Source organism: Typha latifolia, chromosome 8, assembly GCF_019914945.1.
Source record: "Typha latifolia isolate L0001 chromosome 8, TyphaL0001v2, whole genome shotgun sequence".
Taxonomy (NCBI): Eukaryota; Viridiplantae; Streptophyta; class Magnoliopsida; order Poales; family Typhaceae; genus Typha; species Typha latifolia.
Window position 1 is genome coordinate 5213420 of NC_133093.1, and position 72089 is coordinate 5285508.

Consider the following 72089-nt stretch of genomic DNA (forward strand, 5'->3'; position numbering starts at 1 on the left):
ACTATCTGCACCTTCCACCTTCATACTGCCAAGCCTATGAATCGATCCTCCATCCTCGATCTACACTTCATCTCAAATCCCCATTCCAATAGTCAACTCTCCACCATTGGCAATTGTCACCTCCTAACTATGCCGGCTTTCACAAAAGATACCATAATCCACTTCTGAGACCATGTTACTGTCCAACCAGGGCTAAGCTAGAGCAAGGAGTGAGGGAATGTTGGGTTCAAGGTTGCAATTTATAATAAGGATCCTGCATTTTTATTTATTTAAAATTTTGGTTATTAGTAAGAATAAGTCAATTTTACTTGGCTAGACCTAAGGGTCTAACCTGTATTTTGCACTTGTCGCCGATTCAAATCATCTCGATATGAGGATTTCTGCTATGATCTAGCTTGAGTCCTAATTGAGTTTGAGCCAACCCAAGTCTGTAGTCAATTGTTGAGTTCGAGACAAGTCCTTTGCTTATTATGTTTGGCTCAGCTAAGTTATTTAGCATAATGAGATCTCGTACACTAGCACACAGATACACTTATCCTTTTTAATATCATCTGCTCATTTTTCGTGGAAACATTGAGAAATGAAGAGAGTAATCTTGCATTTGGGGATTAGAAAATTCCAACTTAACAGACCTTACCGCAACTAAATAACTTCTCTCACCAAATTGGATACACTACTGTTTGATCTGAAGGAACCTATGCCCCGTTGGTTCTGCTACAAACCACGTGAGCCCGAGCAGCAACTAAGAACGATTGGCTACACTAATATTATAAGCTTCTCTCACTCTATCCCATCAATCTATTTTAAATCAAATCGAAGGGTATTATGGTATTTTTTTATTATTTTATTAACTTTATATCACATCAAAAATAATTATTACACCATTATTCCAGAATACAGGTGAACATAGGAATAGCTATTCCTAGAATACAACCATCACTTTAGGAATAACAAATTAGGTTTAGCTATTCATATTCCTCTCTATCCTAGATATGAACAGGGCTGTAGAATAAGGATGGAATAAGCATAAATATTCTAATTTTTAATACTAGAAGAAGAGGGTTAATACATATATAAGTTATTATAATATTTAGTTCAATACTAGTATAAGGTGTAATAATTACATTTGATATGATATAAAATTGGTATTAAAATAAGGTAATTGTATTGGGAATTGGTAATATTTTTAACCCAATGATGAAAATACCCTTGACTATATGTTAAAATAGTAGTAAATAACATTTTTATGAAATAACATTATTTTGTATTAAAACTACAAACTTAAAATACTCTATATTGCACTATGAATAAATAAATATGCACTACGAAGTAATGCAAGATTATAAGTCCATATCGCAGAAATAACATTGCACTACTTGTATAAAATAACCATGTGCTAAATAAAGAGGCATTGCGGGGTTATAAGCCCGCATTAAAATAACAATACATTAGAGGATATAAAGAGGAACTATGAGGGAATACAGAGTTATAAGTCTGCACTTAATATAAAATAATTATACACTAAAATAAATAAATAGACATTGTAGATTAATACAAGATTGTAAGCCCACACTGACGGTATAATGTAAGATTATAAACCCGCACTGCGTTGTAATGCAAGGTTATAAGCTCGCAATGCAAGAAAAGTATGCAGGCTTAATATTTTTTATTTTTAGTTTTGCAGAATTTACTAATTAAAAAAAATCTCAACTATAGGCGAGATGTCTAAAATTCAAAAAAAAAAGAGACGAGAAAAAAAAATAAACTGTAGCTAAAATAACTAATATTTAATAGAAAAAATAATGAAGAGAGGGAGAATCTCAAACTATAGGTGAGGTGATTTGTAATTAAATATTGTCTAATCTATGGACAAAATAATAATTGTAGATTATTATTATATTATTTTTTAAAAATTATATGGAATAAGATGTAAGAAAATGATAAATTACTATACTAGAATAAGATAAGATATTATTTAATTACTATACCAGAATAAGAAGGCTTATTCTAGAATAAGTTTATTCTTATTCGCTGTAGTAAAATTCATCCAAAGCACTGGAACATAATTATTTAAAAAAAAAAAAAATTACACAACTGTATGAGAGGAAAAAAAAAAGAAACAGTAAAAACCAGTTCGCAAAAGTAGAACATCTTATCAAGGAATTCATATATTGAACCACGAACTTCAATATTACATCAAGTGACGTACTGTTTTACCATTGTAATGCTTTTGTATTTATATAATTGCCTATAAAGAGTCATTTACACAACAAATCTGGAATATCCAGTACAGATGATGACTACCAGTTGATATCTCAAAGGTTTCTCCGATAAATGACGGCCCCTGATTGACGCGACACAATTCCATTCCGGCAGTGAAATTAGTTAAACAAGCAAACCTCTCCTCTGACCTTAATCCAAATTCTACAGCTAATTGCAGCGTGCTGCAACAAGGTACGTAGGAAACGAGAGCACATGACAATATCTACTACAATATTTGTTGATATATATATATATATATATATATATAGAGAGAGAGAGAGAGAGAGAGAGAGAGAGAGAGAGTACGACAAAGATTCTGCAATTTCCAATGAGAATCATTCCACCTACAGTTCTTTTACATTGGTTGCAATTGTATGTTCTAAGAATCTCCCATCACTTCAATGGTCAACCCACATGTATGCAATCCACCTGCCGCTGAGAAAGCTGCTTTTCCTGGCATCTTGAAGTGCAACTCCCCTCAAGCAAGCTGTCTCTGGTTTTCGACAAGAAAACAATTCTCAGTGCTGTCAATTTTACTTTTAAAAGTATATACATCAGAGGAGGTAGTGGAGATAACACCAGAATGCGCCTTTTCTCTTGGTTAGGATTAATGAGAACTGATGGAGTTGGGTGGTAGCCATGACAAATTATCAAGGCTGCGTCTGTAAAAAGCTCTTGGATTGAAGTATAGCTGGTCTTCTTGACAGCATCATCATGATCCTACAATGAAGCTGCCTCACAGAATTGGGACAAACGGTTAGTCTCGATATACTTGACAGCATCATTACGATGCTACTTCTGGATCTTTTCGCTTCTTGCCCTGCTTGTTTGTTGTCTTCAGACTATCTGCTTGGTCTGAACTGGGAAGGGAGTCTTTGTTATAGATAATAAAATCATCCAGGGTGTATATCCGGAGAGCAAGGGATGATACTGTTGGAGTCTTAGCAGCAGCTGTGAGAGAAGACCAGTACCACCAACCATTCCTGAGATACTCTGCTTTGATCATACCCTCTAGCAAGATTGTTGCTTGAACCATCTAGAAGAAGCATCAACATAGTTGATTAGAAATACAATAACATACTAAAGTAAACCCACCAATTATTTTGAAGAAATTAAAAGGGGCATTCTATACAAAGTACTTGCTAGAATGCACCGTAAGTTACTGGAGAAAGGCCTGAACTTTCGGAAATTGAGCTATGGCATTTAATTTAAAGCCATGATTTGCAACATGTGAACTGATATAGTTTATAGGCGTGAACTTTTTTTCCAAATGTATTTACTAGTTCAGGCATAAGCTTGTTTTCTGAATGAATTTATGTTCCTGCGGCATATGATCTCTCTAAATTTATGTTTTTCTTTTGGAGTTGCAAGCTCATACCAACCTAAGCTTGTTTAATTTGTAATTGAGCTTAATTTCCTCATTCAAGTTGAGCTAAACATGAGTAATAACAAGCTGCTACATGACAAGATAAAATCAACAATAGATCTTCTAACTAGATTAGATTCAAATTTGATTTGAACTGAATATTTGCCTTAAGTAATATTAATAAATATATCTATTAACATATTTATAGATACCTATATATAAGTTACAATGAAGCATAAACACTAAACCCTCTAATTTGATTCTGCTCAAGCTCAATTTAAAATTAATTTCAAGCCTGAGGACACCTGTCATACAAGTTTGGCAACTAATTTCTGACTATGTTTCCCCAGCCATCATTATCTAGCTCCATAATTTTTTACTCAAAAAAATGCTACTCTTTCTATCCTACATATTAGATGTCACAGAAAATACAAACAGGTTCTCTCTGATAATGTCCACTCCAACTCCCCAAATCAAGATTGAGCAATAAGGCTAGAAATTTCCTTATTACCTTTTTGCCATTTATATCTCAAGCCTACATCATGCAACACTATTAATGAAGCTACAGTAGGTTTCAAGATTAGCAATTAATTGTCAATTTGCATGATATTTTGTGATGCATAGGCGCAGAATCCTTACACTAAAAAAGTAAGTGCTATTTGCAGGGATGAAAATTCTATGCACATGCAACTTTTTGGAAAGGCAACATTACCCCTATATTGAACTGTTGGAGTGAGGAGCCTAAATGATGCAGGAGAACATACCTACCATAAAAATGAATGTAGGATAGATAAAGGAGAACAATGGATTCAAGGAAGATCTAAGATTATAAGAAAAAATAGCAAGGTTCGAAAAATTGGGACCGGAATCAGAATCGGTCTTCCAAAAAAATGATACGTATTAATTGGATCGGACGTATCGGTCGCCTTGATCAGATCGGATTTTTTTAAATTTTGTAAATTTCCAAATATTATTTAAAAATATAAGAAAATTTTTAAATTTTTTTAAAAACAATAAAATATAAGAAAATAAAAAGAAAATTACAGTGCAGTGGAAACTGAAAAGAATAAGAGATTACAAAAGGAGCGGGTGGAAGAAAAAGTAAACGAAAAAAAACTATGGTGCAGCGAAAAGAAGAAAAGAGAAGAAAAAAGAAGAATAAGAAATAAAAAAATTGAGAGAAATAAATAAATAAATAAATAGTACATATCGGAGTTTGCTAGAACTCTGTGTTGCCGGAGTAAGATTTGCGTCGCCAAAGTTCGTTGGAGCTAGATCTCTCCATTAGAAAAACAATGTCTATATGCTAAGGAGAAAAAGAGAGAAAGAAAGAGTAAAAGTGAAAGAGAGAAAAAGAGAGAGAAGAAAGAGTTAAAGAGAGAAAGTTCAGATCGAACCTGGATTCGGATTGAGTTTGGCAAATCTTGCTAACCATGAAAAATAGTGAGTTCAATAGAGAAACAAATACAAAAGAAAAACAAGAAAAATGAAACATAAGAAAAGAAATTATCCCGATATGAAATCTAAGTAATGGTCAAGGTTCTAACTAAGTATTGAAATCGGGATCGAAATTGGCCATCTAAAAATGATACATATCGGCCGTATTTGCAATATCGGCCGTCCATATCGACCTGTATTTCAAAATAATCTTTAAAATACAGAAAATAAATAAAAATAGAAAAATAATAATAATATATAAATATAAATTATTCATATATGAAGTCTAAGAAATAAAAAATAAAAATAAAAATATTATTTTCTACTACCCATGCAGTCTCTCCTTTCTCATACAAATATTTTTTTCTAACTCTCTCCCAGTAACCCTCTCCTATTAACTCTTCCACTAACTCTCCCACTAACTCTCTCCTATCTTACTCATTATCTCTATTCCCACTCTAACCCTCCAAAAAATCTCTGATCCCAACCTCTCCCTTTTCCTTTCCTTCCATCTCTTTCTCTCCCCCACGCACTCATCTTCCCCTCCTAACCTCTTTCCTAAGTGATGCTTCTTCAATATAGTTCCGGCCTCCATCAACGTTCGTTGAACTTCTCTGTAGATCCGGCTCCATCGACCTCTAGCGAACTCTTCTGATGTAGATTTAGCTCTGTCGACCTCTCTCCAATAAGTTTATCACTCTCTTTTCTCTCTTTCTCCCTTTCTCCCTTTCTTTCTTGCTATCTTCCCTCTCTTTTTCTTGCTATCTTCCCTCTCTCCCCCCTTTCTCTTGGTTGATCTGGTTCATTTCAGCTGAAACGGCCGAAACTTGGCCGATCTGACCGATACCAGATTAGGATCGGCTGAAACGGGGAACTATGGCAAAAATAACTGTCAGATCTTCTCTATAGTACCCAGCGGTATGTTTGCTGTAGTGCCCAACGGCACGAATTGCTATAGAACTGAAACCTCAAAAAAAATCTTTTGGTTTCAGGTGTGAAGAATCAAAGAAAACACAGGAAAGAGAAGGATATGTAGAGAAGAGAATAACAAATGAAGAACATAAGAAAGAGAAGAAATAAGAAAACAAAGGATTAGATGAAAATAATAACTAGTATAATTGCACTCACATGGAATGGTTGACATCACACCCAAGGTTCGAAAAATTGGGACAGGGATTCGGCCTTCGGGTAAACAATACATATCGGCCGAATCGGCCGTATCAGTTGCCCAAATCGGATCGGATTTTTTTTAATTATAAAAACTTCTAAATATTTTTTAAAAATGCAGGAAAATTTTAAAAAATTTAGATAACATGACAAAAAAAATAATTATTCACATGAGCCTTAAAAATTAAACAAAAGTACTTACTCAAAAGTCAAAACTTCGATGAATACTGAGCTGGCTCTCGTAAATCTCTGTGGTCGTCTTCATCATAATCACCATAAGTTTGTAAATAATGATGTCTAGAGCCTAGTGCTCCAAAGAGTGATTGTATCATATCATTCATATCAAATGGATCTTATTGTCTCTGAGGTGAATAATAATCAATATGTGGATCTTCTGTCTGAGGATACTAAGGATACTAAGGATACTAAGGATACTAAAGAGGATAATAATCAACATACGGATCATGTGATGGTTCGAAACAATAAATACTTGATGAAGATCTCTCCGTTAGAATTTTTCGTCGGAACTAGATCTCTCCGTTAGAATTTAGATAGAGTAAGAGTTTGAAGAAAATGAGAAAGGAGTGAAAGAGAGAAAAAGAGAGTGAGAAAAAAATAAGGTAAAGTCAAAAAAGGTAAAGTTGCCTAGCTTGGCTTGGGGACATCGATAATTGATGTTCTTGGTTCGGATCTGGGTCAAATCCATTATGGATCCAACCCGGTTTAACTAAAACAGGCCGATCCTGATCCGGATCGGGATCGGCCCTGGTTCGGTATCAGGTTTGACCGATCCCAATCCGATGAACCTTGATCACACCAATCAACACTTCACACAAAGGAAGAGGAAGAAAGAATCTTTTCTATACTGACTCAAGTTCCTAGTTGGATTAGGTTAAAAGCGACACCTTACTCATATACCGACTAATAAAACCTAGCCAAATACTGACTTCTTGACCCAGAAGATCTTAAATTGAGCCTAAAACAGAACCAACTACAAAATTTTTAAAAATGCATAAAAATAAGTCAAATAAATGATGAAAATAGAATAAATTAACAAAAAATAAACTTAATCCTATATAGACTTAACTCACTAAAGGAATAAAGCATCATCTTTATGGTCATTTTAGCTAAAATGGCTTTGTGGTTGCTCGGTCAATAGTCATGATACCCAATGTTGTGAAAAGTGTTCATGGTATGCGAGTGCATATGCAAGAGTAGATGCAGTCTAGCAATAAAAATATTAAAAGGAACATATATAATTTACCTATGTTGTATATTGGATATCTTATAATAATAAAAAAAGATAATTCTTTTTCACCCTCTTGAACTATCACCAATTTCTACAATGACTTCTTCAACTTTTTTTGGTACATAATGACCTCCTAAACTATCAAAAATACTTTACCCTTTGTTGCCGTTAATAAAATTAATGAATTGACCAAATAACCCCTTCACTTATAATGGTGGGATAATTAAGTGGCTTAGTTAATATTAAATACTTTAATTTTCTAAAATTACTTCATTGCCCTCGTGCCCCTTCACTTCTCTTCCTCTCTTCTCTGTCCTTGATCATCAATACCATCTCCTCCTAATGGCAAATTGAAGCTAGTGCGCTAGCTCTGCCCAAAGCCGATCTTGATGGAGATCTTCTCATACCGCCAACCCTCTCTATTCTCGTTCTCACCATCCCCATCATCATCTATGGTGATGATTCCTCTAATGATTATGTCTATATAGACATGATGGTGAGCTTCCTTGGTATAGACTATTGTGATGCCTCATTAGCGCATGACATTGTGTCTCATGACTCATCCCAAATGGAAAATTTGGTATCAATTCAAGAAAACAGCTTGAGAGATCTACTCTTAGTAGGAGCAGATGCTACTGAGGCCAAGAACTTGTATCTAGCCTATGCAATGATCACAAAGCTAGATGATCTCCTATTTGCACAAGACAATATCGACAACTCGTTGAACCCATCCCCACCCCAAACCAATCACCGAATTCACCAGCTTCAGCAGGGAACATCTGCAACTCCTCACCATCCTCCCATCGATCCTTCTCAGAGGGAAAAGATTAGAAGATTTAGTGGTCGAAATCGAAGCTTTGAGAGGAAATCAAAACAAAATCGACCAGAAACTAATTGAAATCAAGATGGATCAATGGTCGAGGGTTACTATTCTTCGTTATAGAGCACGACCCCAAGGATGCTGACCCCAAGGATAAGCACAAAGACGACAACAACCTTGCATTGCCGAGGACTTGAAGTATGAGGGCGCTGGTGTGCTTTGTGACCAAGAAGTTGGTGAGGTTGATAAGGCAGGCAACGTGGCATTCCCAATGGGTAAGGTGAGACTGGGCTCTTCTTGGATCTTGGTGAGGGTGGTGGCAGAAGACGTCGGGCTCAAAGAGGAGGGTGACAAGGAGGAGGATTAGGGCAGCAATGGGCACCATGTACATGAGGAGGTTGATGGAGTTGAGCTTCTCGGGCTCAGAGGGAGAGGAGGAAGGGTGATTCTGTCCACCTAAATTTTCTTTTTTACTTGCACGGGACTTGCACATGCATACGAGGGGTAAAATTGTTATATATTTATCACGTGACATCTTATGAACTAAAATAGATAACAAAAACCTAACGGAATGGGTCAAGTGAGGTATTTCTGATAGATTAGGAGATCATTGTGTATCAAAAAAAATTCAAAGTCATTGTGAAAGAGTAATAGTTCTGAGGATGAAAAGGGAATTATCCATGATAAAAACTTATAAATAGGTAAAAGTTGCTATACAATATAAGGAGATTATATCCATAATATCCTATCCATAAAGGGATGCTACTCTTTAATCATATGATTACTCGATAAATATTTCCAAGTATGATAAGTTTCATTAATAAAATTAAATAATAAAAAGTTATATTGAAGCTCTATAGATACTCAAGAATTGCATATTGCATATGCGAGGCAGTTAACCCACCGCTCATTCCCCAAGAAAAAGCATGTAGGCGAAAGAAAAAAAAATCTCGTTTTGCTATTTCTATCAAGAAAAATAAAGATAGAAGCAAGATGGACTGGCTTTTACCAAAACTCTCATTAGAATGTTGGGTATTGCACTATTTTACTATTTACCAAGGTAGTATGAATTATTAATTATCTAGACTCGTAACAAGTTGTCAAAATTTTGAAAAGAACGAAAAAATTTGTTACAAAATCTGAACCCATTGAACAAGAAATACATATATCCAACAAGAGTAAGAATGAAAATTAGTTCAATGGAAGCTTGGAAAGGAATTGATATTGTATTGGTAAGAGAGCACATCCCTGAAACTTCAACTGAATCAAGAAAGGATAAGGATTTACACACATAGTGTAGTTTAATTGTAATTATTGGGACAAGGATTCGTGTGCCATGGGGCGACCAAGTGCCGATGAACTATCACCACTGTACAAGCCAGACCTTCACATAAGAGGCATAAGTTAACACCTTCCCAACTGAATACAGGCTCGCACAGGTTTGCATGCTAGGGGGAAGGGGAGGGAGGGAAATGCAAATCCAGCACCAGGAAAAACCAAGATACTCCATATTGGTGCTGATAAGGTGTATACATGCCAGATTGCCAACTTATCTTAGCACACCCAACATGAGAACTCTTGATGTTATGGTCAACCTTATTGTTTCCTTCAAATCTCAATTTAGAAGATGACTGTTAAGGGTCTGTGAGAAACCATGAAGTTACTCTCTTTTATGTACTTCCATCCAACATATATAAAATAGCAACAGAGATCTTGCTTGCAACAGAAAAATAGATTGAATTGATCAATGAAATAGGCTCAGTTTGTTGGTTTAAAAGTTGATGCTACAAGAGAGTACTAAACTCAAGGCAAATCCTCCCAATCCAAGGACAACAGCCAAACTAAGTTCATGAGTAGTCTCTAAGGAAAAAGTTATGGTGCTAATGTTTAGATATAGACAATGAATAAATATTCATAAGTAATGAAAATAAAGAGAGGATGTACTAAAATTTGTTGACTTTTTAACCTGAAGGACAAAATCTGAAAATAGATACTTAATAAAAGCATACTATTCCTATCATTTCTAGGTCATGTAGTATGTCAAAAAGAATAGATTGAATCTTAATGACCATTATTCAAACCTTTTCCCAGCATATAGAACATAGTGTCCCTATAAATCAATAGGTCAAGTATGAAGTGCTCTCTCAAGAATAGTGTGAAATTTGTATAAGTATCGAACCAACAGAAATAAAAAAAGCAGCATAAGTATATTGATAAATTAGCATACCTCAAATATTGACTCTGCAGCTTTGACAAAAGCACGCCATGCACACCTTTTCATTAGGAGAGATTTTGAAGGTCTTAGTGCTTCCTCAGGCAAAGCTGCATCCATATCAAGTAAAATTATCTTTAGCCGCTTTAAGATCTGAGAAGCTCTCCCTAAAAGAGGCCTCAGTGATGACTCAGGAATTGTGCAGCTCGGACTGACAGCTGAGGCTGTTATCTTATCAGCAACAGAAGATGCTTCTTCGCCACTACTAATATCTAGAGAGACTCCCCCACCAAAATTTACAAGGGAATTCTGAGCTGACTTAGCAAGCTGTCTGGAACAATTCATCTCCTTTGTTGAGGACATCAGAGGAGATTCATCAAAAGAGGCCAACCAAGAATTCAGAACCATATCAGTATTTTCAGTTTGATTCAAGATAACTAGAGGATCCAGAAAGAACACAGCTGAAGGGACAAAAGATGGAACCCCATTTGACCCAATGAGCCCTATTTCCTGCACCAACTCCTTGTTCGTACCTCTTACAATGAACCTTTTGCTAACCTCTTGAAGGTCATAAGGGCATGCTTTCCTTGATAATCTGACTAGTCTAGGGCTGATGTCTAACTTCCTGTTCTTATATGTGTCAGTAGCATCAATCTCATCAAAGTTATCCTTTTCCTTGATGCTCTCAGACTTTGTAGGTTTCCCTTTCATAGGATCATCACTTTCTTTACCTTCACTAGAAGCAGGATTGCCCTGTGTGCATCTTCCATCATTATGTCCTTCAAGTTCCTTGGGAGCAAAAAGAGTCTGGTGACATGACAAACAGTGGTGCCGAGAAGGCCAAACAGGTTCCAGGCATTCACATCTGTACATTCTCTCTTCATAACATACTTTCGCCTTCTTTCCTCGTCTTTTTGGCAGTTCATTTACTTCAAGCTCCAAGCAAGGACCAAACTTGTTCTCAAGAATTACTGCAGCCTTAGTAGTCAGAATATGTGGAGGTTCATACTTTTCACTGATGGAACACTTAAATGACAGTTGAGGAACATCAAAAGATTGATTCTCCTGATGAAACAGAAGTCGTTGCCATTGTAAGATGCTATCCTTTAGTTCTCTTTCCCTAGGATCACTATCCTTCAACCAACCAAGAAGATGCTGGATTTCATTGTCAGATTCATATAGAGAAAACATGGAGGAACTCCACTTATTCAAACCAAAAGTAGATTGACCGTAGGCATCAGATCCATTAGGGAATATATTTCTCCTCGGAATAGAACATGATGAGGCTAAATTCCCTGAACTGTTTGATATGTGGTATCCCATTACAATGTCTTTGTCTCTTTCCTGGGGAACACTTCCATCAGCAACCAACCAAGGACGCTTACCTGGTCTACCTATAACCCAGTACAATCGACCAGAAGAATCCCTTCCCAGATACTCTCTTCTCAAAGATGACACCATAAGCTGTGATTCTAGACTGGCAATTGAATTCTGCAACTGTGAAATCTCATTCTTTAAGGAGTCCATTTCAAAATTACCACTACCAGAATCAGATCCAATGAAACTGGGATGTGTATTACATTGGGGTAACATATCATTATTGGAATCAAATACTTCTCCATCTGAAATACTGATCCCAGAAACTATGCGCATCGAAGAAGCAGTCTTTTCCACATCTGTTCTTGTAGCAGAATCAGAAGACTGATAAGATCCACAAAGAATGTCAGTGCTATTCGCAGGTGCATTCCTATGCACACTTACCATGCTTGTCGTATCAGAACTACAACATTTACTGTTATTAATACCCAGCACTCTCATCTGTAAATCTCCATGCTCAGCAGCACCATGGGGCGTTTCTCTGTTTGTTTCATTATTAATTTCATGTGCAGTATCTACCTGCAACTGTTCATTTTGGCCAATTAATTTATTTTCTGAAGCGAATGTCATACTGGGCGATGGATTACAAGGTGCAGCAATACTGCAAGAAACATTCTTATCACCAGAAATTGTCAAGGGTGTCTCACCATTAGTAACTCGACTATTCATTCCTTCTGGTAACTGGTTCAGATTCATGCAACCATTACTTTGTTCAATATCTTCAATTGAGTCCTCCAATGTCATAGATGCCCTGTGGAGTGGATTCTCTAATATGACTCTACCATAGTTTACATTGTTGTTGAAATGCTCATGATCCACCAATCTACCATGGCTAGTACAAACAGTTATCACCTCTTCCTTTAAAAGATCACCTAATCCACTAAATTTTTTTGTAGGTTCTTTTGCAGCCTTCATTGTTAACAATTCTTCTTTGAATTTTAGGTTTCTCAATTCGACACCTAAACTACGCAACTTCTGCTGCAGGTCAACTGACTTGTCAGCACACTGTTCAAGGTTTTCTCTGATAAGAGCAGTGTTCAGCGCCTCATCACACAGAAATTTCAGCAAGAATACTCTCTGTACTCCACACACACCAGCAGAAGTAAGCAAAAATAGATGGAATATATTTGTTAGAAAAGACCAGAAGCCAATACACAAATTCCTTGAAGCATAACATACAGGAAGTTCACTAGTTACATGATGACAAAGAGACAAATGATCCCAGTATTTTGAGGTGCAATAATTTTAAATAAACAGATTACAACAAATTGAATATGGGGATTGGAGAAAAGACAAGTACATGAAACTCAATCTCAGATTCACATGCATGCGTATGCACAAGACAGAATCAAATGTGGGCCTAAATGTTTGTAGTGGCAGTTCCTCAATTGTGTCATCACTCATCAGAACTACCAAAGATTGACAATATCTTAACATTTGTTTTACTATGTTAATGATATACGAATACAACATCAATTTGTGACAAATAAAGATTGACAATTTAAAGTAACATTTGTTTTAGTATACTAATGATATACAACATCAATTTTGTGACAGGCAAAGATCTACAGTAAGTCCAATGAACCCTCTAAAATTACCTCAAAAGAAAGCTTGGTCATTCTGGATACAGATAAAAAGTAAGAGGGGAAATGGTGAAGTGAGCATTGAGTATGACAAATAAGGTCCTGTTTCTAGAATATCTAGACTAGAGAATGTGGTTGGTCATCCACATAATTATCTAGAAATTATTTTTGGGCATAAACACCTGAGATAAGGGCCTATTATGATGTTCTTAAAAGAGGTAGGAGGTCCAGGGGTGGGATCAAATGGGTCATCAGCCCTACCCATTGCACATCCCACCTTACTGACAACCACGTTGATCAATCAATTTTCGCTCATCACACGGTGGTGTAGAGGAGGGGAAGAGAGCATAAGCTTTTTAACTGGTTCTCTTCTTGGAAAAAGGTAAGCCATAGGCCTCTTTCTCAACAAGATCCATCTCTTCTTCATCTACAAGAACCACATCCCACAATTTGTATGTGTCCAACATACACACATGACTTCTCTGGCCACCACGCTAACTTGCGGGACCCACACAACCTCTTCTCACCATTCACCAATGGCTATGGGTGTCAATGAACCAATTCACTTAGCTCAAATATATATCTCAAATATTTATATAATATATAATTCAAGCTATATTGAGCTGAACATAAGTGAGGTAAGCTTTGCTTGTTTTCAACTTATTTATTAAATGAGCAACTTGACTTCGAACAAAATTTCAAGTCAAACACCGGCCATTCATGAAAGACATGCTAGATTGACAACCCCACCTCCAAAAACGTGGTGAGACCTAAATGCATTTCAACTGAAAGGGCACAACCTCGGACTTCACATTAGCAGGGACGAAAGTCAATGGGAGGTCATCAAGAAGGGAGATAGGGGCAGAAACCATCTACCAATGCTCTTGCCTAGGGAACTAGCCATGCATGTGTTTGGATAGGTAATGGGTGGGGCTGAGTGGGTTGGTCCGGAGGGGAAAATACAGGAGGAAGTAGGGTTGGACAAGGAGAAAGAATGATATTCCCGTAATAACTACAAACACATGAGTAGGGCTTTATTCTACCCAAAACATCAGGATTCTAGCGGCTAAATAGTATGAACAACTTTAATACCATAGTCGAATGGAAGCTTGGAGATATTTTCATACCATTTTACCACAATACACGAAGCTCCTGCTTACTATATTAAATAAGCATAAAAGACTTTGCAGTTTGTATAGAAAATTCATATAACACATAATGGCCCACAATATCTTAAAAAATGGGAGTGAAAATTCAAGACGCAACATGGCACTCTTTTCCACTAAATAAGAAATTTCATTTTTTGCGATTTGATACATTTTTATACTTCTACCAAATTTAAGGAATCTAGTCAAATGAGGCATTTAAAGATAAATCTATACAAATTTGGGTTGTTGAGTTAACTATTTAACTTAGAAAAGCCTTTCTTTTTTCTAGGAAGTTTCAAATATCAAATGAACAATTAGATAAATTTCCCTTTACCTAGGTTTGTAGACTTGTAGTGCACTAGATTTGAATGATCAATCAGTTTAGAAAGTGATTCCAAGCTCAAAACACCCATATAAGTTTGGAAAGTGATTCCAACCATTGAGTAATTCACTTAGATAAACCCTATTAACAGCAATAGATGGTTGTTATCATAGAAAACACCCATATAAGTCCCGATATGGGGTCAACATGATGATCCTTAAAAAATTCTTCGAAAGTCAATGGACCTTTTAAGCTCAAAGTTCTATGGTGTATGAAATACAATCAAATTGAGAAACATAAATATGCTTTCTATTGGTATTGCATTACTATCTAATTAAAGAACAAAGCAACAAACCTCTTCTACACTGAACTCCCAATATTCTCTTTCTTCCATTGTCAATGCTAGCTGACTCAATGCCTCTTGAAAAGCACGAGCTTCCTCTCCGAGATGCTTCCTCTGATGGCGTTTAACAACCAGATTACTTTGGTGTGCATCTTGTACTATACATTGACCAGAAATACATGACGGGCAGTACCAGTTTCCTTCTGGAATGCGAGTCAGTGGAGGGTCTAAGCAATATGTATGATACTCGGAGTCGCAAGTATCACAGAGCAAAACACTATCATCATCTTTATCAATGCCACAAACTTTGCAAACTCCTTCTTCCCATGGAGCTTTGGGCACTTCAGTTGTTGTAAGAAGAATATCATGCAGTTCCCGTTGTGCTTCAGCATCAGGATTCTCAGTAGCAGCATAACTAGCAAACTTTTGGATGACAGAGAGAACCTACAAGATCCAAACAAGAAAGCAAAATCAATCTATTAGGACAACTGAAAGCTAGCTTAAATTTTCCGCAGACATCATGAAGGATCTAATATTTTTCATCACCTATGAATAAGCTAGCTATATCCTATAACTAGCAAACCAGCCTTCTCAAAATGGTAGTAGTCCACAATCACATACAAAATTACAAACCACAACAACAACAGCCACGCCTTTTGTCCCAACTATTTTGGGTATTCCACATACCGTATTAATCTTTGAAAATACTATCCAAGTTCAATCTAATATTACGAAAAAAAAGAAAACAACAATCACAAGAATAAAGAAAAGAAACAAAGAAACAAACTAGAAGCAAGACGAAGAAAATAAGAGAAAGGATGAGAAAAGATCAGTAGGAGACTCCGGCTTGCTGAAAGGTATCAAAAAGGTTTGGCTTCACGTCAATTAATCCACACAAGAATATGGAACTGAGAGAAAAGCAACTTAAAAAAAAGTCATAAATCAGACCCACATACTAAAGCTTTTGCTGTATGGCCCTAGTCCAATATCCTAGGCTAAATCAAGAGTATCAGCCATGGTCCCCTAGACTACCTCGTTTTTAGAGATTAAGAACACAAAAGGAAGAAATTACTCATGTTAAGCATTGAATTTCACAAAGAGTAAAGTACTTACAGGTATAGAAGCCAATAGTAGTTTGAAGGTACTAACATAGTGGGCTCTAGAGAAAAAAGAAACTGTCTAGTAAATAAATTAATGTTATCAGAGGTGCTACTAGTAGTCAAGCAAAATTATCACTTTAATTAGTTAATCTACCATGGAATTGGTACTAATGTAGCAGTAAAGAAAATAGAATATAAATGTTTTAGAACAAGTAGGTCTAAGGCGGATGACAATGCAGAATGCAATTTTTGTAAACAAAGGCATCAAAATGGAAAAAGAGTAATTCATGATGAACAAGAAATATCTATAAGACTATAAGGAGTATCTTCAGTAGGTTGGTACAAAAAATTAAGACGAAGATGAGATTGATGAATGATGAGCATATAATGCATAGAGTCATAGAACAATGGTTACAATGGAATAAAGATTTTTTATGATGGATGCAAGACAAACAAAGCTATAGGGATTAGTGTGTGTGTGTGTGTGTGTGTATATAATTGCCCCTAAAGAAATGATGTGAAGGTGGACGATAGTCGTCAGTGAAAAAGATTGAAGAAGAGATGATAATATCATAATATCAGAAAGAAGACATTGGTAACATGCTCGTGGAGGATAAGTGCGAGAAACTTAGAATCAATTTATATGGTTTGGACATGTCCAATAGAAATATCATGGTGCACCAGTACACCAGTACATAGGAGTGATTTCTTCTAGTGTGATTTTTTTTTCTAACAAAAGTTTTCTAACAAAAGTTTCCTAAAGAAATATCATGCATTGGAATCCTTCTGTTAGACACTTACAAATATTGAAACTGTATAAGACAAATTGCTTGAGATTATTTTCACATAACTGAAGCTAAGTAAATGCTAATTCTTTAATAAAAGATTCTTTTAAGTATCTTAACAATAAAGACCAAGGATAGCAATTGCTCAAGTCAGACTTAGGTTGAAGAAAAAAATAATCTACTTATTGCTTTGTTTAATCCAAAAATACTGAATCTACTTTTGCTCAATTCAAATCTATTCAATATAGCAATTCAAAATGACTACCACTTCATTAGGAGCTAGAAATTCACACTTCATCATCATCATGTAAGCCTTTTCAGACTAGTATAGGGTCAGCTGAGCACAACTCAAAGATGAAAGTTTCCACAAGAATTGACAAACTTTAGAGAGACAATGTCACAATACAAAATAGAAAAATGAGGAAATGCAAAGTTCAAAGATCAGAAATGAACCTCCTCTTCATACAATGACTCAAAACTCTGAGACAACGTATCAACCATTTGCATCAAATCAGGCCGATCACCATATGCTACACATATATTACGAAAAACCTGCAAGCAATAAGTAGTGCTAAGTAATGCTGTTTCTTAACTTTGAAAGAATGCTTCATGGTAACTGTGTTAATGAAGTCTTTGATAATTTAGTAGCTGTTGTAAGCACAACCAATATCTGTGTATCCTGTCCTTCTTTAATATATATTGCTAGCGTTTTAACCTTTTAGAAGAAAACCCAATATTTTGTATTAGTTAACAAATACTTTCCACTCCCTTTTAGACCAACAAATGTGAGACCTGACTCATGCAAATATAATCAAATATTGTAAAAGACAATCAAACAAAGTAATTGCTTGATGGCGTTGGCAAAACCTGCTTAGCCTTTACGTAACCTGGACACCACCTAAATGGTACCCTCAACCTAATTTTGCTCAACCCTTCAGATCTCTCCTCTCATACTCTCTCCCATCCTATCTCCACTCCCCTCCCCCCCTAACCCCCCCTTCCCTCCTATCATTGTGCACAACATCATTTTCTCACCAGTTGCTGGCCAGCAAAAGTACTGTCCAGCATGCACAATGCTGCATGATAGCCAAAGCATTGCTTTCATTATTCATTATGTAACTCTACTGCTGCAAAAGGCACATACAATATTTAGCAGATCTTCATGTTTCCACCCTTATTAATTCTGTAAAAAAAATGTCTCCTTTTAGGACAAACACTTGGAGTAAAGCAAACTTTGAGATGAAGCTAAGATACTTTCCTTCATAAAACATATACAAGTCTTTGACATAGGAATGGCAACACAGTCTGTAATTAATGAAAATATGAAATATTGAACCATGTAATGTGATACTAATAATCTATAAACACATGGTTCACCAAGCTCTGATTACTTAAAGGAGCTTTAAGCTCTTCAAACCATAGAAGCAGCGAATGTCTAAAACACATGAAAGCATCAATTGACTTCACAATCAGAATCAATACCTCGAAGGAAAGAAAAGGAAATAGGTAAAAGAAACATACCTCCCGAACATCCTCAAGGAAAGCCTCATGAGATCCATCATAAGAATCAACAGCCAGTCTTAAATCTATTGTGCGGAAGTCAAGAGGTCGAGAAACCATGGCAGGAAATCCAAGAATGCCTTCATCCTCATTCTCATTAGAATACAATAAAGAAGTCCCAAGAAGATTGCAAAAGACCTTAGATTCATCAGCACAAACAGCACGACGTAATGCAATACGACATTTTTTCATCACTGCATCTGAAAAGGAAATAGGAGTTTTCCTTTTACGTTGCTTGTCAGGCTTTTGTGGAAGAGGTCCACCGGATGCCTCTGCCAGCACAGATAAAACAGCTTTCTGTACCCCCAACAAACAAAAGGATCAAATCAACCATTGCCAAATAGAATTAGATCGATACAGAATAGAAAGCAATGCCAACTTTGGTTTCACAACTTTCATGCTAAATTAATTAGATCTTTGTTGGTGGAAATTTGATAAAAGAAAATATAGCCTACTGACTATCAACTCAAGTTGTTTGGTATATGGACTAGTCTTTCTTGGCATATAGTGGAATTTTGCTCCTATCTCCTGCCAAAATGACAAATTGAATATTATCTGTTTGTAGATTTTCAAAAGATAGTCTCACTAAAGATTGTACATAGCCCTTTGAGGGGAGTTCACAGAAGATTAAGAGCCCTCCATGGAATTATTCAAGATGACAGGAACAGTTAATTACCTGAATACCCTATCTCAAAAAACTTTGAAAGCACTTTTTCATGCCGTCCTCTTTTTTTCCTAATTTTCACAAAGAGTTAATTACCTAAATACCCCCAAAAGCTTTATCATCTTCATCTACATCTCAATTATTTATATCTAGGAGTTTCTGGAGTCCGTTCTAGCTTTCAAGTGCCTAAACTAACTCTGGCCTGGTTTTACTCTGCAAGGAATGCGCACATTACTATAAAGCACGAATACTTCGTTTGCCCCTCCGTACCGGTATCTGATATGTATTGGATATCGATATGGCACCGATACGGCTCGATACGTATCAGATACGACCAGAGGACTATTCGAATTAAAAAAATAAAATTTTAACTTTTCAATATGGCTCCGATACATTTCTCAATAATCCAAACCTTTTTCTTTTTTCTTTGTGTGCTAAGAGATGATATAAAACATATACTTTATATGTATACAATTGTCTAATCCTTTATAATACTTTAAGGCTTTGTTTATTTGATAATGAATTAAATATATAACTTGAAACTTATTTAAAGATCTGAATTAGTTGTAGACTAATAGTTGAATTAGGTTTTAATGTTTCACTCATAGATGGCCGTGCCGGCGGCATACCGGCACGTGGCACAAGGGTGTCGCATGGCACCCCTCCTAATAGCATCGCCAATCGCCACCCGCCGCTCGCCGTGGTCATTGCTTCGTGCCCTAGCCCCCGAAAGAGAAGAGAGATCGAGAGATAGATAGAGAGAGAGAGAGAGAGAGAGAGAGAGAGAGAGAGAGAGGGTTAAAAACTTAAGTTGCGAGTTCATGGTACCTCTGCCTCTCATTATGTAGCTTTCTTTCCTTTTATCTTATCATTTATGAGATAATCTTTTTTTACCATATTTTTATATTGGTTAACAACAAATTGAAAATATATTATTTATTTATTTATTGGCGTATCCATGCGGTATTCGTATCCTACTTTTAAGAATTTATCGTATCCCCGTATCCCATATCTGTATCCATGCTTCACAGGCGCACAAAATATAGCGAGTTTACATGAGGTTAACATGCTAAACTTGTGTCCTGACCAACCTCATATTGTAGTGGAGGATTAAATATGGTGTACATTCCAACTCCTAAAATTTCGTTTAAACCTTTACTCACTTATTTTCTCCCAAACAGCTTAATCTGAACTTGATTGTCAATCAATAAATCATCTACTCTACATTGTGATAGTATATGGAGACCAAATTACCAATATAATGACTTCACGTTTAATGGAACTTGATAAAATAGGGTGTCATCTTATGGAGAAATTGTTGCAAAGGCAATTGCCATCTTTGTCATTCAGCAGATGCTATAATACTATTTGGATGTTTAAAGGAGCTTTCAGAGTCGAAGAAGTAAGTAATCCAAAATCTTAAGCTGTTGAGAAGATATGTGGATTATACTTTCTTAGAATGTCCCTTCCAGCAACATCCTTAATAGACCCAACAATTGTCCCTTCTGGTGTATGTCTTCGAGTTAAATAGCGGATAGGACTTAAGCACATCTGAACAAAAGATGGGTGCTCTAATATGACATCAAATAGCCAAATTTTCCAAAAGCCCAAGCTATTGAAGGATGTATTACATATTTAAATTATAACACTAAGAGTGAGGATTGCTCCTAGGCTGCAAGACAAACTGAAGTGGATAAAAGAACATGCAACTTCCTTTTGCCTCAAATGAAGATCAATAGAGAAACATCATAAGAACGGCAAGGATGAAATTCAAGTTATCATTTGGAAAAACAAAAGTAGAAAGATAACAACAAAATATCAAGGTTCTACCTTTGTTGGCCCTGACGCATTCCCCTTATACACTTCTTTGCTAATGGAATGCTCCAGAATCTTCTTAGCCCATTCTGGTGGATTCTTATCCAAAGCATCATAGATGCATTTTCTAATTCTTGTTCCCACATTAGTCGGCAGCTTCTTTACAGGTTCTAGAGGTTGTGCCCACTCTGGCAAAGTACGACCATTAATACCAGCAGGTTCAGGAGCACGTACTGCATCAGAATCCTTGTTGTCGACTAATAAAACTTCCTTTTCTTGATTCGTAGAATCTGATATCTGCCTTTCAGTCTCTGCAAGAAGCTGAAAATCAAATAGATGAGTGCATAGAAAACTCATTCAATCAAGTTAAATATCATTAGTTCTAAATATGGAAACACAAGTTATGCACTATATAACATTTACTGCATAACTGACAATTGGACATTTCATTTGTTAAGAGTATAAAAATAAAATAATAAAAGATAAAAGAAATAAAACCTCCTTTGTCTATCAGCTTAAGCTTTGAAGGTAATTGGTGGGTTAGCATGGTATCAGTGCAGGAGGTCCTAAAGACAAATCTCACTAGCTCTATCTATCCATTTAATTCATATCTACTTCTTGGGCATATTAAAAATGTCTTGAGCTCAAAGTGGAGGAATATTAAGAGTATAAAAAAACAAATCCAAAAGCCGCACGCAAATTACCAAAGGACAAGAAAACAGTCCATAAATGTAATAGAGAACAAACATGGTGTTTCATTCGTGAATATATATAAATATATCAAACAGGCTACTACCAAAATAAGAAATAAAACAGAAAGGAAGATAAAGTTATTAAAAGAACAAACTAACTGAATAGCTTATTGATTTTTCATGAAGAGCATCAGAAGCCATCAAATTCAAGGTCGATCCATCTACATACTACAATACCTAGGCTGATATAATAAGAGGCATATGAATACTTTACTTAATCACAGTGGCAGGCTGTAAAAAGGTCTTTTATCGAAACATTGGTTACAAATTTACGTACAACTAGTCTAAGCAAGGTAGAGGTATGAAGTTCCACTTCAAATCAAGGTTCGAAGTACCGGCAGATATGTATCTATATTAGCTCAATTCCTACCAACCCATTCCTTAAATCATCTTGTGCCACGCATGTGATGGTAATTAGTCCAGATCTGGACGGTTAGGCAAAAGACAAGAGAGAAATGGGATCTAATATCCTCGTCAAAGATAGCATGCCACAAGAGAGGGAGATAAAAAGATAAGGGAAACTACTCACCTTCACCTTTCGTCGCTCGCCGTCGCCACCACCATCGCTGATGAAACTGCTAAAAGAGGTGCCGTGCGGTTACCCTCATGCCATGTGTCGATACACCTCCGGTACAATAAGTGCCGATTGGCACGGGGCGTGTTGGTTGGCACGGCCATCGTTGATCCTCATCAACATATAAAAATTGTAATTTTTGCTTTACTTGCTCTACAAGCTGAAATATAACAATCTCATCTCCTCCGTTGGGAGAGTTAGACCAATCTTGTGGGATTGGAGATTATCTTACTTTGACTTCAAGTTAATTTCTGCTAGTTGAGTGTTCCTAACTGAAGATCTCATCCGTGGTGACCTCCAATCACTACAATTGGTATTAGAGCGGCTCCAATCTAAGAGAATCAACTCAATCGCAGTAGGTCTCACTCCCAGATCATGGCAGAATCCATGAAGATAGCTACTCTAATTGAGATCTCGAAGCAAAATGAGATTAAGATCCATGGGGCCACAACCAACACAAATTTGAAGCCAAAAGCAATGCAGCAATAAGTGGCAACCTTCCAAGCCCAGACAGGATCTCAGATTGAAACTCTTATCAAGGGTTTCTCTAGGGTCGAAAGAGAAAACCAACTTTGTTCCTTCTTCTTCCTCTGACAATGAGATTGAAGCTGAAGATACTTGGAAAAAGCCCAAGATGGATTCTGCTACTGCAGATTGATTGCACGGTATCCAAGGTAATTCACTCAAATTTCCTAGAATTGAGTTATCTCACTTCGATGATGATAAGCCTAGAGCTTGGGCTTGTAAGTGCAAAAGGTTTTTTCAGTTTACTGCTATTCCTAAAAATCAAAAAAGTCTTGTTTGCCTCACTGTATCTGAATGGCAAGGCAATACCATGGTTCCAAGATCATCAAGAAGGGAAAACTAAATGAGATTGGGATCAATTTGAGGAAGATCTTGGCATAAGATTTGTTGATTTGGGATTTGATAATGTCGTAGGAGAATTGAACAAACTTGAACAAGAGCATCTGTTACTGAATATCAAGCAAGATTTGAAGAGCTCAAATCACTTATGCTCATTAAGAATATGTACATTAGAGAGTACTTTGTTCAAAGCTTTATCAGTGGGCTTAGAGATGATATTAGACCTGTTGTTCACATGTTCAGCCCCCAAAAGATTTCTCAAGTATTCTATTTAGCTAAAATGCAGGAAATGTCTTTAGACCCCCCCAAATTAAAGTGGCCAAATACCCTATTAAGCCTCTACTATTCAAGACCAATTATCCTTTCACTCAACCTCAATTTCCCAATGCCTTCACAAATCATTCCCTCCCACCGAAACTCTCTTCTCATTCCAATGCTGAATCTTTTACTGATCCTACTACTAAAAATCCACTTTGCAACCATTTCTTCCCTCTAATATCATTAAACCCACTACCGATTCAGTCCCAATACACAAGCTATCTTTTGCTGAGATGAAAGCTAGAAGGGATAAAGGTTTCTGTTACAAATGTGATGAGGTTTGGTGAAAGGGGCATAAGTGTATAAAACAACTCTTTATGATGAACTTGGACACTAAGGAGGCACTTGAAGAGCCCACAATAGCTGATTTTTCTGCAGATTTTGTACTACTATGAAAATCTCATTGCATGCCTTGGCTGGCCATTGTTCTTCTGGTACCATTCAAATTCAGGGACTTGTAAATCATTGACCACTTCACATGCTAATTGATAGTGGTAGTATCCATATCTGCTAGAGAAGGCCACTGTGTGCGAGAGCAAACTCCTCCTTTACAAGTCATGGTAACAAATGGCCAAAGATTGGTTAGCGCTACAGTTTGCAGTAAATTTACTTGGACTATGCAGGGGAACATACTTGGTGTTGCCATGTGAATTCTTCAATTAGGGTACATGCTATGACATGGTGCTAGGAGTTGATTGGATGAGACAATTTAGTCTAATTCTATGCCTTTGATAAACTCCAAGTTAAATTATAGTGAGATACAAAAACTATTTGTTTAAAGGAATGACTTTAGATAGACCCTGGCAACTAATTTCAGGTGCTTCATTTGACAAATTGATGATGAAAGGTCACTGTGCTTGGCTCAGCCAGCTCTTTTCCAGTTCACCAGCTGCCCCCACCGACCACACTCCTCTCCATCCTCAAGTAATTGAATTACTTCTCAAATATTCAATCATTTTTGCTAAACTGCAGGACTTACCTCCCATCAGATCTTAAGATCATCATATTCACTTAAAGCCTAATGCAACTCTTCCTAATCAAGGATTCTTTTTGCTCAAAAAACAGCGGTAGAAGAAATTGTTCAAGAACTACTCCAGTCAGGTGTGATTCAACCAAGTCACAACCTTTTCTCCTCATCTATATTGTTGTTAAGAAGATAGATGGGAGCTGGAAGTTATGTTTTCATTACAGGAAGTTAAATGATCTTACTATCAAAATTAAATATCCTATTCCTGTTATTAATGAACTATTGGGTGAATTACACAGTGGACAAGTCTTCTCTAAATTGGATTTGAGGTTGGGTTATCACCAAATTTGAATGTGTCCTACTGAAATTAAGAAAACTTTCCGCACTCATCAGTCTTTTGGTCTATGCAATGCTTCAACAACTTTTCAGTCTCTAATGAATGCAGTATTCTATCCCTTCCTTTCGAATTATTGGTTTTTTGATGATGTTCTACTCTATAGCAGCTTGTTATCAGACAAGCTACACCATTTAGAACAAGTTTTCCTATTGTTGAGAGAACATAAGTTCTATGCTAAGCAATCCAAGTATGCTTTTGTTGTGTCTACCATTGAATATTTGGGACATTTTATCTCTAAAGATGGATAGCAACAGATCCTTATAAAAACAAATGCATGCTCAATTGGTCTGTACTGAAAACTGTCAAACAATAAAGGGGTTTTGGGGTTTAACTGGCTATTACAGGAAATTTGTTCGCAATTATGGGCTTATATCTAAACCACTCACTGATCTGTTGAAAAAGGATACTTTCCAATGTATACCTGCAGCTCAGAAATCATTTTTACTACTAAAAGAGGCTTTGGCATCTACTATTTCAGCACTTCCAGATTTCTCTAATCCACTGATCTCGAAACCAATGCTAGTGGGACTGAAGTAGAAGTTCTTTTAATGCAAGGAGGTCATCCAATTGCCTACTTTAGCAAAACTTTGCGTAGAAATTTCACCTCTTATTCTACTTATAAAAAAAAAATCCTAGCTATTGTTCTAGTTGTTTCCTAATGGAAATATTATCTGAATGGCAATCATTTCTTTATTCACAATGATCATTAAAGTATTAAATATTTCTTAGAACAAAGAATGCGTACTATGTTGCAGCAAAAGTGGCTAACCAAATATGCTTACACAGTCTTGGTTTGAAGACATTTTAGCATCTTATGCATAGATAGCTTAGCAGCTGACCTCTTGCCTCAATCATCCATCTCCAATTCTCATGACCACTTCAAATTGTCTCAAGGACTAGTAAACTACCATGGCAGGATTTATTTGGGTGTTGTTATTGATATCAGAATTAGAGCCATTATTACATGCCTCACCTCCTGCTGGGCGTTCAGGAATTCTGGCCACATACCAAAGAATCAAATAGTTTTTCTGCTGGTCTGGCTTAAAAAACTGTGCTATCAATTACATTAACTACTGTGATATTTGCCAAAGTAAGCATGAGAATTCTTATCCAGTGGGTCTTTCTCCAACTCTTACTGATTCCCACAAAGCTATGGTCTAAATCTCCATAGATTTTATTGATACCAAAATTTGAAGGCAAAAAGGTCATTTTTGTATTGGTGGACCATCTCAGCGAATATTCCCATGTCCTGGCCTTGTCGCACCCTTTCACAATTCCGCAAGTGGCTACATTATTCTTGGATCACATCTATAAACTCCATGGATTATCAAGTCCATTGTAAGTGATAGAGTTTCTATTTTTATCAGCAGTTTTTGAAAGGAACTTTTTCCTAAATTAGGCATTACTCTCAACCTCTCCATGACCTACCACCCACAATCTAATAGGCAAACTCAAAGAATGAATGTTTGTTTAGAATCATATCTCAAATGCATGACTAGCTCAAAGTCCAAGAGATGGAACCAATGGCTATCTCTGGCCAAATGGTGGTTTAATGCTAATTTTCATAGCAGTTTGAAGCTTACTCCATTCCAAGCACTTTACAATGGCTACCTGAAATTCTCTCTCAAGTCAGTTACACCGTTGGCTGCTATGAAGGTAACTAAAAGGAATCAGGTCATAGCTTTACTCAAAGCAGAATTAGCCAAGAGGCCCAAGCTAAAATGAAATTTTTTGCTAATAAGAATAGGACAGCTAGAGAATTTTCTAAAAGACATACGGTCTATGTTAAACTGCAACCATACCGGCAATCTTCAGTTGAACTCAGACAATATTACAAGCTTTCAGCAAAACTGTATGGCACTTTTGTCATCCTGTCTCGCATTGGAAACATTGCTAACAAACTTTCCCTTCGTCCAAAATTAAAGATTCATCCTGTCTTCCATATGTCCCAACTCAAGCTTCGGCTGGGGTCATCCATTCAAGTATAGCATGTTTTAGCTCAGGTAGACATTGAGGATGAATCATTACTGCAAGATCAAGAAAGGGAATAGAGTATGTCCTCAAATTTTAGTCAATGGGCAAACTCTTCTCCACATAAGGCAACTTGGGAAGACTACCTAATGCAGACGTCACTGATAAGACATAATGGCGTGTGTACTAGCGCAGGAAGCACTGAAATTTGATGATCCCTCCTATAGAGATTTAATTCTGATTGAACTTATTTATTACGTAATATTTATGATCAATTTTGTATTTTTTATTTATTTAGAGTGACTTTAGCTTATTTTCATTGTAAGTCTGTATATAGAGCAGTTGTATTTTCTTTTGAGGTTAATGAAGATTTTTTATTGCTCTATCTAGTGGAAAATGCGTAAAACCATTTTTAAGGATGGAGGTGTGAAACTTCATTCCTCTTCTATCTCTTTGACTTCTCTCCCATCTCTTTCTCCCCATCTTCCCAGATTCTATGCCGCCTCACATTTGTTGTTCGCCCGACCGATCACTCCACGAACACCGGAACACCAAGAAATCCAATGCACGACAAGCACATCAAGTTCCAAAACGCACGACAAGTTCACCGCCGACGAAGAACAAGAGAAATCCATCGCCATTGCAGAATCACCGTATGATTTAACGATCTTCAAAAATTATTTGCGCATGCATGTATTATCAAATGATCTATTACTTTAGATTCATCTTTATTTTTGTCATAGTTAAAAAAAAGAGAAGAAAAAGCAAAAGCACGTCTCTAGTGCTTTTTAAAAATAATTAGGAGTTGCAAAATTTCAAAATTTTAATTTTTGGCTCTTATTTTTCTATCAGAATCCAAACAAATCTTCTTTTTTTCTATACTTTCTACCAAATTGCCTTTTTCTTCTCCCTACCATATTCCAACTTTCGAATTTACCCCCCAAATCCACTTACCTCAAACCCTTACCCACTAACCCATACTAAACTCGTTAAACAAATAATTCAAATCCAACCCAATTCCATTAAACCCATTAGACTTAAACCCAAAACCCATTAGACTTCAACCTAAAATCCATTAAACTTAAACCCAAAACCCATTAAATTTCAACCTAAAACCCACTAGATTTAAATCCAAAACACATTAGACTTGAACCCAAAACCCATTAGCCACTTCATCTTCATCTCTAACCTTCCCCCAATTTAATATTGAGCCCTAGCCATCCTTCATCAATCTTGCAAAACTCAACGGCAGCACCGCTTTTCCGCCGACGCCATTGCTACCTCGACGACATTGCTGATCTCCACTTACGACACTACCCTCCACAGCCGACACAACCACTAGAGCCTTAGTCTCCCGCTGCTTTCTTCAAGCCACTCAACGTCGACGCAAACGCTTGCCGCAACAATGCAGCCACCTTCCACACCAGCGCTTGCTACTAGCGACACCGCCACTGCACCTCGTTCCCCACCTCGACACGCAAAGATCTTCCATCTCATCGCCGTCTCCACAATAGCTAGTCGTGTTGCCTTCTCTCCGCATGACTCCCGTGTGACCAGGAGACAAAGAAATGACTAAGGGGTGCGCCATTCCTTGGCTGCTACCATCGAGATCTTCATCAATGCCTCTTCGACAGCTTCGCAACAATGTGCTGCCACCAATGCCGGCGACCCCACCGCCACCATTGCTACCTCCATCACTGCCACCGACACCACCCGCAATCTCTATCCATCGATCCTCCCAACCTCCACCACTAGTGCTGCTACGTATAGTGAGAAAGCAAATTCTACTTTTAGATAGTCAAGTACGCTTTTCCATGGTAACCAATATTTTTTCGAGTTATTCCTTTTAGTTTCATCCCTAAATTATTATCAATTCCTGTTGTCCACAAATCGTGAGGGAAAGACTACATAAATACTTTATAGGCTTTTAATCTTAATACTAAAAGAACTGTGTCGAATAGAATATTAGCATTACATTAATTTTTGAAAAGAAATTTAAAGGGCTTGACATTGACTAAACGCAACTTTGCTTAAATACCATTATATCTTAGCATTAGTCCTCCAATCTCCCGATTAAAATTTTAAATATAATCATAGTTAGATCAAGGCACTTGTATTTAGAATTTTAGATCAGATTTAGTGGACATTTGCACTTCATTAGGTTAGAAAATTATTTATTTATTTCTTTAAGTTTAGCAAGCATAAAAAAATAATATAATAATAAACTAATGATTCATTGCATGTTAGTGTATGCTAATATGTAAAATTAAACATATTTTCTTAGTGAATCTAGTGAGTCTAGCAGTAGCAGTATGGATCACGAGTTTGTTAATAGACTCGATGATATTAGGTTAGTTAGGTACCTTAACTCAACTAGTCAGAGCTACTCAGGACACTGCTTAGGTATCAATGGGTAACTAAAGAATGATTATATAGGATAGAAAGACCCTACAGTCAGAGCCCTCCTCAAAATGCTTATCGCTTCGATCCAAAACATGATGAGTCTCCAATCCTTTGTCTCGTCAACATCTTCAAGGGAATGACCGAGATACTAATGAAAGGTACCTAAAGAAAAATAAAAATTGATGCCCTTATGTTTGACGGTTGGTTAGACCCTCAATATTTCCTAGATTGGACCAAGGACATGTATCGTTATTTTTAATAGTATGAAATGGATCGTTATTTTAAATAGTATAACATGTTCGAAATCCAAAAAGTTAGGTTTGCTGTCATAAAATTGACAGAGTAAGTAAATCAATATTAGACCAATGTTGAAACCCTTCTTGAGATTAAAGGTGAACTACCAATTGAGATTTAGGCTGATATGAAGAATGAGCTAAAATGTAAATATCTCCTACCTTCTTATTACCCTAGATCACTAGACAAGTGGAACCAACTGAGCTAAAATGTAAATATTTCCTACTTTCTTATTACCCTAGATCATTAGACAAATGGAACCGACCTACCCAAGGAAGTAAGCCAGCTAAAAGATTACGTTGCAACTTGATACACTTAGTTAGGATCTTTTCTTATTGCATTAGATGTTTATTTTTATTAAAATAAAATTCCTGTAGGTCACGTTCGAACGTAGGAGGGGTCGTGTTCGAATGCCTTTGCGAACGCCTGCATCAGGTTCGCAAATACAGAGAACGCATATTGTGCGTTCGAACACGGTCGGACGAGTTCAAACGCCTACATCGCGTTCGCACATACAGAGAACGTCTTTTGGTGCGTTCGAACGCGATCGGGCGCGTTCGAACACGATCGACGGGAAAGTTCTAGAATTAGGGTTTCATATTGTTTTAGGACTTGTTGGCTAGCCCCTATATATATGTGGATGGCAGCCAACTTCATTATGCTATTTGATTATTGAATTTTTTCCTCTTGCCTCCTATCTTCTCTCAAGACTTCTCCCTCCCTCTTCATCAACCTTCCACCTCTACCTTTAATAAGGTTTCTCCTAACTTCTAATCTCCCTCGACTGTCGAGCCACCCCTCTTCTTTGAGATCTCGACCACTTCGTTCCCTTCATTTATATCTCTAAATCACATCCACAATCCACCTTCATCTCCATATCCATCCATAACCCTAACATCCACTCCACCTGTCACCACCACCATCACCCACATTATTTCGTATTTTCGTCCTAGTTGCAGTTCGAATCTGCGAAGGGCATAAATATGAAAGTTGTAGATCAGGGAGTTACGAATCTAATCCACTTGGTTTCGTAATTTTCTGACTACAGGAGAATATCTAATGAATATTTTTCTACGGTTGCGCGGACTGATTCCTGTAATACATTCAGATCTTGAAGGAATAGTTGCGTAGCTTATCTTTGGTTCCAGGTCTTATCAAGTGGTATCAGAGTTTATCAAGGTGGTATCAGAGCCTATCTTTTGGTACAAGAACTTATCACAACTTTTGATGAACTGATGGTTCGGGCAACGTAATTGAAATGGAAACCCCTAAGCAAATCTTGTCAAGATTTAAGACTGGCCTGCGTGAAGATCTAAGAAGTGAGCTCTTTGCTCGTAATATTGATACTTTAGAAAAAGCCTACAGTTTAATCCAAGACTTAGTTACAAAACTAGGCCTCAAATTCATTAGTCCTACTTTAGCGAACGAGACAGCAAATGGATGGAAATTCTCCACTACGATTCGCATTTCAAACAGGAGGCATAGATACAGCATCTATCCACATGCCCTTATCAAACCAAATGTGCTAATCAATGTTATAATTGATCTACGCTTAGCTTTTCCCAACTCAAGATAGATTACAAGAGTAGAAATGTTGAGAAAGACTTTTGTAAAGTTAATCCCCAGGTCAAATGCTATAAATATCAAGGCTATGGGTATATCGCTGCAAATTATACAAGCCCATATAAAATTAGCTTATGAGACACATAAACTCCACAAGATTTTATATTGTCAAATGTGCTTTCTCTTAACCAAAAGTCAATGATAATTGGAGGCATAACTCTATCTTCCACACATTCACAAAAATTAGAGGCAAAAATTGCAAGATAATTGTGGATAATGGGAGTTGAATAAATGTCGTCCTCGACCATTATTTCTAAATTAAACCTGAAAGTGGTCCTCCATCCTAATTCTTACAAAGTTTTGTAGATTAACTCAACCCGCTAGAGATAAAAGAGTGGTGTTTGGTCCCAATAGAATTCACAACTTACAAGTATAAGATCTGGTGTGATGTTTTGACTATGGACGTGCATCAAATCATCCTTGAAAGGACTTGGCTATTTGATAATGATGTTCATATTTATGGTCGTTCAAATATATATATGTTTGAATACGAGGGTAAGAAAATCAAAATTCTTCCCTCGCGGCCTAAAAATAGTAATGCTAAAAAAAAAGTCTAATCCCATCCAACCTAATAGTAGAGTCAGCTTGATTAGTGCCTGAAACATGAAGCGTGAGATAAGCAAAAGAACTCATATTCTGATTCTTGCTGCCCGAGAAATACAGAACGAGCCTAACGCATCAATTCCTCTTGATGTCACTCCTGTGATTGAAAAGTTCTTAGATATTAAGGATCTCTCGGATAAATTACCACCAATACGGGACATTCAGTATGCTATCAATCTCATCTCAGGTGCATCTTCCTAACTTGCCTTATTACCGATTCCTCTTGGCTTGACTAATGCTCTAAGTACATTTTATTAGAGTGATGACTCAACTACTCAATTATTATGACCCTTTATAGGGCAATTTTTGACGGTAGACTTTGATGACATCTCTGTCTATAGTCAATCTCGGAAGCAACACATAGATCATCTTCGTCAAGTCTGCGTTGTCTTGAGGAAAGAACGACTATATGCAAACCCAAAAAAATGTACCTTTTTGACAGTTATTTTTCTTAGATTTTATTGTTTCGTCTGAAGGAGTCTCTACCGACCCTAATAAGATCAAAGCTATTAATGAATGGCCCGAGCCTCATACGATAAGAGATGTAAGAAGTTTTCATGAACTCCTATCGTCAGTTTATTAGAGAGTTTGGTACCATTATGGGTCCGATAACAGAAAAGTGAATTTGAGTAGTCAAAGAGTGCCACCAAAGCTTTCGCCGAAATCAAGAGAAAAATGGTGGAAGCTCTCGTCATGCGACTCCCCAATTGTAATAAAACTTTTGAGCTCACATATGTGATACATCTAGAATTGGTATAAATGGAGTCCTAAGCTAAGAAGGTCATTTGATTGCCTACTTTAATAAGAAGCTGAATAAAACTACGCAGCGGTATACCATTTATGATAAAGAATTCTATGTTGTGGTTTAATCTCTTCATTAGTGGATGCATTATTTGCTCCCACAAGAATTTATTATTTTCTCTTACCATGAGGCTCTTCTATACATCAACTCCCAAAAGAAGCCCAATGCCGACACGGCCAGATGGGTTGAATTTCTCTAAGATTATACGTACACCTTGTGACACAAATCCAGAGCGGAGAACAAAGCTACTGATGCACTGAGTTGTTGCATGATCTCTTTTTCAAAAATGAGTGCGGAGGTATATCGGCTTTGATAAAATCAAAACTAAATATGAATTGTGTCCAAATTTTCATGAAATTTACAACATGTTAAGCAACGAAATATTCAAGAAATATATGGTTTCAATTCGTAGGATAGCTATCTATTTAAATCTCAAAAGTTATGCATTCACAGCACCTTGTTAATAGAATTTTTAATTTGAGAATTGCATACCGAAGATCTAATAGGATATTTTAGGTATGCAAAAACTATTGAAGCTGCTAAACATCAATTTTTTTGGCCAAGTCTTAATAGAGATGTTATAAGACTTGTAGGTCGATGTCACACATGTCAACTCTCTACGCAGCGAAAGCAGAATACGAGATTGTACACGCCTGTGATAACCAAGCTTGGAGGGTCTAGTGGGTTTAGTATAGTATAGTTCTATTAGGTTGAGTCCGTTGAGTCCACTTTTAATTTCTGCATTACTTATTTCTACATTGGGTTGGGTCAAGCCATGCAATTCTGCGCTACTCAATTTGGGCCACTCAAGTCATGGGCCTCACTTCTAGCTGGTCTTGAGTAACCACTAATGAAGTGTGGTGAGCACCCAAAGAAAGAGAAGGAACCATTAGCCCTAATTTTCAACTAGCTTCCTCCTTCCCTCCTCTGGAGGCCGGCAGCGCCCAAGAGAACTGAGCAACACCAGTTGCTTTTCTCACCACCTCGGCTTAACTCAACCTCTATTCTCAACTTGGACTTCTTCCTTCCTTCCTTCTCCTGTAGATCTCTAGTAACCTTGTCCACCTAGACTCATCAGCTCCTCCATTGAGCTCACCACTCCACACCACAGCTACCATTACTGCAGCTGCAGTCTCAACCCACCAAGCTCCCACTCCAACCTGGTTCCTCCACTCTCCTAGCTCCACCTTAGGCCCCAACCCACCACCACTAACATCCAGCAGTTGCACTTCCACCCAGCTCCACCCATACCAACCGTAAGCACCCCTACACTAAGGCCTATTCTGATCATCTTCCGCAGCCCCAACCATGACAACGCCTTTGCCTATTCCTAATTATCTTTGGCAGAATGTTAGTATGAACGTTGTACTTGGACTTCCAAAGACTAGTCGAAAGCACAACTCCATTCTCGTGATAGTGAATCAATTTTCTAAGATAGCCCACTTTATACCCTATTCTCAAACTTTTGACACATCAAGTTGCAAAGCTCTATTTTGATAAAATCGTTAGCCTGCATGGGCTTCCAAAAACCATAGTGTCAGATAGGGATGTGAAATTCACTAACTATTTTTTGAAAACCTTATAACATAGGAACCAAACTTCAATATTCAACAATTTTCCACCCACAAACTGACAAGTAAACCTAATGACAAAAATACCCTTGACTATATGTTAAATAGTAAATAATATGAGGCATTTCTACTGCGGACTTCCCCATATTGTGTAAGGTTATAGTATGAGGTTATAACTCCACACTCGGGTGTGCAAGATATTACCTCGTGCTATGCAGGTTATAATCATGCACTCGGGTGTTCATGGATGCTACTTGACGACGGCGTCGGAGCAATCCAAGGCGAGGGCAAAGATGTTGCCCCACCATAGGGAGATGCGGTCGAGGAGGGGCAGGGAGGCATGACAAAGGAGGATGAGATTGTCACAGGCGAGGACCGCAGTGAGGTGGAGGGATAGCGACAGAGAGGTCAATGCGGTGGTGAGGGCGGCATGGCGAGGGAGGAGGTGGGAGGGGAGGGACGAGAGAAAGTAGAGGGCTGCGACAGAGACCTCAAGGTTGGGGGAGGAGAGATCGGATCGTAGGTTGAAGATGAGCACGTCGTAGAGGTCGAGGGTAAGGTTGAGCGAGCGGAGGAGGTCGAACACGAGCTTCTTGCAGATAGCAGAGGAGGGGGAGCCAATGATCTCATCGCAGGTGATCTTGGCGATGGCGGAGACATCGTGGCCGACAATGGAGTGCTGAAGGGCTTGGAGGGGTGTGGTAGATTGCTTGAGGGTGTTGGTTACCCTACTATGCGAGTATAACAGGCTGCCTTTGGAGATGAGAGAGAGAAGAAATAGCAGTTGTAGCTGATATGATTACCGTGTTATCATCTCAAAGGATAAAATTATAATTATGGGTTATTAATAAATGGTTTTTAGAAAGTTGTACGGAATAAGATGACAGAGAATATTCAAATAGTACAGCAGAATAAGGAGGCTTATTCTAAAATAAGCCTATTCCTATTCCACAAGTGAATAGGGGTTAAGGGATTGAATTAAAAACTGTGAACTGCTGAATTTGCATATAATAATTTTATTAATAGGTCGATAGGTCTAAATCCAACCGAGGTGGTGTATGGTTATAAACCTAGACAACCTATAGATCTCATTTCTATGGTCCATTATCATAGATTGTCTGAATCAACATCTGTATTCGCATCACATATTCATGACTTATATAAAAAAATCAGTAATAGAATTGCTCAAAATAATATCAATTATAAAATTCAAGCTAATCTAAGGAGATTCAAGAAATTTAATGTTGAAGACTGTGTGATGGTTCAAAAACATTCAGGTTCCCTCCTAAAATTGTCAAAAAGTTGAATGCACGAATTGCTGGATCTTTTAAAATTCTTAAGAAAATTAATGATAAGGCTTATGTTTTAGATCTACCAAAGAATTTCGACATTAGTTTTACTTTTAATATTGAGGATTTAGTAGCTTATAAAGGTCCAAATTTTACTCCAGATGACTCACTAGCTAATGAGCCTACTGATGAGCCTATTTATGAGAGACCTTCTTTACCTCCACTTCACAGTATTCCATCTAACACAGCAGATGAAATTAATAAAATTTTAGATGATGAAATTATCTCAACTAGAGAAGGTGAAACCCAACGGTATCTAATATTGTTGGAAAGGATGACCTACATCTAATGACACGTGACTTGATCACTATGACTTAAGGCACCAACCTGATATCCTAGAGTAGTATGAGAGCAATAGAGAAGCACATTCGATGGAGTCGAATTCTCTCCCACCTAAGGAGAATGATGTGAATATCACTGATAGGATATAATAATGTGTGTACTAGTGCAGCAGGCGCTAACATTTGATGATCCCCATTATAAGGATTTGATTCTAACCAAGTTAATTTATTATGTGATATTTATGATCAATTTTGTATTTTTTATTTATTTAGGGTGTCTTTTGCTTATTTTCATTGTAGGTCTACACATAGACCCATTGTATTTTCTTTTGAGGATAATATGTACAACTTGCTTCAAATCTAGTAGATGCAACTAAAATAAGAAATATTCAAGGATATGTAATAAGAACATAAATAAAGAACTAAAGTATGTTAACGAATGATCATTTCATTTTTCACCACCATAGAATTTGAATCCCCAATTCTTCTATGCACGGGATATTTTCTCCTTGATATTAATATGAAAGAAAAGGTAAAGAACAATACATAATGGATCAGCATAAATGAATCATAAATTGAGTTTGGCTTCAAATTCCGTAGGCAATATAATCTTATGTGCATCATTTTTTCTATAGTGATTCCGAAGTTAAAAGCATTTACTTACAATTTCATCTACTTGAAATTTTTCTTTTTTCAAAAGGAAAAAAGATTGGCTGATTCTTGAAAATTGAGTCATTGAATGACTAATAGACTCAATGGGATTTAGGTTGGGTGGTATCTAAAATGAATGATATCTCCCATTTATCTCCGAAATTAAATGATCAACTTTCTATAAGACTTATATATTAGCACAAAACACATTGTTATATTGCAATTTAAAATGGACACCTAAAAGTTACGATAAAACAGCAAGAATGTTTCAGATAAGCTATTGTTTCCTCTTACCAGCGCATCTGCTTCCATTCCAGCAACTCCAGAAAGTGAGCCACAAAGCACGCCACCATCGCCTCGTAGACAGCGGAACAGCTTCATGCCCTCGCGACTGCAAACATCTGAAGAGTCCATGCATCCACTAATGGATGAGACAGCTAAAACATATCTTCGGGCTAACTCTGGCCATGTCAACTCATTAAAAGTTGGTATATTAATCTTTGTTTCCTTTGTGGAAAGGGTGTTATCAGCATCCTTCTTTCTTCCACGCCTAGATTTTGATTCTCTTGCATCAACATTTGGATCTACATAAATTGCAACCTTGGATAGGAGCTCACCAACAAGGACTTTCAACAGAGAGGAATGAACTTTGGCCAATGTTAAACCATTGCATCTGCCAAGGGTATGTGCTGCCAATTTAAGTTGAGCACCTTCTCTTGCAGATGCAGTTTCATTTGGAACAAACATGAATAAACCTTCTCCGTGAGTATCTGAATCAGCTTCACTATTTGGCAATGAGGTTAAGCCATTTGTAATGCCATTTAATTGTGAAGGTTGGTCTGTACTATGCTGAATTTCTCTCACTTGTTTCTCCTTATAATTAATGGGCCATGGATCAACAAGTTCTTCTTCTAGGTCCTCAAATGTTGGTGGGTCTTTTAAACCAAAAATGTCATAAAAGCGCCATAGAAATTCCCATATCTACATGATTATATTAAGAAAAAGGTAAGATCAAATAGGAAGGATATTTTTTTGTCAGAAATTAGAATACTAACTAATGTACCTGAAAAGCATCCCCAGCCAACTCTGCTGAAAGTTTACTGCTAAAAAGTCTTCCTGGAGGAGGCCGATGGTCACCTACATACTGGACTTCAGTTGAATGCTGAAGCCTAGGTACTTTGCAACTGTGTAAACCGAACGGTACAATTTCTTCTGCCCTTGTTTCTCCATTTTTTTGAACAGCTACAAGTGACCCACTTGCAACAGTCAATGATGTTGAAAGGTCACTCCTATCACATAAAAATTGGTAGCATGAACAAGCACGGGATCCAGGAAGGCTTTCAATAATTTCTTGTACAAAACCCATATCCAATCCAAACCTGTCCTGGTTTAACCATTCTGCAAGTGATTGACATGCAGTTTCTAGATCAGAATCATTTCGGATAACTTGCAGTGTACCAACAGGTCCAATGGAAGAGCAAAATCTGCTGAAGAGACCAAAATTATCAATCGGTTTTTGACCTTCAACGTAAGAGGGCGGTGATATAGTTCCATTATTGTGCCTGCAGCAAAAGTCCAAATACCCTGTTTGCTTGTACGCTTCACGACTAGCATCAACAAGTGTACGAGAGACCATCTTCCATACTGAAGAAGATGATCTTCCCTCTACATAGAACTCTCCAATTTTGTCTCTTGTACTGCATTTATTGTTGAAATATTCACCAAATGTTTCAGAAGAATTCATTTTTTGCATGTCCATCTGTCCAGAAGATTCATTTATGGTTCCATCCAAGTCAGTACTAAAACATGAAAAGAAATCTTGATCTCCCTGACAAGGATCTGTCAGGAGCATTAGGATGTCTTCATCTTTACAGTTAGAAGCATCAAAAATTGTACTGCTACTTCCTGTCCTTTCTGCTGTGTCGGCTTTACTAACATTGTTAAATAAAAGAATGGTAGAAGCATTTGGGACAGCACAAACGGAACATGGTATCCTTCTCACCTTGAAAACAGGTCCAGAATTTCCTCCATCTGACACCTGACACTCAAAAAGAGACCCTGTAACTTTATCATGCCAATTAGAAATAAACCCTACTGGCCAAATCTGATATCTGTCATGATAAGTCAATCGTAAATCAATTTCTCCCCAACTTATGACAAAGAAATCCTCATATTGAACCGGCAGCTTTACCTGGAATTATGATAAAAAGATCCAATAAGGCCATTTCTGAGTAGTGATAATCCAATAAGGATGGCAAAAGAAACAAACGAAAAAAATTTAACTTGAGCAAATGATGTATACAAAATACCCATATATAGCACTATAGCATGGAAGTAAATTGCTCATGCATGTACATGTGACAATAGGAATGAGTGGTTTAAAGTAACTGGGCACCTCATATGAAAATAGATGACCAAAGAGGAAGAAGAAAAGAAAATGAAAGCAAAATAAATGAAGCTAAAATGTAAGGGGAACATGTCAAAGGTTACACTTGAATGTCGAGACCCTTGACCACCATTTTCCTCCATGCCACAGCTTGCAACTCTTGAAGAACTTCTGATGTCAGTGAAGTGGCATTCCATGGCCTCAGTATCAGAAGATGGATCCACACCATTTCCGCCCCTGACAATGTCTTGATTCTCAGTAAAACTAGTTGACATTGAAATACTTGAGAAATCTCTTTTCCTTCGGCGGAGTGGCAGTGATCTTTGTGCTAGTCCAGAAACATCACTTCTACTGTATATATCCACAGAACTGAAGTTTGATGTCATGCCAACACATTGAGAAACATCAAGCATTGACACAAACTGCTTTCCATCTGCGACAGAACAAACAGCATACAAGTCAGATTGTCCCTTAACAGTTTCCTAATTATGCAGGCCCACTTTCAGTTAACAAAACACCCTTTTCCCATATTTCTAAATTCTAACAATTTAAAAAACTCTCACCCTGCAATTTAATCTTTACAAATAAATGTCCTGCATTTTATATAATACATTGAATCATAGACAGAAAAAAGTTCCTATAAGAATCAAGCCTAGAAGGGGAATGCAGAACTTGTTACTGCTAACACCCAGAACTTCACAAAGTATACCTTCTGAACCTGCTTTTGTAGCTTCACTTATTCTTGCCGCATCCTTTCGCAAATCAATAGCATTCTTTATGTGAACCATATCTAAATTTGTCAATGATGCAACAAATCCACTGAAAGAAGATTCATCATGGTAGTTTATTCTGCAAAATTTCAAATAATGCATATATGTCAATTGGTTACTACTTACTAGCATCCAAATATAGAACATCCACACAACTATGCAGCTAAAAAATTATTTGATCAAAGTCTCAAGAAAAAAAGGAGACTTCCTTTTTCCAAATCATTATGTCTGGATTCTTTCAATGAAGTTTCTTTCCAAAGGCATTTTCCATTCCAAAAACATTCAGCTATCATGTCCGTAGCAAGAAAATGCAGTTAATAGCAGTGTACAAAAGCAAAGCAATAAATAACATCTTACTGGACCGTGAAAATAACAGACTGAAGAGCTGATTGGCCATTAATCTGAGTCTAGGTCCTTTTCAGCTCAGTTTCATGTAGTGGTGAAACAAGATATTTTAAAGAGACTATTTAAAATCTTTTTCAGCTGGGACTGATTACATCACCATTCATGCTACTAATATGGTAGCACTGAAAGGCTTCCACTGGCTTAAACTTATACGGTCAGTTTCCTCAAAAGAAAGAAATGTAAAGCTCTAAATAGGAGACAAATGATTACCAATCAGTCCACTATGAGAGAATTAAGTGCAATAATATCTCAAGGACCCGTGGCATATTAAGTTAAGAAACAGGATAGCAGATCTATAAGTGGCCTATGCTTGTATAAAAAGATGTTAATTCTAGTACATAGCTATAATGAAATACGAGGCAAAGGACTCTTTTTCTCCATCTGTCTGTTCTGCTAGTTCCCTTTAAACATCCTAATATTCTTCATCCTTCAATAAGCTCTTCCTGTGGTTTTTGTTATTCTCTTAATTGATCACATCAACGCTCGATCTTTCATGCTCTCTACAACCTAGAAACAGTTAAGATATTTCAGAAGAACAAAATGTGGAAGTTTGAAAAGTGAAAATCTTAATGCAAAAGGGAATAATTTGTTGAAGGAATCACAGATGAAGGAGATTCAGACTACACATAAAACTACTAGTCTTGTGACTAGTGGCAGAAAAAGAAACTTTTAGCAGCAGAAGTGGAAAAGCTTAGCAGCGAAATGAAGGAATGGTGACTGCATATCAGTAAACAATCAAGATCTTCTTTCTACTCAGTTGGAAAAGGTGTCCCCACGAGATGACGCTCCAGATAATGTGTAGTCTAACAAGGGCAAGATATGCTAACCTTATACATTAGATGTTTCCATTACTAGAATCTGTCTCAAACCTTTTCTACCCTCTGAACAGTTTGAATTAAAGTTTATAATAGTAAAAAAGCAAACAAGAGGAAATTCAAAAACAAAAGTTATAGTTTAATTAGAATGTTTCCATTTGATAGACTATAAAAGAAATACTTGGGCTATATCAAGATAACTAAAGGACCAACTATCAATCGAAGCCAGTGAATGGGCAGCAAAAGTACTTCTGATATACTGAGGCTCAAATCACCCAGTTTAGAGTCAAGCTAAATGTGCCTTATCAATTTGTTCAAAAAAAAGGGAATCCAAGATAAAAGACATGCAAACATCAATTCCCTGGGATTTAGAAACCACTATGTTACTAGATCAACTAAGGTAATCGAAATTCTACTTCATTTGGTTTAGATTGATTTCTTTCTTATTCTACATAAAACCAAGATTTTACTGGATTAGGAAGTATGTAATATCCATGTCTAGAAAAGGCTGTTCATCTCTCTCATAAATGGAATAGGCCTGCTGGCATCTTCCATAGGGATCAATTTGAATTGTTAGGACACCAAAGGAGAAATGCAATCAGGTCTTTTCCATTGCAGCCCTATTTCTTCTGCTTCCCCCTGATTTTCTGCTACCAATAGTTTATGAAATAGGAATCAATCCCTAAACAGATACAATACTAATATTACTATCAATTATGCTTTATTGTTGATTGGAGGACATTACCAAATATGACGAATGGGGAAAAGCATTCATGCTGCCGACCACAACCAACTAGAACACAAGGTTTTGGCGTTATTGCTCATATTGCATATAATATCCTAGAAGCCTCTCTTTCTTTCGACAACCAGCGTTAAAAGCTCCGACCAACTATTTAACTGTGCTCCATAAATTGTTGCCTTCTAATTCTTCCTACTGGGAAATGTATATTCTTCGCTATTTATTCCAAACAAGATTCTGATAATGAATCTTCATTTCCCTTTTATTACAATGACAACACAAAACTGACAGATTCTACTTACCATAAAAGTAGTTACTAACCTTGCCCCCCACAATCTACAGTTATAACACTTTTTTTCAAACATACCAGTCTCCATTTGAAACGCATATTTAAGCCACATCCATCTCAGCAGCAGTATATCCACTGAGATCACTTATGTACTCCTATTGCTGCAGCTTCACACGATACTAGGGAGCTCATTGCTATTTCACAAGTCTACCATTTTATATCTCACATAGCCAAAGAGGGAATAGCTGCAAGAAAAATAAGCACAAAAGGCATATCTTGGTCACCTTTCTGTCAAGGAAAAGTATTATCCTATTTGATTTCACATGGCATATACTCCTCTCAAGTCTAGTTGCTGATCAGTTCCTTAGCAGGGATTGAAGTTGGAGTTAATTTTTTTGAAACAATTATCCTATTTGATTCCACATGGCATATACTCCATTCAAGTCTTGTTGCTGATCACTTCCTTAACATGGATTGAAATTTGTGTTAATTTCTTCAAAACTCAGTCTGAAACTAACATCCTCTGATTTCATGAGAACTGCTCAATAACAAAGACATACTGGTCGAACTATAGCATGTCTAGAAAGTTTGGGTTATTTTGCCTCTGTTAATTTATTTGGGTCAATGGGTATTTTCTTCAAATGAATTCCAAGTTTGCAAGTAAAAGAACACAAGCATAATGGATGAATGCTAAAAATTCAAGAGAAAGTCCAGATTTTGGGCGCAGTTGGGTTCTTTCTTGGATGTAAGCAGAAGATCTTTTAAAGTTTGATTAGATAAGGAATCCTTAAGACTTTAATTTGGTATATGAGGTATCAGGTTATCACATAGTGTAAACACAGCTGCAACCATTATAAGATGAAAGTCCAGGAATACTTGCTTTTCGCTCAGGAATATAGTTTATACTTATATTGTATCTCATACAAAGTGATAAATTATAACAAATATTTAATTTTGAATGTTTATAATTGAAGTATAAAACTGACCAACACTAAATTAAATATAAAACAATGACAAGGTATCACATACTGAAATTCCTATATATTGGCAAACATTTTTGAGAACTTGATCTTTTCTGCATAGTATTGAAAAAAGTTCATCTTTCAGCCAAAATCTAAAAGTAGTGTTAATGTAGCAGATTTTGAAAAAAAAAAGAAAAAGTAAAATAACCGACTTGGTCAAGATCAAAAATGGAACCATAAGAAATTAAGAATATTGCCCCTGGTTTTCCAAACTTTTGACTTTAAATACCAATGTCACATGTAGCCCTATTCCGACCTCATTAGATTATCGTCTAGTGTTATCATTTTTCTGATTTAGAAAGATGATAGCATTGTCAAAGAAAAAATCTTGGTGGAAAAGGATAACATTTGCATAACTCCCATTTAAGAAACTTAGGTGGCCCATGGCCAAGTTATTACGCAGATCAAATAAAGATCTTGAATTGCAAGTTGTTCTGCTTTAAGCTATTCACAATATAGCAACATATAATTTCAAAATAAAGGTACAGTTAATACTCCAGAAATGAAATCTTAAATAGGAGAATAAAATAAGAGTTAAGACAGCCTATCATCATAAATGCAAAAAAAAGGAAGAGATAAATATTCCTGGATAAAATTTATACTGAGTGCAATATGACTTGAGTTGGCCTATTATCGCCCATTCCTAGATGAGTATTAGTCATTTAGACCAATTGTCCAATCTAAATATCTGAAAGATTGTAGGCCCAAGTGCGCAAGATATCGGAGAGGGCTGAGCTCATTGCCTAACTTATAGCCTAGGGCTTTCATACACACACACAAGCCGAAGGAGGAATTTGGGCTTTCATACACACACACAAGCCGAAGGAGGAATTAACCAAAGATGATCATGCACACGAATAGAGAAGAAGTAGAAGAATAAAGAATGATGGATAAGAGAATCACCCAATGTCATCATAATATGATAAATATCCTAAAAGATCATAAAGAGAGTTAATGTCAAAATAAAGATAAACAAGAAAAAAAAAATATTTGTGTATCAAATATGTGATTGAAGTAGAAAAGAAAGGATGAGGAAAGAGCATAATATGATAGTAAGACCACATGTATCTACCCTTAATATACTTCCCCAATTTCACCCCTATAGCTGATTGTATAACATTTTTGAAAACTAATCAAAACTTTGTACTTCACCATTTAGTGAATTCTAAACTCTATACTTTAAAATAAAGTTTACCATTTTACCCTTGAAAAGACATTAATTTGATCAACTACCATTTCAATTCTTATCACTCTCTCTCCTCTCCTCTCTCTCCTATCCTCATCCATCTACCATAAAGGGTAGTTTGGTCGTTTGACATAAAATATCTCCTAAACCCATTACTTTTTCATATCACATCAAAGGTAATAATGACACCACTAAACTACTTTATAACAAAGCACCAAATTTTCCTAAACTCATTCAAATTTTAAGGTACCTTATTCAAAGTTAAAAACAATGGGTAACTAAGCTAGTTTTGGAGCTACACTCAATCCAAACAGCGCCTAATTTATTACTAATAAAATATTCGACACATTTATGTATTTAAAGTTTAAACTATATAGATAATACTTTTAGTATTTAATGCTAGACCACATAATAATCTGTCTACTCTACAGCATACGCTTATGTGCTATGTGATGGCTTAACTACACACATACAGGCACTTTTCACAACATTCATGACCTCATATCAAACAACTGCAAATGGAAGAAAGTTCATCCAAAGATCCCATAACTATTTGATTCGTCAAATATTTCTTTCTCTCCTTTATAGCCTACAATACGGTAAAAAGATATTAAACCAAGGATTGACGTGCCGAAGACACGTGCCACGTGCCAGTTAGCAAACACTAACCCACATTTGGCACACCTCTAATTTTTTTTTTTTTGGGCATTTAGACATGGTTTGGTCTAAATATATATTAAAGCCTACATTAGATAATATTGTAAATGACATATTTTATTAAAGATAGCAATAGTCAAGTGAAAACATGATTCAACAGATAATATGATTAAATATATTCATTAATGAACAACAATTCAATAATTAATACCAAAACCTATTTAAACGTAGAATGATGAAAGGATCAAAATCTTCATTTGTCAATATAAAGAATCTTACATCAGATACTATTGATAATTCTCAAAACATATCTATTAATGCTTATTGTAACATATCAAATACTCTTCATACAAATATGAAGTTTGCAATTCTCGTATGACACAATGTATATATTGAACTTGCAAAGGAATGATTGGCACAGGCACACTATAGTCATATGCAGGTTGTAGATATCAAATTTTTTATTTTGGTTACCAACATTTCAAATAGTATTTTTCATAGATCTAGTAGCAAAATGCCAAATCTATGTAGAAAAGCCATTACAAATTATATACTTAGCAAAATTAAGCTAGATTTCATATGACGTAATATGCATATTGAACATGCAAGGGAACAACCAGCACAGGCATGCTATAGCCATATGTAGGTTGTGAATATCAAATTTTCTTTTTGGTTCCTATATTTTAAAGAGTATTTTGTATAGATCTAGCACCAAAATGATAAATCTATGTAGAAAGACCCTTACAAATTATACACTTAGCAAAATTAAGGTAGATCTATCATTTCTACATTTCAAATTAATTTTTAAACTATAAAACAAAAAGAAAAACTAGCCTCGGTTGACATAGCTTGTGCTAGGTGCCAATACTTCATTGGCATGGCAATTGTCAGTTGCACGACCATCCTTGATAAAGGTAACAAATGAGCATTGAGGAAAAATACAATCATATCTTTTCATGCTTTCCTTATTCTTCCTTCCTTACAACTTCAATCACATATTCAATTAACAATCTACAAAACCTTGATATCTTCATGATCTTATTAGGACAATGACCCTCTTCATGATTTTTATGATATCTTTATGATTTTGTGTAGCATATGTTGATTCACTTCCACATTTTTCTTCATACCTTTGCTACTTTATGAGTTTCTTCTCTTTCCTAGACGTGATACGTTTTATTGATTCCTCTTCCCGCTTCTGTTGATATGTCAATTTAGATGCTTGCAAACTAATCATTTGTCTTGGTCCTCCTACTCTGAGATACTTCATTATTGACCATGACCCTATCAAACCATTATTATGATGTTCTATGGCAAAACTTTTGCATAAATGAACTCCTCAGTGGAAAACTCTGTTCTACAACACTACTGCACATACAATACCAATAACTCAATGGTGTATCCCCCCAAGGGACACATCCACTTATAAGCTATGTGGTATAACGGCAATCCACATACTCCAACAGCCTTATATGGCACAAAATATGGCCTTTTTTATCCAAATCTAAGCAATCACCAAAATTTGATAGCTAAGGAAATAAGCCTTTTAATCAACAAACTGAATGGAATGAAGATTTCACAATCCACGTCCTCCTTCCTTCTTCTCATATGTTACCTCTACTTGAGAGTTGAGCTATAGAGTGAAACAAGGAATCTGTAGCAATGTGGGATAATAATAAAGAATCTAGGAAGCAATATGTGATAATAATAAAGAATCTAGGAAGCAATAAGGCCTTAGAGGACCAAAGATAAAGTAAAAGAATTTCACTCACCTCCAAGTATTAAATATTGAAACTGTGTCTCTTAATCAAGCTACTTTTAAAGTTTATGCCACATCATAGAAATTCAAAACTAGTCTTAGGCTTGCACAACTTATTTTATTCCTTTAGAGCTTCAAATTTTTATTTGTGGGCACCTGTTAGATTAATTACTTCTGGAATTTAGATCAGAAGTGGCATCCACTGGCAGAGGTAATCTAAATCTAATTATCCAACTAAAGAATCAATTCATTACCACCTCATAAGATGGCTCTTTATGAGGCTTAATACACTGATAAACAGAAGAGGGAACCCATGATCATTTCAATGAAAGAAAAAGAGTAGAAGAGAAGTGGAAGAAAGAATAGGAACAAGAATCTGAAGAAAAGAAATGGGAAAGAGAAAATGCAGGACAAAAGAAAGACATTAACCAATAATTGTCATGCCATGGCAAAGCGTGCCAGCCATTGCATTGCATGGCACATCTTCCAGCACCATAATCCACAATGTCTCTAGATAATTCTTAAAGTATCCTTGTGAGGCATCGAAGAAGCTTAAAGGCAGGTATCACCAAATATTATCTGAACCACTTAAAAATACTAACATATTCCAAGAACTTATTTCTTCTTTCAACCATATAAAACTTATATAATCACTGATTTCAGAAAATAAACAGAAAATTTATCAACAATTTATCAAATCAATTTCACAATTGTTCCGACTCTTAAATCAATAGGTAGGATTGGTTTTCTCTAGTTCAGGAAAAAGGAACACCAATTACCCGTATGATCTGAATAAAAAGAAACTAGAAAAGTGGAAGCTACTTGTTTTGAAAAAACAAAATGCAGTGTAAGGTTTCACACAGTAAACTGTGTAAAATACAAATGACCAACTTGACTTCCCAGAGCACTAGATTGCCAAGTCCCATCCCGTGAATTGCAGTTCGTCAGCAGCAAAGAAGTGCACCATATTTCGTGAAGAGGAACCAAAGAAAGCATATGTATATACTACACATTCCAGTAACAGTACGTAGAAATCCTCGAGTGAAACCAGAAAAGATGAAATTTTTAAGACGTGAAACAAAATGAGCAACGAAATGCCTGTTATAGCCGCCATTTCTGTTACTCCTAAGCTCCTCGCAATCTCCCTCTCCCTCGCTTGGGGGCAGGGCATTGATATCCAGCAGCCTCGCGGCCCCAAGGCTCCACCTTTTAGTCGGCAACCCGTTCGCCTCACACTCCGGGCACAGCCAGTCCTCGCCCGCCACGTGGTGCCGCGATGACGGCGGCATCATTCTTAAGCAACCAAGGTGGAACCCCCTCTCGCAGCCGTCGCAGACCACCGTAGTGAAACGCGTCTCAGGTCGACCGCAGAGCACGCAAGGGAGCGGCCGTCCGACGCCTACCTCACCTGGGAACTCGGCCGGCGGGGCTCCGACGGCGGATACGGCGGCGTGGTAGCGGCAGGCGAGGGCGTAGGCATCATAGAGGAGTAGGGGAACTGCATCGACGGCGGCGGCTGGGGGGGCGGGGATGGCGGTGACTGGGGCGGTGGCGGGAGGTGTCTCGCACGCCGGCGGAGGGATCTCGTTGAGGTCGATGAAAAGGGGGCCGGGCGCTTCTCGTCGGCGCCGGGATCCATCAGCACGACATTCTTCTAGGGTTAGAGAGAGAGAGAGAGAGAGAGAGAAGGTAAGACGGAGAGCTTTGTCGTTGCTCGCAAGGAAGAAAAGGGAAAGGGATAGGGATTGGGACTGGGGTCGGGATTGGGATCGGCAGGGGAGACGCGTATTCGAAAGGTGGAAGAAGAAGAGCGGCCCTTGCGGTGTTTGCTGTTCGTTGGCAAATAGGCGATGGACTCCTTGTAGAGGATGGCAGAGGACGTGCGGGTTTCATGTGACAAAGCGAAACGGATGAGTAGGATAGGCTGCAAGGTTGGAGTTTTTGACCGATAGTCTTTTATAATTTATTTATCTAAATAGATTATTCATCAAACTTAATAGGTTTTTATTTGCACCAAAAATCTACTTGGTTCTCGAGTCTAGGGTTACTTTCGGTTTGCTTCTCACTTAGAGTTTTTTTTTTATAATTTTCTTCCAACTTTGCCCTTTCTTTTCACTTGAGGTTATTTTTTACTTTTCTTCCAACTTTGCACTTTCTAATCTTTTTCTAATACAAGTCTCTAATCGTTTTTTCTACTTTATCATTGAAGTTGTTAAAAGACAACGAAATGTGTATAGAAAAAAAAATAAAAGTTGTTAAAAGACAACAAAATATAAATTCTCACCACTATCTCTAATTAATCTCTTATTTTATTAATTAAAAAGTGATTATAAAGACTTGTATAGAAAAAAAAGATAATAATTAATAAAGACTTGTATAGAAGCGTATAAAAAAAATAATGAAAGTTATTATATTTGTGAAAATTGTTATTACATTTACGAAAGTTGTTAATATATTTTTTCTTATTTTCTCTTGTTGCTCTTTCTTTTTAGTCTACTTCACTATTGAAGTTGTTAAAATATAACGATATGTGCACTACTGGAGTTGTTAAAATATAACGATATGTGCATAGAAGATAATGAAATATAAATTCTCACCACTATCTCTAATTAGTTTCTTACTTTATTAATTAAAGAGCGATTATAGAAACTTGCATAGAAAAAAGAATGATTAATAGAAAACAACTAAAGTTATTATTATATTTGCGAAAGTTGTTATTATATTTATAAAAATTGTTAATATGTTTATTCTTCTTCTTAATCTACTTTACCACTGAAGTTATTAAAATACAACGAAATATGTATAGAAAAAAAATGAAAGTTGTTAAAAGATGATGAAATATAAATTCTCACCACTATATCTAATTAATATCTTATTTTATTAATTAAAGAGCGATTATAGAGACTTATATAAAAAAAAAAGAATGTAAATTGTTATTATATTTGTGAAAGTTGTTATTATATTTGGGAAAATTGGTTTTTAACAACTTTCCTTGATTTTTAACAACTTTAGTTGTTTTTTCTATACATTGCAGAATTATATATTTCACCATTATAATTTACATAGAAATAAATAATAATCACATAGAATCATACTTTTAGTTATTATTTATTTATGTATAATAATTATTTATTTCTATGTAAATTATAATGGTGAAATGTGTAGATTCTGCAATATATAGAAAAAACAATGAAAGTTGTTATTATATTTACAAAGATTGTTAATATATATAGTTTTCTTCTTCTATTACATTTTTTCTGTCATTGCTTCTTCTTCTTTATTTTCTTTTTATTCTTCTTCTATACCTTAATTATTATTTTTTTATACAAGTCTCTCTAATCACTCTTTAATTAATAAAGTAAAAAATTAATCAGAGATAGTGGTGAAAATTTAAATTTCATCGTCTTTTAACAACTTTCATTTTTTTTCTCTATACACATTTCGTTGTCTGTTAACAACTTTCATTTTTTTTCTCTATACACATTTCGTTGTCTGTTAACAACTTTAGTGCTGAAGTAGATTGAGAAGAAAAAAAAACAATAGAAAATAATAAGAAAAAAATATATTAACAATTTTCACAAATATAATAACAACTTTTGCAAATATAATAATAACTTTTGCAGATATAGTAATAACTTTCGTTATTTTTTTCTATACAAGTCTATATTAATCATTCTTTTTTTTCTATACAAGTCTCTATAATTGCTCTTTAATTAATAAAGTAAGAGATTAATTAGATATAGTAGTGAGAATTTATATTGTATTGTCTTTTAATAACTTTTTTTACATATTTCGTTGTCTTTTAACAACTTCAATAGTGAAGTAGATTAAGAAGAAAGAACAACAACAGAAAATAAGAAGAAAAGAAACATATTAACCACTTTCGTAAATATAATAACAACTTTCACAAATATAATAATAATTTTCATTATTTTTTCGATACGCTTTCCATACAAATCTTTTTCTTCTTTCTTCTTCTTCTTCTTTTTATTTTTCTTCTTTTTCTTCTTCTTTTTCATCTTCTATCCCTTAATTATTCTTTTTTTCTATACAAGTCTCTCTAATCGCCATTTAATTAATAGAGTAAGAGATTAATTAAAGATAGTTGTGAAAATTTATATTTTGTTGTCTTTTAATAACTTTTATTTTTTATTTTTCTTATATACACATTTCGTCTTCTAACAATTTTAGTGGTGAAGTAGATTAAGAAGAATAAGCAATAACTGAAAATAAGAAAAAGAAACATATTAACAACTTTTGCAAATATAATAACAAATTTCGTAAATATAATAACAAATTTCATAAATATAATAACAAATTTCGTTGTTTTTTCTAGACAAGTCTCTATTATCATACTTTTTTTCTATATGTTAGCTTTTTAGTGTTGGCAATTGTGTACAAAATATTCTAAGTATTTTTATACATGCACATGAACATTTATACAAGTCTAGAAAGTATTTGTTTTGAAGAATTGCAAGATTAATGGAGAAAAGTTTACAAGTTCACATCACGTTCACACTGCGTTCACAACGCGTTCACATAGACAGAGAGTAGCATTCTCAAGCGTGTTTGAACGCGAGTGCACGCGTTCACACAGACAAAGAGCAGCGTTCACAAGCGCGTTCAAATGCGAGCGCACGCGTTCACACAGACAGAGAGCAGTGTTCACAAGCGCGTTCAAACGCGAGCGTACGCGTTCACACAGACAAAGAACAGCGTTCACAAGCGCATTCACACAAACAGAGAGCAACGTTCACAAGCGCGTTCAAACGCGAGCGTAGGTATTCAGACAGATAGTAAATGCTATTTATGCGCGCATTCGAACGCAGTCTTGGCCATTCGAGCGCAACTTGTGAAAATCAAGCCGTCGCGTTCGAACGCACTTGGGCTCGTTCGAACGCACATGAAATCAAATCAGGTCGTTCGAATGCACCCGGGCCACGTTTGAACGCACCTACGAAGTTTGCAATTTTTTGGACTTTCGTGAGTTCGGATAAGACTTGGATTTGGCTATATCTTGGAGATCTTATATAAGTATTATGATGCCCTAACTCTAAGGGGTTTGGTGAAACAATTTGAAGGAGCCTTTAGAGAGAGATTAGATAGGCATAGATTTTCATAGAGATGGACAATCGTCTATTAGACCTCCTATTCTAGATGGATCAAATTATGGATATTGGAAAGCTAACTTGTGGTATTTAAATTCTAACTACATTATGGACCTCCTACTACATTATGGATGTTTAAATTCTAACTTGTGGTATTTAGACAATGGCTGTTCAAGACATATGTCGGGCGACAAATTCTTATTTTCTAATTTCGAAGAGCATAAAGGGGGAGTTGTGACATTTGGAGATGGTAATTCATCCAAGGTAATAGGTAAATGAAAGGTAAGTACTCCAGGTGTTCGTATTCTTGAAAATGTTCTTTTTGTTAAGGGTTTGAAAGTAAATCTACTTAGCATCAGTCAATTTTGTGATGAAGATTATGAGGTAAAATTCTCTAAAAATGATTGTATTATTCTAGATCATGATGGTAATGTTATATGTTATAGATCTAGACCATCTGATAATTGCTATATTATTGGAACTTCGCATACTCTGAAATGTAGTGGTGCTTTTTTTAACATTGCAGATCTTTGGCATTAACGTTTTGGATATGTGAATCATAAGAAATTGTTTAATCTGTCCAAACAAGAAGTGGTAAGAGGTATACCTAAGATGAAGGAAATGTCAAAAAGTGTGTGCGGTCCATTCGACCTGTATTATACAATTCATCGTCTAATACAACAGAGTACAAATATCAAATACTGATACAACTTAATTCCTATATAAACTATCATCTATACCATCTCGCATCTATAGCTTAACTCATCATTGCTCTAAAATATCTTCTCAAGATATCTCAAGTCGCTATCACATACCACGTATCTGAGGGGGTTAAAAAAGAAATAAAGTGAGTCATGAGCAAAAGGCTCGGTGAATAGACATTACCCCGAATCAGTGATATCAAACAGAAAGTAAATCATGTACTAGATAATATGAATCAAAAAGAGCATTATGTCATGAATGAGTATATAAATGTTCCTCAATAATACATAAATGAAAAATAGATAACATGTCATGTCATAACTGATAGAATATATAACCCTCGACAATGTATAAATAAATCTCCATGTCATACCATCATCATAACTCTCTTTCAAATATGGCACATGATGTATGCCGACCATGACCATGCAATGATATCAAATGCAACTATATATAATGCATATTGATCACTCAATAATCAGGTAACCAAATGATAATAAAATCATATGCTTAGAGCATACTTTGCCATCCGCAAAGAGTATCTCAAATATAATTATACCCTGCCATCCGCTAATGGTATCAACATCCATCCAGACCGGGCACCCTTCTAGCTGATAGAAATCTCGTGAGAATAACTCACCACATATGCCTTGGCGAATGTCTATTGCGCACACAGACTAACGACCTCAGATGTAAGGCCAACAGGATCGCGACTATGTCGAGCGATCAATCATCCACCAAGCGCGTCCTAACCCTCGCGCCCACTTGGGTATCTTCACGCTTTCTATCAACTATCCTATCAATCACATTTCATGCTTTCTTTCTAAATGACAGATCAAATGCATATATCCAGTACGATAATAAGTCAATGCATAACAGGAATTTAGGTAGAATAGGAATCAAGAGAAAATGATGCAATGTAGTCTCCAACTATATCATCAACACATGCATACCCATGCTAATTTATTACATGCATACTCATGTTACAGATCAACTCGGTAAACAATCATAATAGTAGAATCATCTCTAATCATCTCTATATATATCACCAATGTACTCATATCCCAAATCAGCATAATCGAATGCATGATAAAATATGCTCGATTATAATCATCTCTAGAAAAAATCATATAATCATGCTGGAGGCCAAAACATACATGTACATAAATATATAATATAACATAATTTGATAAATGCGTCTAAGGGATATGACTACTCACATCTTATCAGAAGACTCAACACACATATCCCTCGGATCCATCAATCAACCGCCACTCGACGTTGGTGAGATCCTCTGGGTCTCAAATAAGGGGGTTCAGAGTCTAAAAATATTTAAGTAACTTAAAGTTAGTTGTTTATCTGATTATAATTCGTTCGAGTGAAATATGATATTTTATTAGGTTTAATATTGATTAGATTTATAGGATAAATTTAATTGTGGCAATATTAATATTCTATTTATATTTATTTAATAAAATCCTAATTTGGTAATTATAGAAATAAGTATATAGTAATTTATCTCCTTTTTATAAATAACCAAGACGACTATATATATAATTTAATAAAAATATAATTATAGAATAATATTATTACTAGTTATTTTGTAATACTTACTTTTTATTTAACTAATCCTAGATTATACATAAAATAATCATTATCCTATTATACAAAAATAATCTGCAATTCTAGTATTCCATTTTATACAAACTATTAGACAATACTAATATACTAAAAATAGACATATATAATATAAGTTAAATATAAATATAAGACTACATATATTCACTAATAAATAATAACTAAAACTCTAAATAAATGTATAGGCAATATTTATAATTGTAATTAATAAATTATTATACTAAAATGCTTACTAAAATTATATTAGTTATAAATTATCAAAATAATTAATTTCCTAAATAGACTATGTTACTTATCATTAGGAAGTAATTATATAAAAAAATATAATAATAGTCCTCTTCCAACACTGTTTGCTACACAATAAGAGGAGGAGGAGGGCCAAGAATGGAGAAAAAGAAGAGAGGAAGAAGAAGAGAAAGAAAGAAAGAAAGAAAGAAAGAAAGAAGAAAGAAGAAGAAGAAGAAGAGAAGGAGAAGGAAGGGAGGCTCACCTAGGCTGCGGCGGTGGCGGCGGCGACAGCGACAGCGGCGGCTGGTGTTGATAAGAGAAGGGAGAGAGCTCAAGAGAGAGAGGTGAGAGAGAGAGAGAGAGAGAGAGAGAGAGAGAGAGAGAGAGAGGAGGGTAAGAGAGAGAGAAGGTGGTGCAGCGGCAACGACGGCGACAACGAGAAGCCGTCGGGGAGGAGAGAAAGAGAGGAGGGTAGAGAAAGAACGAGGGAGTTAGAGAGAGAGAAGGTGGTGAGAAAGGGAGAGGTGATAGAGAGAGAGTGGAGGGTAAGAGAGAGAATGAGGGAGTTAGAGAAAGAGAAGGTGGTGCGGCGGCGACGACGGCAGTAGGCCGGCGTCGGCAAGGGAAGGAGAGAGAGAGAGAGAGAGAGGGAGAGAGAGAGATCGAAAGAGAGAGAGATTTAGAGGGAGAAAGAGAGAGGCGGTGAGGGTGGTGCTGCGGCGGCGACGACGGCGGCAGACAGGCGTCGGCAAGAAAATATGTGAGAAAAGAGAGAGAGAGGGAGAGAGAGAATATGTGAGAGAGAAAGAGAGAGAGATATATATATATATATATATATAAAGAGAGAGAGAAAGGGAAGGCAGTGGAGGAGAGGGAAGGGCGGCAGCGGCGGGGCCGCCGCAGGCTAGTTGGTCCGGCCCGGTTGGCCGGGCCGGCGGTTGTGGGCGCATGTGGCGCCCCCAACACGCGCCCACGTTGCATGGCATGAGCTCGTGCCATGCAACACCAATATTTTTTTTATTTTTATTTTTTTATTTCTTTCTTTTTGTCTTTTTTTTATTTATACATTATTATTATTTATTATATTAATTATTATTATTATTATTATTATTATTATTATTTGGTTATTACAACATCTTCTTAAGGTATTCTAATAATAGCAGAGCTACAGAGTATTCAATCTTGACACTTCTACTGTTATGGAATCTACTAATGTTATTATAAATGAAACCACTACTGACAAAACTGAAGTTACTCCTATTTTTGTTCATACAGGTACACATGACGATGACATTGAAAATGAGCTTGATCTATTAATTGAAAAATAAGACGAGGACAAGGTTGAAAAGAACAAAGATGATTGCAGTATACTAGAACCATCAGTCTGAGTGAAACTAAATAATCTACTGTCACAAGTGATTGGAGACGTGAATGAACCAATAAAGATAAGACGACAAATCCAAAGTGAGGTATTATTTACTTGTTATATATCTACTTTTGAACCTAAAAATGTCAAGGAAGCATTGTTAGATAATTCTTGGATCAATGCTATGCATGAAGAACTAGAGCAATTTTCTAGGAATGATGTTTGATATTTAGTTCCTAGATCTAAGAATGTGAATATAATTAGAACAAAATGGATATATAAGAATAAAAGTGATGAAAATGGCAATATAGTTCGAAATAAAGGCAGACTAGTAGCACAGGGGTACACTCAGGTTGAGGATATAGATTTTGATAAGACATTTGCTCCTGTTGCTAGATTAGAGTCTATTCGTATACTACTTGTCATTTTTGTCATTTAAAATTTAAATTCTTTCAAATGGATATTAAAAGTGCTTTCTTGAATGATATTCTAAATGAAGATGTATATGTGAAACAACTTAAAAGTTTCGAAGATCATAAATTTCCTTCTCATATGTTTAAATTGAAAAAATGCCTTCGTACTGAAACAACCGAGAATGTTGAATTTCACCATTTTAAATTTTAATATTTAATTTATTTGCACGTACAGATCTTTCATAAGTTAACTGACTTGACATTCATATAGATTGTACATTACATTTAATAATATTTTATGTCCACTAATTTCTCATTATAAAATATTGCACTAACGAAAAGTAAATGGGTTTCGCATGAATTCAAATAGCTAATATCTAACGATGGTCTGACACTAGGTGTTTGAGGTTTAAATTTGGTGTGAAAGTGAGTTAGGGCCTTATTTTATAGATTGGCTAAGTTTGGACTGGTTTTAATTTGATAAAGAGTCTGAATAGGCAAAAGCCCCAGATCGTGCACACTAAAGCGATTGGGTGGTGGTTGTGCCTACGAGATGGAGCAGTAATTTAGGGGCTGATGATAAATGAGATGGTCGGCCCTAAGAGAATAGGAGAAATGACAATTGAAGGGAGGAGATGGCCAAACTATATGGTGGAGATCGACTAAGATGAACATTTTGTGAGAGAGTTAGGATTAAGGAGAATAATTTAGTATTTATATAATCCTTAAAAAGGGCAACCCTCCACATATGTTACGATTCGACTACGTGAGTTAAGTCAAGCCAAGTTGAGTCTATTTATCTTTTAATTATTTTATGATGTAAGTCTTTTAGACAAGTTTAGTAATGTGAGCCATTAAAGCAAGTCAAAATAAGTTATGACAGCCCTTAAGACAAATCTAGTTAAGCTAAGCCTAAATAAGTCACGACAACTTTAAGACAAGTCTAATTAAGTCATGTAAGCCTTTAAAATAAGTTTTGATTCGAGTTGTGTCAACCTTTAGGGCTAGTCCTAGTGGGACTCATTGTAACTAACATCTATATATAGAGGGGTTGGGTTCCTTTGATTCATTAAGCCCAACATCTTCTGATGTGACATGTTCAGTCTCGAATATCATCAAATTAGGTCTATATTCAACTCAACCGTATTGATTGACCATGGTGCAACCCAAATAAAGCTAGCTTATCTGTTTTTTTTTTTTTTGGGCTGTCTCAAATCTAAGGGGAGATGGACTAGTGGTATATCTACTTGAACTGCCCAAGGAGTCATGGGGTCACTTAGTCGATATGACTGAGCCCATTAAGGCAAACTCAACAAACCCTGAGCTGACAAGGCTCTTGGCTAGGTGACAAGTTAGATATGATAGGAGAATGGTAGTGTTGGTTAAGTGGTTGGCAAGTTGATGGAAGAAGCAACCTAAGAACTCAAGTCAAACTTAATGGACCACTTTCTCGAGTGAACTTAGAGAACAAATTGAGTAGATGCACATAGAAAGATATTAGGCTTAATGGATTGAGTCTATTTTATCTTATGTGATTATGTGTTAGTTGGAATCTTAGTTGCTTTGGTAATTTACTTAATTGAGTTAGTTTGCTTATTTCAATGAGTTAGAGTCCGAGTTATCTAGGGCTTGTTTAATTGGTTAAATTAAATCTTAATTAGAGTTTGGTTAGTCTCTATAAATATGTAGAGAGTGTCCCTTTTAGATTTTATGCAATTATTACATCGTTTTCCCTAATAATAGTTCTCCTTCTCTCTCCCATTTGGTTTCCTCCCAGCCACCATGACATGATCTAGACCAATTGTAATGCCCCCGCGCCCACACGGCATGCGCGGTGCACGTGACAGGACAGTGGGGCCGCCACGCACATATACACGCCTGTGGTTACATAATACATCACAAAAAAATCATACTATCAGCCACATAAACTTGTAACATATCCATATCTAAAACCACAACAACCATATTAGACAACTACATAATCTAGTAGGGCCCATATAGGCTATAATAAACTATCAAGATATAATTAAAATAACTGATACATAAGTACACTATAATCCAACCTGTATTATACAAATTATCGTCTATACAACGGAATACAAATATCAAATAATGATACAACTCAATATCTAGATAAACGATCTTCTATACTATCTCATATCTATAGCTCACATCATCTTTGTTTTAAAGTATCTTCTCAAGATATCTCAAGTCGCTATCACGTACCATAATATCTTTGGGGGAGAGGGGGTTAGAAAAGAAATAAAGAGAGTCATGAGTAAACGACTTAGTGAATAGACATTATTCTGAATTAGTGATGCCAAACAGAGAGTAAATCATATACTGGAATAATATGAATCGAACGAAGTATATTGTCATATATGAGCATGTATATATGTATCCTTAATAACATATGTATATATAAATGAAATCAATTCACATGAATGAGCATTTTATGTCCTCAGCCAAAAATATATCTCATGATGAAATTATAATATAACATCACCCAATATAACAACATATAAAGTATAACAATCATAATCCAGTGATAATAGTCATATCAATATCGATGCATGATGCATGCCAACTACTCTATATTATATATATTAGAGTTAGATACAATTCACATATTTTTCACTATCATAGTCATTCGTCTCGACTCTGAATATCATCCACTATGCTGGACTACGGTACCCGACCCCAAACTCGATACCCATCATGCCACAAACTCAAAGCATACCCTATCATATGCTAAGGGTATTTCTAAAGATAAATCATACCCTGTCATACACTAAGGGTATCTTAGAAGATAATCATATCCTGCCATACGCTAAAGGTATCTCAGTAAATAATCATATCCTGTCATACGTCAAGGGTATATTAATAATAATTGTACCTTGTTATACGTTAACTGTACAACTATCAGCCATCACCATACTCTATCATATGCTAAGAATATGTCCAGTCTCAGTCTGGATCAGATACTATTCCAGCAATCACATCACATATACATATATTTTTATGATTTCTTATACATGATAGATCATATATATATATATATATCCAGTATTACAACAGATCATGCAACTTATGAATTTGGGTGGTAAAGAAGCCAAGAGAACGATGATGCAATTCAGACTCTAACTATATATCTAACACATGCATATTCCTGCTAGTCTATCACATGCACACCCATGCCAAAAATCATCTCGACATAAAATCATAATAGTATATTCATCTCTAATCATCTCTATATATGACCAATGTACTCACATCCTAGATCAACCTAATTAAATGCATGATAAAATATGCTTTAAATAGAGGCCAAAACATATATATACATAATTATATAATATATTTTAATTTAAAAAAGACGTCTAGGAGATAAGATTATTCACCATCTGATCAAAAGACTCAACACACGTATCTTTCACGTCCATCAATTAATCGTCGCGCATCGCTAGAAAGGCTTTGAGGTCCGGAGTCTGAAAATGTTAAAGTAGTATAAAATTAGCCGTTTATCCAATTAGAATTATTTCATATACAATACGATTATTTAATAGGTTTAGAATTCCTTTTTTTATATTTTATTAAATATCTAGATTTAATTATAGATATAATTATGGTAATATAAATATACATATAAAATACTAGTTATGAAATAAAAATAAAACGGTTGTTCTTTTTATATAAAAGTAGTCTAAGTATATAATTATAAAATGATAATAAGAGACTTATATATAATTATAAAAATATAAGTATAGATAAAATCTAATTATAGTTAATCTTTGTGGTTCTTACTCTTTACTTTAATAATCGCTAAATACAGGTAAAATAATTATTATTCGGTCATATATAAATAATTATCAAAGTTTAGTATTTTATTTTTATACAAAATAGTATATAACAATAAAATGCTAGAAATACATTATATATATATAATGAAGGGTATATTTATAAATCTCATGACTATAATTAATGAAGCTAAGTATTAATTTATTATATGCAAGTAATATTATATGTAAATAATATGTATATTTAGGTGTCTATAATATAATAAACTATTAATTCTAATAATTATAATTAGCTAATAATTATATTTCCAAATATATATATATATATATATAATGTCCTATTTAAACTAATTGCATTAACTACATAAAATACTTAGTTAAAAGAAAAAAGAAAAAATGTTAAAATAAAACCCCCTATCTGCTATAGTGCTGGGCCGAGCCCAGTATTGTTGTAGCTAGGAGATAGCAACTAATGAGGGAGGAGAAGAAGAACAAGAAGAAGAAGAAGAAGAAGAAGAAGAAGAAGAAGAAGAGAAGAAGAAGCAGAAAGGAAGGGAAATGAGGGGGTGCAGACTTGGGTCGGCGGAGAGGGCACTAGCCGCTGGTGGCCAGCTAGCGACCAGCCTCTCGTCGGCGGCTAACCTCTCATCGGCGGCTCGGCTCCGGCGAGTCCGAGCCCAAGGGTAAGAAAGAGAGAGGGAGAGAGATGAGAAAGAGAGAGGAAGAAAAGAGGAGAGAGCTCACCTTGGTGGTGACGACGACGACGGTGGCAGTAGGCCAGCGTCGACAAGATGGGATGGGGAGAGAGAGAGAGAGTGAAAAGAGAGAGATTTAGAGGAAGAGAGAAAGGCGGTGGAGGAGGGAAAAGACGACGGCTGCGGCGGCGGTGGGGCTCACCGCAGCCAGCTGGCCAGCCTTGTTGGTCGGATTGGTTGTTGTGGGCGCTTGTGGCGCCCTCAAAGCGTGCCCACAACTTGTATGGCACAAGCTCGTGCCATGCAACACTAATTTTGTTCTTTTTCTTTCTTTCTTTTTGTCTCTTTTTTTAATTTAATTTATATATTATTATTATTATTATTATTATTATTATTATTATTATTATTATTATTATTATTATTATTATTTTAGATCTGGGTTATTACACCAAATTTCAGTTTGAGTCTAAATTAGCCCGAGTCAATTGGACCGACTAAGTCAGTTGAGAAGATCAAGTCAAGTCTGAGTCAAGTCATTTTCTTATTATATTTGGTTTAGTGTTTTACTCTTGAAATCGCTCATAGTTATTTGTTTTCCTCTGCATCACGGATATCCTCCCCGTACGGTTGTGGATTATGATGAATATAATGGCATCATAAGCAAATCAATCTAATCATAAAACTAATTAACTAAACATAACACGACACTTTCGTCATGGGCTTAGGTCAGTCCAACTATTGGTCTAGTCGAAATAACTATTAAGAATATTAAACCTAATAGTTATTATAAATAATCAATTTAAATAAAATATTATTCACAATTATTACAGTTCATATCCTCTAATATTCTAAACAAATGAATTATCATTTCTTGATAATTAAATCAATATGACCTCAATCTGATAATTAACTTTGCCTAACCCAACCCCACCTCCATCTTCATCTTCTTTGTTAGGATCACGAGGGAAAGCAAAAAAAAGAAAAGAAATGAAGACCTCCATTAATGGAGATGCCAATCCACCCAAATCTAGGAGAATGCAGCCTGGAAACCAAATAATAAGACAGAGAATGGTACTGAGAGCTATACTAGCCGAAAAAGAAGCAAGGACGGCAATGGCGGTGGCTGAAACCAAGTCACAAGGCTGACGGGAAAAATCTCACATGGCTTAGCCTCACCTAGAGGTTAGTTGGTGGGTGGAAGGTACGACCGACAATGCAACGCTGGGGAAGTTTCCAGGGTCGAAGCCAAGGTCGGACGACGATTACTAGCTGGCAAATTTGGTCGGACAAGCAACAATTAGGAAATTGCTGATATAGTATACTAAACTAGATAAAAACCAAATTAAATGCAAGGAGATTAATATCTCTAATTGGAGATTAATATTCAAATGAGATCCTAGACATGTTACAAGTATTGATGCAGTGGTTGGATAATTGCAAAGCAATCATGCTGCCTTGATGGAGTATGCCATGAATCGATCAACCATATATATAACGCCCCCGCCCGGCATGGGCATGTGCACGCCCACGCGCCCACACGACGCGCGGCACACGCGACAGGTCGAGTGGGGCCCGTCACGCATAAATACTCTCTTTTGCACATATAATCATGACATCATCAAATACAACCTGCTAACCTATCCATGATCACATAATTCATCACCAGATAAATTATAGTATTAACCGAATAAACTTGTTAACATATGAATATCCCAATCAATAATAATATATATTAAACTACTACATAATCTGGTATGACCCACATACGCCACAACAAACCATCGAGATACAACTAAAATAACTAATACAAGAGTACACCATGATTCGACCTGTATCATACAGATCATCGTCTAATACAAAAGAGTACAAATATCAAATATTGGTACAACTCAATTTCTATATAAACTATCATCTATAGCTTACCTCATCTTTGTTCTAAAATATCTCATCAGGGTATCTCAAGGCGGTATCACGTACCATAATATCTGTGGAGGTTAAAACAAAGAAATAAAGAGAGTCATGAGCAAAAGGCTCAGTGAATAGACCTTACCCCAAATCAGTGATGCCAAACAGAGAGTAAATCATGTACTAGATAATATGAATCAGAAAGAGCATCATATCATGAGTAAGTATATAAATATTCCTCAATAATACATAAATGAAAAATAGATAACATGTCATGTCATAAGTGATAAAATATATAATTCTCGACAATGTATAAATAAATCTCCATGTCATACCATCATCAGAACTCTCTCTCAACTATGCCACATGATGCATGTCGACCACCATGCTAGGATATCAAATGCAATCGTATATGATGCTTATTGATCACTCGATAATCAGGTAACCAAATTATAATGAAATCATATGCATTTCTCAACATCACAATCATCATCGACATCTCAGTATAATATCATCATACTAGACCACTGTGCATAGTTAACACCCGGTACTTGGTCTCAACATCATGTCCGAAGGCTCAAAGCATACTCCACGATCCGCAAGAGTATCTCAAATATAATCATACCCCGCCACCCACTCGGGTATCAACATCTATCCAGATCGGGCACCCACATAGTTGATAGAAACCTCGTGAGGATAACTCGCCACATATGCACTAGTGAACGACATGTGTCTGATTGTTTGTGCGCACAAACTCAACTGACCTCGGACATGGACCACGAGATATCGCATATCAACGACCATAATCATCACTCCAGGCACCCCTAACCCTAGCGCCTACTTGGATATTCTCATGCTTTCTATCAACTATCCTATCAATCATATTTCATGTTTTCCTTCTAAATGCCAGATCACTTGCATATATCCAGTACGATAATGAGTCAATGCATAACAAGAATTTAGTGGAACAAGAATTGAGAGAAAAATGATGCAATGCCGACTCCAACCATGTATCTAACACATGCACACTCATACTAGAAATTACTCCGACACAAAGTTATAACAGTATAATCATCTCTAATAATCTCTATTTATCATCATCATATTCGTATCCAAGATCAGCATAATTCTATGCATGATAAAAATATGCTCAACTGTAATCATCTCTAGATAAAGTCATATAATCATGCTGAAGGCTAAAACATGCATGTACATAATATATAATATAACCTAATTTAAGAAAGGCGTCTAGGAGAAAAGACTACTCACACTGATCAGAAGATGCAAACCATGTATTCCTTACATTCGCCAATCAATCGAGTAAAACTCATCGCTAGAAAGGTCTACGGAGTCTCAAATAAGGAGTTCGGGATCTGAAAATGTTTAAGTAACATAAAGTTAGTTGTTTATCTCATTATAATCCGTTCAAGTAAAATATGATGATTTATTAGATTTTAGAATTTCTACTTATTTTTATAACTAGCTAGATTTTTAATTATAAATAAAAATAAAAATATAGATAAAAACCTAATTATAATTAAATTATATCTTGATTAATTAGGGACTATATAGTCATTACTTTATAAAATAATAAATAAATACATAAGCTAATTATTTTATTTATTACAAAATAATAATGTATAATAAATTATTAGAATTATTTAAAATGTATCTCATAAAAATATTAGTATATAAATTTGATAATTATAATTTATAAATCTATATATTAATCTAATAGAGATATAAATAAATAAATATGAGTATTACTTATATTTATACCTAATTAATCATTGATTATACAAATTATAATTAATACTAATCATATTGAAGATTATAGATTATTATTAACATAATTAATGTCTAAATAATCTATTTGCATTAATTAAGAAGGAAAAACCTAAATAAATAACATCAATAAAATAAATAAATAAATAATTAATTAATTAAAAAAAACTGCCATCAGTGCTGGGCTCGGCCTGCTATAGTGCTGGGCCAAGCCGAGCACTGTGCAGAAAAAGAAAAAGCAGAAACCGAGGAAGGAGAAGAAAAAGAAAGAAAGAAAGAAAGAAGAAGAAGAAGGAGAAGAAGAAGAAGGAGGAGGAGGAGAAGAAGAAGAATGAGGAGAAGAAGAAGAAGAAGGGAGGAGGGAAGGGAGGTGCGGACCCGGGCCGACGGGGAGGGCACCAGCAGCTGGTGTCCAGCCAGCTGTCGGCCTCTCGCCGGTGACTTGGCTCCGACGAGCCCAAGCCCAAAGAAAGAAAAAAGAGAGAGTGAGAGAGATAGTGATAAAGAGAAATAGTGATAGAGAGAGAGAAGAAAGAAGAGGACAAAGGAAGAGGCTCACCTGCGGCAGCACAACGACAGCGGCGGCAGGTTGGCGGTGGGGGGGGGGGGGGGGGGAGAGAGAGAGAGAGAGAGAGAGAGAATAAAAAGATAGAGAGAGAGGCTGTAGGGGGGAGGTTGGCGGGCTGCGATGATGGGAGGGGGTGTGTGGCAGTGTGGCCGGCCTCGTGCCCATGTAAATAATTTTTGTTTTTATTTTTAGAGGATAGGTTGTTACAATATATACTTAGCGAAGTCCAAAACCACAAGGGAGACCGGTGGGGATTTCACCACCAATAGACGCACCATCGGACTAGGTACAACATCCTCATGCTAATGAACCTATTTGGCCTATTCCATTATATCTGTGATCATGATTGGCAAAGCATCGACAACCTTGATCCATTCAGAGATTACCTAGAGTGTGTTCGAGGATACCGAAGAGTAGAACAACAATGGATAAGAGCATAAAAATACATTTAAAGACTTTATATGCTTGTCTATTTCCCATCTTAGAATATTTTATTAATTTAATTGCAAATTCTTACTAAGGTCATTATTTCAGGTTGCTAAGAAAACTAGCTTAGTCAAACCAAATAGCATAAAGTGGAACATGGAGTGACTGGATCAAGGAGTACAACTTAAATCCAACTTGTAGATCCAAGCTCGCTAAATCAAATTAGGAAATCTCACAATTTCAAAATTTGAATTACTATGGCTGGAATTCCTAAATTATTGTTGCATACATATTTTGAAAATAGCTAGAATTTCAAGTTTTGGAAACTATTTTGAAACTGTTACACTACCTCCGTAAATATTTTATTTTTTTGTGGGTTTCTAGTTTTAATCCTTTCTAGAACCCTTATATAAAGCCATCTCGGAAGTGGGCTTGGGGACACTTTTTCTAAGCTATTTTTAATCACAAAAGATAGAAGAGAGGAAAAAATAAATAAAAAGCTTTATAGAGCTAATTCTATTGTTGGCTTCGGTGAAGGGTTGATTCTATACCTTGGTATCTTGTTTATCTCAATAAAATTTACATTTTCTATTCTCTATATTCTGAATTTAAATAATTTTTTAAGAATGTTTTCTTAGATAATTTATTAATTCGATACCAGAATTGCTTCTTTCTTAGCTCTATCGAAAGATATCTCGAATTAGAATTTTGGTCATCATGTTATAATCTATGCTTTGAATACCACCGTAGCTATGATATATTTGGATCAAATCCATTAGAGATAATCATGTTTGCAATTGGTTTAGATGATTCCCTGACCCGTAGTCACTTTTCGCATTGATATTTTGTTTGTTTTATCTTAACTAGTAAATACTTTCAATGTACCCAAGTTACTAAGTAAGTTACCATGCCGTTAGCATCTTTTATGTATTTATCACTAAGTAGAGAAGTATTTAATACTTTTTATACATATTTGAACATGTTTGCACTGAATTGTATCCATTTGACATCATACTAGATCTCATCAGTTAATAGTCTAAATGCGAAATTGAGTTATTTGATATCATATGCCGTATTAATTTTAAAAAATATATATAACCATTAAATATTTTAGAGAAGTATTATGCTAAAAAATATTTCATGGCAAATGAAACTAAATTATATTTATCTAGTACATTTTGGAAAATTAGTTACATATTGGGCTCCTAAATTGGGCAACTCCAATTATCATTTTTTAGCCTCAATTATAAAAAGCAGTGTGATTCCTAGCCATGTTTTTATTCATATATTATTTAGATCAGTGTAAATGTATGATGATGATGCAATGACTCTAAAAGTTGTAAAGTAATAAAATAATACTAATCACCTAAAATCACCAAAGCATTTGTCTTGCGCCTAGATCAAACAAAAATGATGAAAATGGTGAAAAAGAAGAGAATAAAATAAGATAACAAGAATTGAACATATGTTAGGGTTAAATATAATAAAAGACTAGAAAATATAATATATTATTGTCAACTAGAAAATATGTAGGATTAAATATAATAAAAGACTAATATAAATAAACTAATATTTTAATGCATTATATATGTATTAGCACACTATACATAGGTACATTCCCACCATAATAATATATGCTGGTAGATAGCTAAAGCATGGTAATGATTGATATTGCTTGCCAATATATGATTTATTACATATGTATCAGCACATAAACATAGGTATACTCCACCATAGTAATGGGCATTAGTAGATAGGTAAAGCATGCAAATATTGATATTGCTTGTTAAAATATAATGCATTACATATGTATTAGCACATAATGCATAGGTATGCTCCCACCATAGTAATAAACACTAGTAGATAAGTAAAGCATGATAATGATTGATATTGCTTGCAAAAAAGTAATACATTACATACGTATCAATACACAATGCATAGGTATGCTCCTAACATAGTAATATATGATGGTAAATAAGTAAAATATATTAATAATTAATATTGCTTGCTAAAAGATAATGCATTACATATGTACTGGCACACAATACATATGTATGCTCACACTATAGTACATGCTGGTAGGTGCGTAGAGCATGATAATGCAATATTTCATGCATGTATTGCATACTTATAATATTATAAGTTTCTCTCCCTCTATCCTATCAATCTATTTTAAATCAAATTGAAGGTTATTATAGTAATTTTTTCCATCATTTCATTCACTTTATATCACATCAAAAATAATTATTACACTCCTATTTCATAATACAGGTAAATATAGGAATAACTATTCCTAGAATATAATCATTATTTTAGGAATAACAAATTAGGTTTTGCTATTGCTATTCATCCCTATTTTAGATGTGAATAGGGCCTTACGCTAAATTGAGACTCTTACGCTGGGCTTACTTTTACAAGAATATCATCTCACTACCAAGGATAAGAAGGGAACAGAAAATGTGGTAGCAAATGGTCTAAAACACTCATTCCTCTTAATGATACTTTTCTAGATGAATCCTTATTTAGTACAGAAAAAGTGACATAGTATGCTAATATAGCGAGCAATTTGCACCAAAAAGTTCATAAATTATCAAATTGGCACCAATAGGCCCCTGGTTATCCAATTGCAATTTCAAGCCTTTTTTTTTACCAATTTACCCCTAGCAAATCTCAATAAGATTGTCGTGTCCTAAAACAGCAAAACTAATACCCGCCAAATTGTCTTATTACCTTATTTACTAATTTAGACCTAACAAACTAAGAAAAGACTGCCATGTCCTCCTCTTTAGCGTGATTTTCCAGATACCTACTCCCCATCTTCTTCCTCCTTCCATCTTCTTCCTCTCATTCTTTTGCCATTTTCTTCCTCTCATTCTTTTTCCATCTCGTATTTTCATCATTAACAATTCAAATACTATTTCTCATCTAAAATGTCATTTAGCAATCATAGAAGATAGTTTCTCCATTAAACATCTCTTTCATCTTGTTCACTATTCATTCTTCGGTGCAAATATCATCCTTAGCTTCTTTGCCGGACACCAAGGAGATAAGACGACAGTGAAAGATTGCATATATTTTTTATGATCTAACATATTCGTATTAACTAGATATGCATTTAAACCTTTTATAAAATCACAATGTAAATACTCCCAAAGAGTATACAAAACTTGGTAGAAATTTTAGCTAAGGTAAGCATCAAAATCTAAATAAAGAAACTCTTACTTTTTTTACCAAGAAATAAAAAATTACTAATAAAAAAATTAACATGATATTTGTAACGCCCTCGCCCGGCACGGGCACGTGCACGCGCACGCGCCCACACGGCACGCGCGGCGCACGCGACAGGTCGGGCGGGGCCCGTCACACCCAGATACTCTCCTGTGCACATATAATCATGACATCATCAAATAAAACCTGTTAACATATCCATGATCACATAATCCATCACCAAATACATCATGCTATCAACCAAATAAACTTGTTAACATACGAATATCCAAATTCATAATAATATACACAAGACCACTACATAATCTGGCAGGGCCCACACAGGCCACAATAAACCATTAAGATACAACTAAACAACTGATACACGAGTGCTATAAATTCTGATATATACTATACAAATCATCATTCGATACAATAAGGCAAAAATATAACAAACAACGATACAGCTCAATGTCTGGTTAAACTATCTTCTATACCGTCTCGCATCATGAAACACCCAGACCTCCAAATACATGTGTAAACCGCGTGGATAATTTCCCCCACGCGGTACATCACATGACCTGTCAGTACAAGGATTTCACAAGGCACACAACAGCACAATTTCACCATAAATAAACTCAATTATAAGAGTCCGGATACAAGTCCACAGGCCACAACAAGCCTTCCAAATATACATTCAAAATACTATGTTAAAGTCCAAAAAGATACAACGTCATCATCATACCCTCGCAGGGGTTTAATACAACTAAAATACGTACTAAAGGAAAGAAAGCGGCTACTCCTCGCTACCCGCACCTGCGTCCCCTAGCTCTGAAATAATACGCCACGAGGGGTGAGCTTACGGCCCAAATAGTAGGATCCATACAATCTAAAATAATGACATCACGGTGTATATCCAATGTATGCCTATATTTGCTAACGATAACGACATGCTTATTAAAATGACTTACCCTAATTTACTAAGTCAATGCAGTTGATAAAGATTACCAATCACTATCTTGGAACATGCTAGTTCCTAAACATATTATGATAAGTTCACACAGATATAAAGTTTGAGGCAATCTCTTATTCGTACACATCTCAATCATAGGTTTACATATTATGCATAGCAATAAAATAGCAGTTTAGTCACCTCATATCTACCAAAGCAATAATCATACTCATCATCGCTCACCGAGCTATTCACCACACAGGGTAAATACTCTTAAGAAACAATCATCCATCATCTAATCATCCATCACATAATCGTCCATCATCGCATACATCGAGGGGGGATATATACACATCTAGCGGTAATGTCACCTACACGTGTATGGCGACACTACATGTGACCGGTTGTCTGTGGCCATCAGACTCAGGACCCCGGTCGTCAGCCCATATCTCACTCTCTCTAAATCATCACCGCCCTCGGCGGAGAATCAGAGCCCTCGGCTCATCAACGAGACGCCCTAACCTGCGTCGTCGGGTGCCCGCTAGAGTTATATCCCCGCCTCACAATCATATTCTTCTATCATTATAATCTAGTCCCGACTATGCGGTATAACTACCCGAATGCCACACGGGCTTCCCGACCTCGGGTGTAGGCCGCTAATAGTATAGACATATATGATACACTCGCCCTTAACCCCGGGCCGAGTGAGTAGGGGTACCGCCTAGTCGAGTCGACTACTAATGATAGGTGGAAGTGGTGCGGTGTTTATGCGTGTATAAAGCATGTTATAGTCATCATGATCATTACAGTCCATATCCACAAAGAATCATACATCTATGCAACGGTATACCATACATGACACATGTAAAGCATTATCATACACATTATCTTTCTCATGATACTATACCGAATGCAGTTATAAATAGCTACATATGCAAAAGATATAACAGGGAGTACCAACTGCATGCATTAATACTGACATTTCCTACTGTATCATGTTATTCTAGATTTGTATAACTCTACTCGCCTGGGGGGTCTCCACGGTATGGTAAAACTCGTCAGTTAGTCCGGGATCCCAAAATCTTCCTCACGCGGTGCCGCCCTATTAATTCACGCAAGTAAAGTCATTAGCGAACTAATAAAATTAATTATCTTATTAGCACATTTATGTTTGGTACGAGTCAAGGGTATCCTAGGAATCTTATATTATCCCAAAATTAAGGATCGGGCTAATCAAATTAGGTGAAAATGGTAAACGAGTTATAGGGTCCAAATGGACCCATAAGGGCTAGGCTAGAGGCAATAGGTAGACTCAAACCTAACCTAATAGGCAAAGGGCCAAGGTGGGCCGCAATTGGTGCCGCCCCACAAGTTTGGCCGAAGTGGGCTGGGTCCAACCACGGCCCACCAAGGGGCTCGGTGGGCTGCGTCGACCGACGCAGCCCCACCAAGGCTCAGTGGGCCGCGCCCGACCGCAGCCCACCCGAGGATCGGTGGGCCGCGGTATGACCGCAGCCCACCAAAGGGAGGAAGGGCACGGGGGTTTAACAAACCCCCCTCCCACCCACCCACCCTCCTCGATATTCCCCAACCGAGGGAGGAGACGAAGGGGAGGTGGAGAGGCCGATGGGGCTGCGGCGGCGCGCGCGGAGACACGGCGGCGGCGGCACGGCACGGGCGGCGGCGCGCAAGCAAAAAGACAGCGGCGGCAAGGGTCCGGCACAAAGACGAGGCCGAGGAGGGGAAGGAGAAAGGGAAGAAAGGAAGGAGGTTTACCTGGAGGGGGAGGGTCGGCGAGCTCGGTGGCTTCGGCGGCTGTCGGCAACCACGAGGGAGAGAGAGGAGAAAAGAGGGGCTGCGGTGAGGGGGAAGAGATGAGGGAGATGGGGAAGGTGGCGTGCACGGCAAGGAATGGAAGAGAAGAAGAGAAGAAGAGAGGGAGGGTGGCAGGGTGGCAGGCCGACGCACGTGCTCGGCACGTGCGTCGGTCAGGAAATTTTTTTTTTTTATTTTTTTTATTTTTTTTTTTTATAAATTTGGGGTGTTACACATCAATAGCTCACATCATCATCACTCTAAAATATCTTCTCAAGATATCTCAGGTCGCTATCACGTACCACAAATCTGAGGGGTTAGAAAAGAAATAGAGTCATGAGCAAAAGACTCAGTGAATAGACCTTACCCCGAATCAGTGATGCCAAACAGAGAGTAAATCATATACTGAATAATATGAATCAGAAAGAGTATCATGCCATGAATGAGTATATGAATGTATCCTCAATAATATATAAATAAAAAGTAGATAACATGCCATAACTGATAAAAGTATATATAATCCTCGACCATGAGTAAACAAATCTCCGTATCATACTATCATCATAACTCTCTCTCAAATATGACACATGATGCATGCCGACCATGACCACGTTATGATATCAAATGCAATCATATATGATGAATATTGACCACTCGATAATCAGGTAATCAAATAATAATGAAATCATATGCATTTCTCAACATCATAATCATCACCGACATCTCAGTATAATATCGACATACTAGACCACTGTGCACAGTCAATAGCCGGTACCCAGTCTCAACATCATGCCCGAAGGCTCAGAGCATACTCTGCCATCCGCAAGGA

At 36.2% G+C, this 72089-nt stretch overlaps 1 protein-coding gene across 1 annotated transcript; it reads right to left on the minus strand.

Moving 5' to 3' along the window:
• Nucleotides 1-2152: 2152 nt before the first annotated feature.
• LOC140793451 (methyl-CpG-binding domain-containing protein 9) lies at nucleotides 2153-48348 on the minus strand. Its single transcript, XM_073144932.1, has 11 exons — nucleotides 47757-48348; nucleotides 39726-39865; nucleotides 39121-39449; nucleotides 37694-38821; nucleotides 36925-37611; nucleotides 21226-21531; nucleotides 18693-19028; nucleotides 17625-17723; nucleotides 15299-15730; nucleotides 10529-12967; nucleotides 2153-3298 (listed from the first exon to the last, which is right to left on the minus strand). Exons 1-11 carry the CDS (start codon nucleotides 47948-47950, stop codon nucleotides 3047-3049), a joined length of 6342 nt encoding a protein of 2113 aa, XP_073001033.1. The 5' UTR covers nucleotides 47951-48348; the 3' UTR covers nucleotides 2153-3046.
• Between the last annotated feature and the right edge of the window lie 23741 nt (nucleotides 48349-72089).

What these genes read in the sequence shown, in the direction of transcription:
- LOC140793451 (XM_073144932.1), bottom strand. Translation starts at nt 47,950, where the DNA reads ATGATGCCGCCGTCATCGCGGCACCACGTGGCGGGCGAGGACTGGCTG. An exon ending in TACAAAAGCAGGTTCAGAAG is followed by an intron (nt 39,450 to 39,725) that starts GTATACTTTGTG and finishes GTTCTGTCGCAG; the next exon opens with ATGGAAAGCAGTTTGTGTCA. An exon ending in ATGCGTCAGGGCCAACAAAG is followed by an intron (nt 19,029 to 21,225) that starts GTAGAACCTTGA and finishes TTGGGGGTACAG; the next exon opens with AAAGCTGTTTTATCTGTGCT.